Raw genomic sequence first — 72,089 nt, 5'->3', positions numbered from 1 at the left:
CTCATTCGTACGATAGAACATCATGATCATGGTCTCCATGCATCAACCCTAAAACGAATTACAGGCCTGTTACGTAACAGTAAATATGTTTTTTCTAGGGGATGGTTTTTCCCTTGCCCAAGCAACGCACAATGTGCCCTTATGATGGTCCAATTTTTTGTTTGTTGTTGAGTTCATTGTGAATGTGCGATAATTTGAGTTCGGAGTCATTAAACCCTTGGGCTTTTGGTCGGATATGGAGATTATACGTCTTGGGATGTACGCACTCCTCGGAAGGCCCATCTCGCATCTCGCTGATCTCCCGGTCAGTTAGGGAAAAATGTGGTTGCTTGGAAACAACAGCCACCCAAAAATGGCTTGGAATGCAGTTTCACATGGCTGACATTTAATGGCTTTTGTAAGATCTGAAGAGGTAAGCCCATTGGGCTACATGGGGCTTAAAAGGTGATTTATGTTGACCAGAGGATTTCGGCACTCTTACAGTGTGAAGATAGACTGCCCAACTCGATGAGGTCAGAGGCATAAGAAAATGTTTTTAGATGTGAGCTAGTACTTTACGTATGAGCAGAGTTCTCTTTGGTTTTCTATTATATGAGTGGTTCTGGGTGGGGGGTAATCATTGGTATTGTTCAGTTAATCATGATTTGTATGTGGATTATGTGGATAGAATAGCCTTAAGGGTCGTCCATTTAAGAAAAGTTCAGAACAAGGCTTGAACGTGGGCCTAGTCTCTCACCATAAAAATGTGTTTTCTATTGAGCCCAACAAGTTTTAGTAAAGTGATATCTGATCACTGACCCGCCGATTTGAGCCAAAAAAAGAGCTAGCACGTGCATTGATGACCGATTTGATCATCGTTCCTTATAATTAGATGAATTATTTGGCTAAAACATTTTTGATTCTGATCTGAAATTGAAAACAACAAGTTGAATGAGCATCATGATCTAGTGTACCTTGGTAATGGTTTCGCTCGAATATTGCTTGTCAAAGCATAGAAGAGTAAAAATTGAGCTGGTTATGGTTCTTCACAGCAACTGAATCGGTAGCTAGAACAATGCCCCTCCAGCCAATTGAAAGCAGTGCCTCTACAATTAGAAACTATACCCCATGAGTAGTAGTTCAGGTGTCACCCCTTCGCTACGAAAACGAGTCCGCCTGACTGGTTTGCATCGCAATCTCTAGGTCTTACTTCCTCTGTGGCCAAATGTCAAGAAAACAAGTTTTCGGCTTTCTCAGACGACTAGAAATCAGACAGTGTCTTAGGGAAAGATTATGCAGTACCCTTTTCACCAACTTAAGGAGCAGAGTTATCTTATTTGAATTGCTCGGTTGGTTTAAAACTCTTGACATAAATAAATAACATGATGCTGTCAATGATATAAATATAATAGGATCGACTAGAGGGCTGTAGGATCGCCCATTCGATGAAAGCAATCATCAAATACTCTGTGATAGTTAACTGAAAATACCTCATGAGTTGTCACAATAATCAAATCAGATTCAAGAAACTGTGTATTGTTTTCCAAAAAACGTAATACTTGCTTTGTTGCAAACTCGCATACTCGTAAGTCGATGACATGTTAATGCAAAAAAAGTTTCGACTGGCTTTCGCACTTGGCATCTTTTACAGCCTAACTCGTGCAATGCAAGCTCTATTAGATTGTAGTACAATAGTCCCACATGCCGAGTTCTTGGCGCCTATGGCAACACCACCCAACAAATGCTTATAAACCGGGTCTTTGGGCGCCCCAATCCTCCATCACACTTCAGGCAAAAGCAAATGGAGGCACGAACCTGGCCTCACTCATCCACACACTAAGAGGGACTCTCCTTGACGGGTTTTGGGTGTATTTTATTTCGCCCTAGGATAGAAGATGGGTTAGGCCCAGCATTCCGATTGCACCCATGTTCTCTTGGATGACGCCATAACCCAGATGGGGATCTTAAATCTACAGACAGTTGACAAATTTGAACGCTTTGTAAGATATGTCTCAAGAACATCTCCGCACAAGACCCATGACCATGGAGTCATGAAATGGAGAAAAAGTGCAGCGCATTTCTTGTTACCTGAAGGGCAAGGAAAATTCAAAAGTAAACAAAAAAAGTATTAATGAAAGGTCACTTATCACGTTTTGGGATTAGATATTACGTAAAGTTTACATGTTAACAAATACATTTTAATGTAAATTAATTTAGGTGATGGATTTCAATAGTAGTGAGGAATGTATTTCCTGTAATTGTTGGAAAAGTCCATGAATGAAGAAAAAACCCCAAAAGGGACTCAAAGATTGGTTTGAATTCCGACAAAATGATTTTTACCGTGTCCTGTTATTGGAACGACATCAAAACATTTTGGATATGGTTTTTGTCAAAAACAGGGTGGAGTTCTCTTCTGCCGCTGTCAAATTGCGAGGTTGTCTAGTCACGAAATTGATACATTTTGCATAAGAGGGAATTTTGACAGACATTGGTAAGACATGCGATAAACGGCAAATCTTTACTTTCTCCCATTAGTCACCAAGAGTTTCGTATATCCAATTAAGACAATCCTCATTTTAAAAGCACCTTAATCAAATCTCCATCCAAAGTTAGGATCAATCTAAAATACCTTTCCGAAGGGTTCCCTTTTTAGTTGCAGGTCGTTGTGAAGAGAGAGAGACGTAGGAGAGTAAAAAGTAGATGGGTTCTTTCTTGATCCCGAAGCCAGTTTGCCCTGGGTGACGATTTCCAGACGAGTGTATAATAACATGGATGTTGCAAGCCAAATGACGGTCAACTTCTTATTCAATGTTTCATGATTGACTCAAAAACATGGAATCAAAATGGAAGAAAGTAGTACTAAAGTACGGCTCTTATCTACTGATTATCATTTGTTGGTTCGCGGTTTTGAGCCGCTAGAGGGGCAAGGTTCCAAACGAAAGCCATGAAGCATCGCAAATATAACAAGATTCAAAGCTACAAAAACCCTTCCTGTGTCAAAAGTTTTAACCCTGCTTTTCTTTACTCCTAGTACTTGTAAGAAAATACTCCTTTTTCAGGTTAGGATTTCCAATGTTTCGGAATTGGGAAATTTCGGGAATATTGTTTCAACCGCTACGACTTTCCCCCAATTACTCAATAAAGATAAATCGACCCAATCGGCCCATTTACTTGGTAGAGGCTGACTCGCAAAGCGCCCTCTGAAGTGCAGAACGTAAACTATATTTCGTGCCGTGTAAGGCGTCTCATGGATATCGCTATCATCGTCCAAATTACTAACATTATCATTAATGTTTATTGCGATGGATTTGTCATTAACCTATTAATGAAAACACAGGTTTGCATGATGACGTTGTTCCCAACTACGATATCTTCTCAAAATGGAAGTTTGGGTTCGGATTCTTTCTTCACCGTACGTTGAGATCTCCGAACAACGCACGTTTATATCTGAATAATTGCTCAGCACTTTTCATCAACGCCTCAGAATCAATTGTTGCCAAACCGACTAATACTTGCGGCGTGGTATAATTCAGTCTGTTTGGGCAAAACATAATTAGCCTCTTCGTAAACTCGTCTCTCGTTTACAGTTTGTGCGCAGTCCTACATTGAAACGTAACGCAAATCCCAACCCCCCTTAAAAACCGGTAGCCAGAATCATTCCAGGTTTGAAACCAACCATTCCTATGTGAGCCATGTTAGACGGTGAAGCCCGGCAGAACCATTTGAGCGTTGCTCGACTTTGACAATGTAAAATTGTTCTTGCCAATTGCTGATCAGTTCAATTTTATTTGCTGATGCTCGGCAAGTTTTCATTGGAAATTTTTGAGAGTCTCGAATGAAAAAGTGCTCTGGTATGACGTAATTCAATTGGGGAGTCCAAGATGCTCAAGAAACACGTGTCTGAATCTTGACCGGAATGCTGATTATAGTTTCGACTTCTGATCATTTTTAGATAGAATAGGCTCCAACATTCTTGACGTTTCTTAAAGTAAGTGCGTGGTTCAAACCATGGTCAAGATTACTAAACAATAAGGTACCCTATTCCAAACGTCATACGGCCCAAAGAAAACGGGAAGAGGCACGGTAGATTGCTAAAGAAACCGCTCTTGCCTTGCCTTGAACGCAATTTCTTTTCCGGACTTTATGTGACCCGGGTCACTAATCATATATAAAATTTTGACAGAATGAGCCAAAAACAACACAAACGCAGTAAAATTCAGGGAAGAGGAATCGGCCCAAGCAGCCCTTCATTTGGTAGAGGCTGCCTTACAAAGCGCACTCTGAAGTGCAAAACGAAAACCATATGTCGTGCAGCGTAAGCAGGCTATAGTGATTTGTAGTAATTTTATGACAATGAATGTCAAACCGATCCTTTTGGAGCACAATCACGGATTTTAAAAAATCATTTTTGAGTCAAACTTTGATCCCCCTTCTCGATGATATTGACAACTACTTACAAAACAAAGAGAAAGCTATACTTTTATGGATCTGTTTGAATATAAATATGACGAGACCATATCAATGCATTGAACAACAATATTAATCTTTTTCTATTCTCTTGTTTTTATCTTTTTAGGGCAGCTTGATGGTCACCAATTTAAAAACTCAGACCAGATTACAAAATATCTTATTAATTCTCATCGTGGACAATTCGATAAAACCTTGAGCTATTTACTCCTTCAATTCAGCCTGGTTTCAGGGGTGTGAATCTTGGATCGAGAAAAGATCGTACTCGTACAAATAGACAAGTTGGATCTTTTTCGATCTAAAATGAACTCCTTTGCTTTAAAAAACTCGGCTCAGAAGTTTAATTGATGTCTAAAGAAGTTAGCTATTATAAAGCATCTTAATGCAGCAACTAGATGAAAATTATTTGTCAATCAAATCCTTCATTAATTATTGTAGAATACATTAAAGTTGGCTTATTTTTTATGTTAATGTCCAGCGGGACAAACCAAGCGTGCTAAATAAACTTCTTGTGACACGTCACGTACAAAACAACCGTGGAATTGCTCGCCTGTTCTTGCCCTTTTTGACATTCAGGCCTTTTGCATTTCGAGATTTCAAGGGTTATTACATTCACATTAACCAAAAAGCTGGAAGGCTCGACAATGTTATGAACAAAAAAGAAAATTGAAAGTAATAATGTCTGAGAATTCTTGATAGTGAATACCTTAGAAACTGAATGCTTTCTTAAATAGCAACTCTCCCCATTATTTCTCAGGGCACCTTTACACTGTGATGGAAAACCAGGATTGAACAAGGGTTTGAGGATTAAAGTAGGACTAGTGCTGGGTTGAGTCCGGACTCGAGTCTTTCAAGAAGACTCATATTGCAAAAACTCGCCTAATCACTACTCGTACTTCAATCCTCAAACCGGATTCAATCTTGGTTTTTCATCTTGGTGTAAAGGCGCCATTACAATAATTCTTAACTCACTCTGATGGGTAGTTACCATATGACTGCATTTTTCTTGTATTATATTGTTATTTATCCCCCTGATGATACTCTACCTTGTTACGCTAGTTGGACAATGTCGATCCCTCTGACCTTAGCATCTACTAATCATTAAATCAATTTTATGACAATGTGTCCACAGACCCATGGTAACATAGGAGCAAAAAGCCTTGACCTGCACATTTGAAAGTAGGTTTCAAAGTACATTCTTTCAAAACATATGAAAAAGTCAATTGGAAAATCCCTATGTGGATAATGAAAGCAAGATTACTCAAAGCGTCTCTTCCGTCTCGAATCTTGGAATATATATCGAAAATCAAAAGACTTTCTTCACTGTTAAAGTCACTGGGGCTTTAATATTGAGTACAAGCGCATCAGTTTATTGTCTTGTGACCCACTCTAAAGTTTTCTTTTCAAATTTCTCCTTTTTGTCATAAAATTGTCCACCTACCACACTAGTCTCTTAAAACTAGTAAGACTTGTCTCCTCTTCGAATTTATTAGTAACTAGGCTAAATAATAGTACTATTAAAAACTAATCCAAGGACTTCCTATTTTAGTTTTATTGTCACAAACTACGTTGAGTAGTCATAACAGGGTACAGGTAGGGCAACACAATTCGATTTCATTTTCATTCCGGCTCCCGAGAGTAGCTAAGATCTTCATGGTTATCTCTTACAAAACCCTAGACTAGGACGGGTCTTGAGGGATGGCTTCAGTGATCCTTTATTTTGCCTTGAAATATTTTGTTCAGCTTATGATTGGGCACATACGTTTCTCCGGCTCATAGTCATCAGAAATCAAATATATTTACTGCAGTGTTTAGAGTGATCGTTGTACTGAAGTAGCAAACGCTTTGTCGGATTATGTTCGTTTAGCGTTATGGTACAAAGAGTGGTTTGGTGAAATATGTCTTTCAGTTGCGTCGGCATTTAAACCTTTTCCTCACAAAAGCAATTTGTTTGAAGCAAATACTGAAAAACAAAATCAAAAGACCTTTTTCCCTCGTTTCCTCTCCGCAAGAAATGTCCCAACTTATGTGATTTGTGCCAACAACTCAAAGCCCTCAAGAAAGAGTTGTTCACTTTTGAGACCAAAGTTGATGTAAAGTAAAATTACCAGAATTTTCATTTTCATTTGAGGACATTGCTGTTATGGGTGTAAGATTGTCAGTGTTTTTTCCATATTACATTGCGTTTAGTTAATTTGTCCTCTCTTGTTTGGAAGTGTGCAACCGTGAAATTATTGGCAGGCTACTACCCCTCTATTATCTAACATCTTATCAGAAATAGAAGCCATTGCACCGAATTCTGGATGCCGTACACGACTTCGATCGGAGGAATTCAAACATGATTTGAATGGTTACCTCAAGTTTTTGGTTGTTTAGATGAATGTGATTTTTAGGATTTTTCAAACTTGATCATATTGCATTTTTTCGAACCGTCAAAGAGTTTATACTGGTCTATACCTTTTTAGGGTTTGAGTGACGCAGTTAACATTAACATCCTTACTTTTTGACCAACAGTGCCGGTAGCGTGTTACTTTTCCTGCAAAATTAACGGTATGGGGAGGTTTAGGAAAGCTCTGGCAGGTTCGTTTGTTGGCTGGTACCAGTGTCAGTGATGCAAGTTTGGGGCTTAAAACACGCTTTTGAGAAGTTGACCCTTCTTTCAGATTGCTATATGAGGAAAGGTCAGCTTCTTTAAAACCAGTTTGAAACGCCAATTTTGCATCATGGAGACGTTTAGGCAAGCTCTGGCAGGTTCGTTTGTTTGCTGGTACCAATGTCAGTGATGCAAGTTTGGGACTTCGAACACGTTTTTGAGCAGCTGGCCCTTCTTTCGCATTGCTATATGAGGAAAGGTCAGCTTCGTTAGAATCAGTTTGAAACGCCAATTTTACATCACTGGCATTGAAAAGTAATCATGGGAGGATGCGGCTAAGGCTATCAACTTAGATTATCTGTGACCTGTTGTGCCCAAACAACTTAGATGCCATTGCATAGAAGGGGTTGGCATTGCAAAAAGGTCATAACTGCATCATGGTCAAATATTTGGCCCTGGAGGGCTGTAATCCCTCAGGTCCATCGAAGACGAAAAACCAGACCAGTTTTTGCATGGAAAAAGAACTTGGCATACGTACTCATGGTAATATCAGTAATATTGCTTGGGATTTAAAAGGCAAAACTAGTCTCCATAAATGGAAAGAAACGTGTTTGGTAAAATATTTGAATCAAACCGAATTTCAGGGCATGGAAATGAAAGCCAATCCGTGAATATCATTGATCACAGGGTCCCTCAATACGATGAAAATGGTCTCCTATGGGGACGTTTAAGCAAGCTCTGGCAGGTTCCTTTGTTTGCTGGTACCAGTAGCAGCGATGCAAGTTTGGAGCTTCAAACATGTTTTTGAGAAGTTGACCCTTCTTTCACATTACTATATGCGGAACGGTCAGCTTCGTTAAAACCTCTTCGAAACGCCAATTTTGCATCACTGGCATTGGCAGGCAAGTTTGTTTGCTGGTACCAGCGCTTGCCTAAATGTCCGAATCGCGGAAAAAAACATGGACTGAGATGAATATCTGAGAAAAACGCGAAAACCATGAGAAAAAAATGACCACTTTTTTAAACATGGAGGAATCTAATAATTCGCATCCAGCTTCGTGGATACATACTGAATATTAACCTTGAATTGATTTTGATTGAAAGCACCGTTTACCTTGCCCGCATTGCCTTCGAGTTAGCCTTGTCTTCTTAAATTCCTCCTGTCGAGCCAAAAGTTTAGTGATTAACGATGTGGACATTCCGTGTGATAAAACCTAAATAAAATTTTTGGGTTGTTTTCATTGAATTTTTTTTGTAACTATCATATAGAATATATGACCCCCAGTTTCTAGGAAAATAAAAATCCTTAATCATTCCGATTGATAGTTTCAAGTTGATACCAATTTAGATCATGATCCTACCCTTAGAAAACAATTTTATGTTTTTTTGCAAAAAAATCAAACAAACACGAGTTTAACTTGAATACGACTATCTGCTGAATTTCTGCGCTGTACTTATGTATGCATCAGATGAATGCAAATTAAGCCGTGGGAAAACAGAGTGCCCAATTCAAACAGCATGTCATATAATCGAAGCAATGGCGAAGAATGTTGGTTGTTTGCGAATTGATTGAATCAGTGATCCAAAAAAAACAGGGCTTCATTTCGATAGAACGGCAATGTTTGCCAATGTTATTAATGTTCCCCCACTCTTCGTAATAAACCCGTAACCCTTTTTTGGAGCTAAGATATCTCAGATTGTAGCGAAGTCGTACCCTTCACGGTATTCTTTGCTTCCCCTGGGCTTTCTTTGGCTTGTGCTGAGGCCACAAACTAGCCAGTTTTACCGTTCCATTCTATTTGGGGTGGAACTCCTCCTATGGGAGCACTTAGCTATTACACAGTGCACTCGCTAATGCAAAGGATATCAGATAGATGGCCACTCCTATCCCTGGCCATGGTTCCAACGCTTTTTGGGGGACGAGGTCTCACAAATTAGTTTCTGTCGACCCTTTACTACATCTTTATAATACGAGAGTCCATTTCCCTTTGACCATCAAGATCCAATTTCATATTGGGCAATGGGCACCTAACAAGCCTCCCAAAGGTTGGGTTTCCCAATGGCATGAGATGCTCGGCCTTGTTTGTTGACCCAATAAATTCCCAAGCTGTACTATTGATATTTGCCTGCAGGAAAGTTGGTCCACTGAGGTTGTTGTTGTTCCAAGATCTCCTCTACTTACATACAATACAATATACGCAGTAGACAGACCTCTTGTGTTTAGTCTTAAGGAGGTTGTCAATAATGATCTACATTCCGATAAGAATAACGGGATTATTCCTGAGAGAATTGGGGTCCAATTTCAGTTCCATCCCAATCTTGGACCACTCCATGGAACTGGAACAGAATTGTTAAGAATTAGACGCCAGTCAGAGACTGGCTCCACAGGGATGGAACATTTTAAAGTTGTCGTTTCGAAATAATATCCGCTTTTCTCGAGAGTCTCCTTGTTCAGGGAGAGGAAAAGTTTTTTTGAGTTCATATTGGAAATGAGATCATGGCACATCATGACCAACCGTGTCGGTCTTGCCCAATAGTTGCTTCACTTTGAGGCGGAAAGTTTGGAATGAGGCTCGTGATGTTGTTGTTGTTATTACTATCGCGATTAAAATAACAGCGGAGCCGCTCAAAAGCCAGACAATGCAAGTATTTCAAATTTCAAATCATTTTCATTGTTCATCTAGAAATTAGATATGCATCTTGATTCTCAGCTGTAATTACAGCCTCCCAACTAGATCTGATCAAAACGTGTTTAGCATCCAAAAAAACTCCAGAGTTGAAAATGGACGTGAAATTTCGTGTTTAACAAAAAGTTTCTCAACACAGCCAGTCAAAACTTTTCCATAATAGACTTACGTCTTGACTGAGCAGGAAACAATCATGAAGGTCAAAACTTTCCGAGAATTCAATATTAAAAAGAATCCGTCATTTCCATTGGCAGACTTTCTTTCAGACTTTTTGTCAGGTACCTGGCAAAACCTGAGAAAATCCCTCCAATCTTTTAGATCACGATGAAATGGCCAGGATCTTCAAGTTTGATAGAAATTCTGTAGTACCAGGTGCGTCCGTCGAGGACGCGATCAACAAGGGCTTATAAGACGGAATCTGCCATCTTCCCCTTTTGCCTGTTAGTCTTCTAGGCCGGAAATTGAGCTTTCAAAAGCCACCAGGAGTATCTCTTCATCCATTGTCCGCTCAGCAATATTTATATAATATCAGCTCGCTCGGCCATGCCGACTTCTGCGACAGATCCGTTTGGAAATAACCCGTCGAGGAATGGCTGGATTGGATATGATTTCATGTCAACCATCAGAGTCCCCTTCTTTCTTTCCTAGTCGTTCGATGTTGGATTTTGCTGATATGGCTGATCCTATGAAGCGGCCGAAGTCAGAGTGAGCAAGACTCTTTATTGCTACCAGAGTTCGTGTTTTGATATAATCATGTGATATTATGCAGTCAGTATATCACACATAGAAAGGACAGATGGTCATGCTGGCCAAAGGGTACGATTATGAACTGATGTGGTGTGAATGTGGCCAAGAAATAATTCCAAAACTCAGAGAAAAGCTTTGTGACCATGAGAAGGTTGTTCCAGAGTAACATAATTGAGCACTGGTCCCTTCTTTCTTTAAGCTCCCCAAGGGGTAGGAAGGCTATTAGCGACGCATGTGCTCGAGCGTCGAGGAAATAGATTAATAATCTTATGAAGAGGGATTTAAAAGCAATTATGTCAAACACCCCCTTCTACAATCCTTCCTCTTCATTGGACCACTGGGATTTGGGTCTCCTTGGGACAAGTAGAGGAACGATTTGGAACCATCTTTGGCTAGTTTCAGTCTCATTTTTTAACCACCATTACATTTTCCCCATTTATACCGGCATTTCTAGTTTCATGAACAATTTGAGGAACTATCTGATTACAAATCAACGAACGGCCACTGCAAATGGTCTAAAGTTCCATAAATTTAGATCTGAAGGAACACCACCCTACTTTAATGCGCAGCTTCCTCCCTTGTTGTTAATGTTAATGGCTGGATTGCATTAGTGCGGAGATTCATGGCAACATCTTGTTGCTGTTGTTGTTAGGTGTGCCATAATAATCCAGGGGAACCTGGGTGTTCCATAGGAACAAGTCCCACCACCCCCTACCAAGTCGTACCATCAGCTTTGTGTCCATATGATCCTTCCTTTGAGCTCAATGAGCAGAGAAGAAAATGCCAAAGATTGATGATCCAAAACCAGAAACAAAAACATCAAAGCTCCCCCGCACGAAAGAAGGAAGTGGAACAAAATTTGGAACACCTACTCCGCCAGTTCCGTTCCATAGGGTAAAGAGCTGGAACCATGGGTTGGGTCTACATGAGCACCTAGCACCACTAGAAATGGAGGGAGGGTGGTTGGTGTTGGTTGGATTTGTGGAAAAAGAGACCACACCATATGTGCTTCAGTAAAGTATTGAGGGATGGATGTAGGCGATGATCGGAGATTTGGAAATTTGGACCACTGAAGAGAATGGAAAAGCCACTATCTACATCTCAGTAAACAAGCTCTGTAGTTCGAGTGTTTGGGTAGATCATGAAACAGGGCTTGAGGTCAACATGGCGATACAAAAGCAATTTCCAAATATTTGGGATCCATTGCCAATGTGAACGAGTGTTTTTTAGACAGTGTTGTTTTGTGTGATAAGAGGTGCAATATTTGGTTTGGGCTATTGAAAGGCTCACGGAGATGAAAGCTTTCGGATGGTTGTTTGCCACGGAGTTTCAGACACTCAACAGTGAGAGGCTCTCAATCGATAAAAGAAACCCGCGGACCAATGTTGATCCTAAACGTGGGACAATCCAACAGAGTTCCCTTCGGAAGCACAAAAGTTTATATGGGAACGTTTTAAATACTGAGCTTAATAGAATAGTTGATAACAATCGGACAAGGCCGCAAAGTTAGTTTGGTTCTTTTGACCAACTTATCATTAGGGATAGCAAACAATTGTAAAAGCACAATTCGATCATTTGCTTGAAATGATTGACTTTCATTTTTCATATTATCATAAAGGGTGCATCCAAAGCCCAGTGGTTTTATAACGTAAAACATTAACAATGCAAACGTGGTCAAGACCAATGTACCTAAAACAACTTGGCCTTTTTTGACGCATGTTTACTTTGCCCAATATCATCTCTACCCGAACTCCATTCGTTTTGTGATGTTTTTTGGGATTGGTGAACAACAATTGATAAGTGGATTATGGCCGTGAACATTCATCCCCTAAGCCATTGTACCTCTACTATAACTACTGAGCGCAGAACTGGCAGAGGGAGAAAAGACTTCATAATCTGGTTGGGAAATGCCTTACAGAGAAATCAATAATGCCCCGACTACCAAACAACCATTCACCCTCTATGCTAACATCAGTCCCTACAAATTGAAGCAAGATTAATAGTTATGCTGATCAAGGGGCCATTCTAACAGTTCTTGTTTCGGAGACCGTTTCTCATAAAATTGAACACATTTCTCGTAGACATATCTGGATCCAGCAGGTCCTTTATTCACACCCTCGGTAGGATGACGAAGTTGGCTCAAAAATCGATACTTATCTCATTTGTGAATTACAATTTCCTCCGTGCTAAACCAACAGTTGAACAGACAAGGGAATTTTGCATCAGGGTTGCCATGGGTAAACTTGCAGTAATTTAGCAACATTTTTTATCTGATTAACATGGCATTCGTACTTGAACAGAGAGAATATGCCATGTTGGTAATCCGCGTTGCGTTCTGACAAGAACCAACTGGGTGGGTCCGCAGACTCATTTTCTCAGCATCGCTAAACAACATTTTTTCTCCCCTCCCTCATCCTCCTCTCGATCTTTTCTTTCTCTTTTCGTTTTTGAGTGTCTATGAGGTCCGCGAACTTCTCTTCTTTCGCCCACATGAATTTGTTGCTCTGAATCAAAGAAGTCAACACAAGGAGGAAAGCCGATATCTTCTAAGGCTTAATAACATGTTCTTCTGATTTATCTAAGCTCGTCTCAAAGATGAAAAACAGGTTAATCACGTTTCAATGCAATTACAAATAGAATTTGTCTTCCATTTATTTTTTTCAAGTCCTCTATCTCTATTTCGTTCGATAAACCAACAAATAAACGCAAAAAGACCAATAAAACCAAAAGCCGTTTCTATGCATTGGGCGAAGGTGAATCTATTTGTCGATTCTTGGCTTCTAGCGGCCACACCCTGTGACCATGATGGAAATATATGTTTCATTTAATTCATTTCAAAAATCCTTCACTTATCGATTCATTGTCATTCAATTAGTCTGAAGCACCCAAGCTATGTGGTGGTTTGTTTCAACATTTTGACTCAAGGTGGGTTCTCATGAGTGAGAACTCTAATAATGCAAGTAGAGAGAGTCGTTCAACATTGTCTCGTTTAAGTAGTCATGTACGATCTCATACCAGGAACAGAACAGTACGACTCGGCGATGGAACTCATCCGATGAGCTCACGCAAGGGAGACGGAAAGAGGAGGATGGTTCCAATTGGGCAACGTGGTGTTGTTCCCTGGAGTCCTTCCGTCATGTTCCTCTCATCAGATCAAAAGTTGCCGAGGCTGGTCTCGTCTCTGGTGGGACCTTTTAGATCGAGTTAGACCCTCAACAATTTTCTTTGTTCCCTTAACTAGTGCCATTAAATGCAATTGTGTTTCCATGTTCCTTCTTCCATCCATCCATCCAACCATTGAGTCTACACACACGGCTAATTTTCCAAGTTCAGTCCGTACTTACGGGAATGAAAACAGCCATGAGTAGACCTGTAGCGAATTAGCCAAGAAGTGCTTCTTCCTTTCAATATAGTCCAGTAGTTATGACCCTCATAAAGTTTTACGGAGTTATGGATGGTTAGGTTCTATCTTAACCCGAGACAATTCAACACGACACGCGCTTGAATGACGAAACATTTTGGGCCATAACTATTGGATATTGGATTAACAATGGTCATCCTCTATTCCCTCTCTTCTACCATGAACCACTGGAATATGGACGGGGGTGTTGGGGTCTAGAATTAGCAATTTGGCAGAGAGCAAACGCGTTGCACTTCCCTTCAAGTGAGACTGGCCGCAAGTCATTGCAATTACGTATTTCAAATTTCCGCTCAATCGAACTACTGGGTCAAAAGTTATGCCATCTCAAAGCTCGCTACATAACTCTTCATCCTCTTGTGGCAATTGATTAAGAGAAGAGGGCTAAATCATAGCCTTTCCAACTTTTTATGTTCTGTGCCTTGAGAGAGTAAAACTTTAGATCCAGTCGTTCCAGAGGGGTGAAAATTGAAATATGTAGTTGTAGCGATCTGAGGACTGGTCTCATATGAAGACGGACGCAGCGCGTTTACTCATTTCCAAAATGCCAATTCTCGACTTAAGCATTCCCGTCCATATTCCAGTGGTTCATGCTTCAACTCACTTGAACGTTGCTGCGACATTGCGTTGCTAAGATGAATCCGAGGTCTTGGTTACAAGCTACCCAAGAGCCATAAATTTGTGTGGATATGCTTAATTAAGTGGGGGGTTTCTCTCGCTCGCTCAGGTTTCGAGTTTCATCGTTTCATGGTACTAATACCGCTGTAATGTTTCGTTGGTTGTTTGTACATACGTATTTTGACGCTTGCTTGCAACACCATTCATTCACCCCGCTAACTTGTCACTGTCAAAATATTCCGATGATGGCAACCAGATAACCCTTCAGATTAATGACTGACATTATTCCGATATTTCAAACATTTGATTCGACCATTGAAAAAATGTGCATGGCTGAATATGAAGTTAGAAAACAGATCGTGGTCTGGCATGAATTTTAGACGTCAGTCGTCAATTGCCACCCTATGATTATCTTGATTTCGAAACAGAATGATTTTGCCGATTCACCCAGGAATTTAACCGTGTTTCAAAGCCACCTTTGCCATTAGAGGGTTTATTCATGAAAGGAACACAGACTGTTTTTCCCTCAGGAGTTGGCTTCAAATCATACACTTGCCTAGCAACCCTACTCTCGAAATCGTTTGTTGCCGAAAATAGATATTTGGAAGCAATGTGAGTGAAGTAAGATAACAATTTGATGGTTCGCCAAGGTGGAATCCTGCCTTGCTGATTGAATCCAACCATTGTTGTCTAAATGTGGAGTTGTCCACGAGAAGAAAGGAAACAGATAGGTGGTCAGCTATGTTAATTCCGACCACTCTGGCGTGAAATTGCGGCGCAAGTTTTTGAGTGAAAGCTTCCGACAAGAGCTCAATTCGAAACAAAGGAGCCCCACATTATCGGCTCTTCTGTCCTTGCCCTCTCAATCAAATTATTGGATTTGCTTTGATATAACCACGGCGACCATTCTCTTGGGGAAACTGAGCTTCACAGTGGAATGTTGGCGAGCATTTTCTCAACATTTACTACAATGGCAAACTTTATGACAGTGCATTGTCACGTTTATGAACGCCCTTTATGTATGTCCAATTTCTTTTTGAGTGGTAAAGTGGACCATGAGCCACTGGCAACATACAATAAAGCCAAGCTAGCTACTGGCTCCTTTGTCTCTGCTTGAGATTTGCTCAAAATGCGCCATGCAAAAAAGTTGGTTTAAGATTTTGCATGTTCCGCTACCGTCTCCCTGCCCTCCACACCCTTATCATGATTTTAAGCCACACAATAACTCTTGCACGCAATATCCGCCATCCTGACTAAATGGCAACATGTGAGTACCTAAATGTTTGATGGTGATTTAACTCTTGCATCTAGTCCCCTCCTTCCAATTCAGTGACAGTGCATAAGTTACATTTCAAAAGGGGTTGTGACTGGATGTGTGTGTAGCAGAGCTGAGCAATGGTATTGCGTGTACATGTACCCATGCCAAAATGCGTGGTTTAGAGAGATTGTGGTCGCCATATAGGGGTGGTGCAACAAGTCTCATTATGGCAAGTTTTCATGTTCCGCAAACTATCCCCATTTCTCAAATGTTGTCAAAGTTCATTAGGCTCGCCAACTTTTTTAACTCACAGTGGATACAATTGAACCGGAGAGTTGCCAAACTAACGTACCATACTCAAGGGTTTATCGCATGAGTAATGCAGCTGTGTTGATCACGTACCTGCATCCTGTGGCAACCCTGATCTGACCCATTTCCGTTCCCTTCCTGTGGGAAAGGTTTTTAATAGCCAAGGTGAGTTCTGGCATGAAGAAAAATGGGAAGTGCAAATACGGCATGAGAGCCATGATTCGTGGTTCCTTTTAAAAGTTTCATTATTTTATTAGTGCACGGTGATATGACAAAGTTCTAAAAATTCATGACATTAAAATTCACAGCCATTCTAAATCTGATACAAAAACATACTTTTAATAACGTCCAGAGCAATGAGGTGATTCTGGCCGACGGATCCGGAGGGTGAGATCTTACGCGATTTTCAAGGAACGAATTAATCTGCTTGGGTAAACACTTCAAATCTGTTCACAAACGGGTGTAAAAATCCAGTAAAATATCATCCAACCAGAGAGATATCACTTTTGGCCGGCACCTTGAAATTGCCAGCAGCACTATCTAATATCAGGCAATGTTCTGTCCAGGACCCCCAAAATGGTTACTATTATTGTTGTTATTGTTATTTCTTCGCAGCGTTCGGATTTTGGCCTCGATATACTCGCTGCTCTTCACTGACACTTGGATGGGTTTGCAATCCTTAATTTGGACTTGGGTCTGGAGCTGTTCCGGCACATTGCTAGCGGTCTCATCCTTGTTGGATTTGGTCCGATTTCGGCTATTGAATCGGTGGGCCCCGGTGCGCACAAACGTACTTGAGATCCCTTGACTGCTCGGTCCAGATATCCGTCCCACAAATTGCTCATTGGAGGCCGATGGTCTCAACGTGGTGCTTCCTCCCTGACTACCCGCCCGACTGACGGAGGCCAGGAGAGGCTGTTGCAGAGGTGAGGAGATAAGAGGCCGTTGCTCACTGAAGCGGCTCGAGGATTGTCGAGAGTAACTTAGCCGGTCTTCCAGGCTCTGATCACTCAAGTCAGATTGCGGTGGGTGAGGAATGGCTTCTTCGTAAAGCTGAGAAGCCTGCTGTTGGTGATGCATGAGCAGGGGATTACTCGGATCGATCTCCCAATACACGTGCCCATGGGGCGAAACCGCCCGGTAGACCAATTCATCTTGCGAGGACACTCCACCCCGGGAAAGGTTCTGCGTCATGAACTGAGGACTCATGACGCCACTGTCCAAACTGGAACTGCCCGTGGAGCCCGAGGGCATCATCATATTGATACTGTCCACCAACTGAGTGCTGTACGGATTCAGTGTAATGTGCGGCCGAGGTTTGTTCAAATGGTGAGGCTGAGGCAGCAGAGTGGTGGCCGTTCCATTGGGGGTAACCCGGACCGTGCCCACGACGCCATGCTGCAATGTTTTGGTTCCACCGGCGTATTGTGAGGACATCTAGAATGAGAAATGGTTGGTTTTAGTATTTCGTGTTGGTTTGTAGGTGGCAAAAGAGGTGCAAATGCAAAGAAAATGGTCAAATCCATTTTATGACTTTTTGTTACCAGCTTCTGATGCATTTTGCCGCCTTCAAAGATAGTGCCTATTTTGCAACGAAGATCCGCTCAAGGCTGTGGTCGTTTATTGGGTCAGCTTTTTAGCATCGGAAAAGGCTTAGAAGTTTTCATTAAGCCCCAATCAATTCAATTAGGAGATTTTCTTTTCCTTGCAAACGTTGTTCATCCTGACTTTTCAACCAACTCGTCCGAAAAAAAAGCACAACTTTTACGAGATTTGGTGCTCTTCTTTTTTTCCGCCAAAGAAAGTACCTGGGAAAACTTGAGTGGTTTTTGTTGCTTTACTCAACGACCAAGTTCATTCAAGCAAGGTGTGGTCAGAAACTTTTTTATTTTGCCCACTTCCTAGCTCTCTCGTTTTCCGCCTAAAACCACAATCGGAGTCTCTTATCCTTCTTTTCCATGGTAATACTTTTTTATTCGTCTTATCTCTCATCTTTTGCTAGCCGTGGCTTTGATTGAAGTCAGACCCTTATTTTGGTGGCCAATCGAAAGTTGTTTGCCATCACAAAAGGCCAAGAGAATCAAGCATACGTGATACAAACACCAGCGTAAAGCAAAATGAGTTAACAGTGGCTAAAATTCGATACAGAACAAAAAGCAATTTCATTAACTCGGAAAGTTGGCCAAGGGAAAGTCTAGCCAATGGGCTTGTACAAGCACTTGTTATTCTAGGGTTGCAGTGGGTCAAACAAAAACTTTTTCATGTCCATCATGCCCCTCCGGAGTTCAATGGCTAAAACTGAAACAAGTCCATGGAAGCCCCCTAACCCCCCCTCCCCCCTCCCCTCCTCAAGACTATGTCAGCCCTTTTCATTGTTTCCTCAGTGTCAAGTGGAATAACGGGAGACGAGCTCTTCTTACCCTTGAAGAATTGTTAAGTAGGAGCGATCTGGAGCTCTTGCTTGAGGCCTCCAAGTTCGATCCACTGTGATGACCTCCAGGACCAGGATGGTAATAACTTTGCCCCTTGTGATTGGCAGAGGGGTCCTTGCTACAAAATGACGCGGATGACATGGGCAGCAAGCCACAGCAGCAGCAACAAAAACCAGTGGATGACGAGCCACACATCTTGTGGCGACACTGAAAATGGAAAAAGAAAAACCGTTAGATTTTGACAACACTGTAGGGATCCTCATAACGCTTCAAAACTGTGTCCAAAGCGACATCATTGTGGTAGGTGGCGTGTTTAAGGCATATTCCACAAGACTTTCTGCTAGGACAAAGAAGTTTTCACAAGAGCACGAAATTTTCACAAATCACTTTCCAATGTTGGGCGTAAGTTTGGCAGCCTTTGAAATTCCAGTCACGGAGCTTAAAACTTCGGGTATCGGCAAGCAGTAGTTGGGGGGCCTTCGATGAGCTCGACTTTTCGGAAGCAAAAAAAAGAAGCGACTAAGGAGACCTCTTGAATGTTAAATTGACCTTCAAAGGCCATTTTGAGGTAACCTTGAGTTTGTCAATAGCAAACTGCCCTTCCTTGCTGCTCGGTGGTTGCATTCGAAGTAGATTTTACTTCAGTCTCGTGCGTCTTCCAATTAAGTTTTGTGATAGATCTGTGAAAATTTTCTCCCTTTCCTAGTATGAGTGTGCCAAATAAGTCCAAAGCCCAATCGTCCGTGAGACTTGGCATGTTTCATTGTAGAATTAAGGGCGAAATGAGGCATTAGTGCAGGCTTTGCCCTAATGACTCCATTGGAACGAGTTTTCTCCCCTTCGCTTCTAATTAAAGTCCACACGAAAATACAAGTAGCAGCCAACATTTTTGTAACCAAGTTCATCACACACAAGGAGTCACGAAACGCATGCATATATTGAGAGAAGTTTTTTTTCTACTGTAATTCCGTGCCGCAGGCTGGTAGGCAGTGGGCAGTAAAAAGTGATTTGAATAGTGCATGTGTGGTTGGCATGACTCTTCATTCTACGCTTGATTTGAAGCGAATTGGATTACAACAAGGCCACTATTAACCTACAGTTGGTGCCTAACTTTGGCTTCAACGTCTTGGCTGCCAAGTGTAGACCCTCAGTGGATCCGCTCCCTTAAGTTAGTGTTCAAATGTAGCGTGATTTTCTTGAGGCATGTCAGATGTAATCAAAAGGCACCATCTCCTTCCTTCACTCTTAAGCCCTTGTATGAGATTCCTATACAACACTCCACAATGGAGACAAGCGAACAAAGTTAACTCAATCTGCATTCAAGCTCTTAATTTCGAGACCCGCGAACTCCACGGAGAAAAAAACCCAGAGGGAGCGAAATTTTCGCAAGCATCTTGGAAGAACCATTTGCACTTTTCTCCGAACTTGAAGTGAATAATTCACGCTCCTCCTGGAAGTTCTTGTAGGTAGACTTCGCTCTGCCTACATTGTGCTGGGAAGAGAACAGTTGTTCAAACCCATTCTACGGTAATGGAATGATGAAGCTCTTCAAAAAGCACTTTAAGCATCTCTTCCTGGACTTCTGGTTATGAATTTGCACTACTACCACTCTCAAAATGCGTGCCATTCCCAACCTACCGAACTTCATGGTCGAGAAATTTGCCGAGGTTTGGCACGATATCCCAACAAATGTGTTCGTTTTTGTCAGAGGACTAAAAGGAGCTCCAAAAGGGTTTTGTGAGTGTCTAGAGGGGGGGTTATGAACATTGAGCAGACTATGGAGCATGAAGAAGTGGATTTGGTGAGGTTCCCTCTCTCGCTCTCTCTTTTTACTTGGCCAGAAGAGCCGAGATCGCCTCGGACAGACATTTTTCGGATGTTCGGTTCAAAATAGTGGAAGGAGGGGAGCCGCATGGATGTGAATTCGGTGCCCGACCAGAGTGAAATGCAATTTAATTTCAGCTTCACTAAATCATAAAAGATGAGATTTGCCAGGGCTTCTGTTATCCCGCCGTTCGTGCCTCCTCTGGGGAGCTAGAGGTCGAGCGAAAAAAAATAAGTTCAAAGCGTGAAACGGACAGAGAAAAAGCTCATGAATACCATTTTTGGTTTGAGAATTGCCTTTGTCCTCCAGAGACCGGATTCATCCCAGATCGGGTTTCAGATGCAGTTCTTTAAATCCTGGGGATTTTGATTTAGATAACTTGAGATTGCCACGACAGGAAATAGGGGGGAAAAGTGGACCGAAAAACCTCGGTCGACAACCCAACTTTACCCCTCCAATCATCAGTCTGTTTCTGTCATTCAAAGATATGGAAAGAGCAACCAAGGGGAGACATTGCAGCTTTTAAAAGGAATGAGCAACACGTCCAAAAGACTCTTCGGTACCGTAAAAAAGTTCATCCTGATCTCTCATTCTTGTAGGGCGAAGTTGGCACCAAGATGTCACCTTCTGCCTTTCCCCGTGACAATCCTTGTCATCTGGTGCCAAGAGTTTGCAAGTAAACTTGAGGCGGATTTCGGATCAATTTCATCTGATCTATCAGGCTCTTCCATTCCATCCCCTCTTTGACATGCTTCTTTGATCATCACAAATTATACAGTTGCCTCGCGAATTAATCACATTAAGGCACAGGTGGCGGATATAAACGAAACCCAGATTGTTCACAGCTTACGTCAGTGGGACAGGGGGGCCAAAAATCATCATGCAAGGCCAAATCTTTTTTTTTTCTTCATTTCTTGAAAAGAACTGCTTTCCTTTTTTTCGCAGGTTTCTTAGCCAGGCCAAGGTAGAGCTCAACAAGTTTTCATTATTGTACATCTTCGACGAAGACACTTGGGAAAATGTTTTCATTTTTAATATCAAAGGATTAAATTCTTGAGTGGCACGCTCACTAAGACCCCCTTTGCCGCTCTCTTTTCCTCTTTTCTTCCCAATTTAAGTGGAGACGCTTCGTCAACTTTGAACATTTTTATCAAGAAACTTTTCAACTTGGTAGGTTATCATTCAAATTTCTCTCCAAGGACAAAAATGAAGCCCACCCTCAGACTTGAGGTTTTGTTGATTCGAGGGAAAATTACAAAAGTTTTGACATTTCTTGGGACTCTGTCGCTGTCAGGGCAAGACTGAAAAGGGGAGAAGTTCTGTTGACATTTCTCTATTCAATAGGGGGTCTTTCGAACATCAGGCAGTCCGTTCGGCCATCCGTCTTTGTCTGTCTTTTCTTGTTCTTAGAAACAGCCACTGCCAACCCTCAGATCGTAAAATATGACTGAACCAACTTTTCCACCCCTTAAATAGCAATTAAGTCTCATTCACTATTGTTCGCGGGTTCTTTTCAGCCTTTCAGCTAAATCCCATCATTTTCTGCTCAAATGTCGAGAATGAAACTCCTTTCTAGGCCATTGCGAAGGGAACAAAAACCTGCTCAGACTGTATCATTCCAAAATTCACTTGAAGTACCAATCCGAGAGATAAAAACTTTCGTGACTAGTTGTAACTTTTTCTTCTTCTTTAATTTCAATTCCTGTTTTTGAGGTCTCAAACAAGGTCCCGGGATTGAAATTTAATCCCCGGTGATGGGATTAATGCAGTTAAGCTCAAGATTAACTCGAGCATCACTCACAAACTCGATCAAGGACGGGCTTTCGATATCGGAAGATGTTTCGAGATCCCATCTACAAGCCAAAGATTTATGGCGATAGCCCTGAAATATGGTCCAAAGAGGGGCCCTCGTTTTTTATTGAAAATTCGATGCCCTCCCTTTTCCAAGCAGCGAAGAAACCTCCAACCTCGAAGCCAGCGACATTGGATAAAATTGGAGGAAACCCTACCTCACGGGTAGAAAAGGAGACTTTATTACCATAATATCGGTAATTATTTCCCAATTCATATTTTCGGGGCTTTTCCTCAAAGGAAAAAAAACAGCTACGGTTGGTAGCACAAGCGAGAGAGAGAGAGAGAGAGAAAAGAGAAATGCTCGGGTTCGAATCCATGCCATCAATCTTTCACTCCCATCCTGGAGCAATACATCACCCCTCAACTCAAGTACATACTACTACGTGCATGCCGTACAGTTTGCAATCCTTAGTTCTCTGTACAGTCACTATTCACATTACTCATCCAGCATCATGAAGAGACACCAGAGGAAAGAAGCATGAAGAGGCAAGGAGGAAGAAGATCGTGGACCAATCGTCCTGCTCATCGCTCTGGCTGTGGTAACCGATCAGTTTCGAACAAAAAAGCCCTTAAACCATGGCTAATTGTACATCGTACGTAGGAGCATACAAGGGAATGAGCGCAAATGCATTTGAGTCTCGTTTTTAGAGCACAGCCACGCTTTTCCTATGGACACTTCTCATTCGAAGCGGGCACGATTGGCTCCATAGATCGCTCCGAGGATTAACTGCATGTGCAAGTGGTAAATGAGGGACTCCTTGCTGAAATAGAGTCACAACACAAAAGGGACTAATTTCCTGCTCAAGTGACCCTTGCCTGACCTCGAGAGAAAGGGAGGCCAGATTGATTGTCCGCGATGCCAAGGAAACCACTTTCCCTCTCTCACTCTCTAGATCACTTGCTCGCTCGCTCGCTCGCTCGCTTCATGTCTAGAGGTCCCTCTGGACTTTGCTTCCGACCAATTACACCCATGTTCATTACCAGTGTGCCACGGAGGAACCAACCCGAGTAGTGTGTCAAGGCCTCGTTTTCGAGGAGCCCAATTCCAAGGAGAGCTAACAGCGAATACAGGTTTTCCAGTTTATGAATAAATCATGTCTGGAACACACCGGCCAATTTTATGCATTGGGAAGCGAGGGAACTCCGGACACAATGCCAAGTAAATGACTCAATTAGTTCGGGTTTGTAAAGGGAACACCGCCTAGGCGCAGTGTTCATGGCTAATGAGATCGCAGTCTTAGTAGACCCGTAATGATCCGGAATACAGCGATCTTGGCAAGGCCGTTGAAGGAAAGAAAACGAAAGAGTAATATCGTGTCTTACCACCAAGAGAATCAGGACCAAGCAAAACACGAAGATGGCAGCGACGACGGAGCCGATAATATCAATTCGGTTCAAAATGGATTCCAATAGCACTTCCGACTCGTCTCCCGGGATGAGTGGCCTCATGCTCACTGCAAAGTTGGTCAGATGGTCACACTCGCACACGGTTTGGGTTTTATTGCTCGACTTCACGCGGCAACCCTGACTGGACCAGGAGTGCTCGTCAAGATCCCAATAAACGCACACCGCATCAGTCATATTTTCACTCAAGTGCCGGAATGTGATTTTCACCGGCTCAGCCAATTGTATGCCTTGGCCAGGCTGAGAGAGCGAGGCCGAGATGATCCTCGAATTAAGGACTCGGTCACGGTGGGCCTTGTGGTCCTCCACTTCCATTTTGGCATGACCCAAGATCTCGTGAAGATTGTTGAAGGAGAAGAACACCACTTCACTTAATCCACCCTGAGCATGATTTTGAACATCTCCAAACGAGATCTGGACCGAGTCGTCTACGTAGAGCAGATTGGAAGTCCGAGCCGGAAAAGTGAGGCTTTTCCGACGGTTCCTTTCCTCGGTGAATTGGCCCCTGTTTGTGACATCTACCACGGAAACGGCCATTGCTGGAAATGCAGAAGAGTGGAATGGAATGAAAATATTTGATCCCTCTGTGGAGGCTACTTCAGAGCGATGGTGGGGTTATTTTTTACACCTCAAAGACGCCTAAAGACGCCTACCAAGTTCTGGGTCTTAGAGCCTCGTTTTGCTATCCTGGTTTCTCGGTTGCAGACCTGCAGGTCTCCTCGCTTTTGTACTTGACTCAAGTCATTTAGCCTAAAGGGGTGATAGATGATGACAGGGTCTCCTATGACAGCCTCTAACAATCCAACTCATTTCTCAACAATTTTGGGAAAGACACACTGGGTCGAATGATGCCACGCTAAGAGAGGAGAAAGAAGACACAAGAAAGACGGAACGAACGAACGAGATGGAGGTAGATAAAAGCGGGATGGGGACCTAGGGTAGACTTCTCTTTTTCCCTTTTACAATATTGCTCCTGTCATCATTCATTTCAAGATCTGTGCTCAGGTGAGGAGAGCACAAAGAGAGAGAGAGAGAGAAAGAAGGAGGCACTTTTTGTCTCTCGGGCATTTTGTTCATTTGTCATCATTATCATTCCAAGGCCGGGTTCAAGTTTTGAGCCGACTGGGAAAAAACACTCGCCAAGGATGGATGCTTACTTAAAATATCTGAAGACTCCACAACGGAATTGGGATCATTCATCACCTTGGCCAGAAGAAAGGCGTTCTCATTCAGAGAGAGTGTAAGCTGACTAGCCACCTTCATCTGGCCGTCGGGGTTGAGGTCGAACCACGCCTCACGGTTGATTGGATCCAACACGTTATTTGCTGATCGGAAGACATTTTCCAAAACCTGTCGGATATGCGACTCCTTATTGGGAAGGCCACCGTTTTTGACAGGTTGCTGTAAGCGGTATTGGATCCGATTGGCCACAGTTCTCATCGTGGCCACGGCTGTTTCCAAGTCTCCCCCATACAAGGACTTGGTCCGGGTCAGGTAGGCCAGGGCAGATACAAGCAGATTTTCAGGGTCTTCTTTACGGACTTGAGCCTCAAGTTTGGTCATCGCCATGGACTTGCAGTTGCTCATGTCTGGCTGGGGTGGTGCCCATGTGGAAGTCATCTCTGGGGTCTCGTTTCTGCCGTGAATCTCAACCAGGAGACAGCTCCATCGGGCATGACCAGTGGCCCCTATCGGACATGGTTGAACAATTTCTTTCCCGGCTTGGGTCCAGTCCCATTGAAGTTTTCGGGCAGTAGTGGGGGCACACCAGAATGAAGGATTAGAAGAACCAGATGTCGACGAGGGACCCACAAAAAGGCTGTTATCACCTTCTTGCTGTTTGGCCATATTTATGGAGGAAGACGAAGAGGGTTGGACAACAGCAAAGTTGTCGTCCCTGGAACCCGATGAAGGATTAAAGCCATCAACACTGGCCATCTCGTTGGACTGCGGCGGTTGGGGGTTGTCTTCCATTGGCTGGAGGTCCACCACTGAAACGAAATGGAACAAAGAAAACCTATAAAACCTGATACGCCATGAGGGAACAAAAGTTGATCTGATAGGACGAGGAAAAATGGCTCATGATAACCCATATGGTCCTCGTAAAATGTTATATATCAAGTTGCTGTCCGTTCTGAGGTAAGCATACTTGGGTTGTGTCCACCCACCCACCCACTACTTCTCAAATGCACTCCCCTTGAATCCACGATCACGGACAAAACCCTCTTAGCCCAACTATGAGTCCAGGTTCCGTATCTCTAGAGAGAGACGGAAAGGGTTGTTGGTCTTACCTTTATCAGTCTGGGACTTAATGGGATCCAGGAGATGGTCCCTGTCGGGATGGGGAGGCCTCACCACTCCAACTGGTCCCAAACTAGATGTGGAGGGTATTGGCGTCGTGATGGGCACTCGGGGAGTCTCATCTTCCTTGTCAGTCACAAGTATCGGCTTTCTCGGGGCTTGGGTGGTGACTGGTATCACCACTCGATCGTTGTCAGTTTGTGGTTGGGATGGACGTCCTCCGAGGACACTGGATCTTCCACCACCCACCAGAGTGGGCTTCCAGGTCTTCCTGTGATCGGGTGTGTTTCTGCCCTTCTGAAGCCATGGAGGTCGATGTTCATTGGAATTGACGACGACGGGCGCTTTGGACGTGGAGCAGGCGTAATGGATCTCCAAATACTTGTGAGTGCCCGGACACGCATCAGGCAATACGGAACTAGATACTGGTATGGTACATGCTCGTCGCCCGTCACACCTGGAAATATGCAATCCCAGATCAACATTAGTTCAATTTCGGGATTTGGTTGTCCTCGACATTGTCGCATTTCTTTCAGCCAATTACCCACTTCTATTGGCACGTTCTCATTGGGGCTTTAGAGGGTCTCATCGAGTTCAGCTATGCATGTGTGCTCAGAAATAGAACTCCCTGTCCTCAACAGAATGAGTAAGATAGACCAGCATTGTCTCCAAAATGCTTTTTAATTGCGTGAGTTCAGGGACTCTGGAATTTGTGTACCCTCTCATAGTGGCACCTTTCCATCCAAGCCTTTGGCTTGTCATCAGATATCACAGATGTGCGTGCTCATTTCATACGAATTGATTTCTCCCATTGATTTCGACGTTCGAGTATGCAACGTGACCCTCCAACCCCCCCCCCTCCGCCACCCACTTCAAGCACACATGGATCTTTTGACATTTTTACCAGACGTCCTCTCATCTTTCTCTATTCACGGATCTAGATCAAATTAGACCGTTTCTAGAGGGAGATTTGGGAGCCATTCAAAGTCGACGGGGGTAAAGGAAAGAGGTCCTTCGACATTCGTTGTCGTTCTCGTCCATTTCATGCTGAGGTCTCAAGCTGGGCCCACGCCAAGAAAGATATAGTATCCAGGCAATTTCATTCCCAATTTTCAGACTCCCCTTCTCCTCTCTTTGGTTCAAGACCGTCTGAAAGAGAGACCTTCTTGTCCACCAGGGGCCATTCCGGGAATTAGACGCCACGAAGAAGGCTCAAGGGCGCCCAATCCCGTTCGACCTTCTCGAGAGGAAAAATAAGGCCTGGATAAAAAGTGACTTACAGCCTTGTTTTATGGCAAAATAAAGAGTGCAACAGTGTCAAGCAGGAACCTTGTTCCGGGCTTGATAGTTTCTATTAGGCTCTCAGAGCCTCTGGCTATCGGACCTGCTTTGGCGTCGAGGCTTTCAATTGCTGTCAGAGTTGATCTATGGTCGATCTTGATATCTGGCCAGACTATCAATTGCCCCTGGCTTTTTGAAGGGGTTGGATTTGAGCATTAACCCAGTCCTGGGCGAAATAATTGGCCTGGACCTGATCAAGAGTCCATTGTCACCTTTCATCTGTCCAGGCATGGCATACATAAATCTCAGCCAGTGAACCCCTAGGAACACTGACAGAACAAATACTGAGCTCTGTCGTGATCTTGGCTACTTGCTTGAAGCTCTTTTTTGGTTCACGTTGCTTTTTGTACAGTGAGGAAGCCTTTGGTATTTGAATCCGGGCTTTGTTCAGGCTTCCATGTATCGAGATTGAACAAGATTCTCTTGTCGTAAATTTGATTCGATCTTGCTTGCCTTCGAGGTCAATTAGCTTGGTCACTCTCCAAACAAAATATGTGCCAGAGAAGCCTCGAAATAGAACCAAGACTAGGATACATCAAGGACACATATAGTCAACTATCCATATGGAACTACATACGTTCAAACACGAAATGTTTGGGTATTCCACGCCTCACACAAAAACCATGCTTGTCCGTAATCTTGCCTCCCCAAGTCCCTCCACGACCCAAGACACCTAGATTTGTTCGACGACCAACCCTGCGAATGAAGTAACTTTTCAGATTGTTGCAACCACCATCCACATTGAAAACTAAACCCGTGGACAACTGTTACAAAAGAATGTCGTCTCGTAAATCATCATCCCAGGTCCCCGAGGATCTAGATGTCCAAGTCAACAACCAACCCTCGAGCCACTTTGGTGTTGTCGTTTAGGGGATCATTCCAAACCCTTTCAGGCGTGACGCTTTTCAAACGAGATCTCTTTCTTTCCGCGAATGTTTTGAGCTGTTTGCCCGAAGATTTGGAGGGGTGACAAGTGCGAGCGAGTAACAAGACCCCTTAGCCACTACTATGTACGTACACAGTATAACTACATAGTACTGAAGTGCTCAGACGGGTCGAACACGAGAACACTTGGTGACGATGATAAGCTCAGGTAAAAATGTGCTGTTTACTGGCCAACTTTTAAGAAGCTCTACTTTAGATCGGAATTGGTTCTCAAGATAAGGCACTCCGAAGTTAGGCTCAATGTAGAAATGGGATATTTATGCTAATAGTGTCAGTGGTGGCACTATTAGAATGGCCTTTTTTTCCTCCTTCCCCTCTCTATTTACTTGCCTAAAGACAAGAAGGCACTGTCGGAGGAATTCACGACTTCATTAGTGCTTGGAAACTATGCAAATCATTACCACCCCGCTTATCCCCTGAACCCGACGTTGTCCCACCTCTAAGCCAAAGATCAAATACTGATTTCTGAACATAGCAGACCAGCAATTGTTGGGATGACCAGATCGCTCTTTGGACGGACTTGTACTCTACGCTAGAGGGATACTGTACGTATTACACAGATGGAAAGGGGTTTGAATCTTGGAGTTTGTTGTCTCTTGTTGGCTCACCAAACAGGCTGTCCCCGTGGAATCGTGGAGGAAGGGACCGAGTGAAAGAAAGTGGAGTCAGCTCATGTTTCCCCAAATCGACTAATCACTCAAATGGACGGACAAAGATGGCAAAGATCAAATTTCTGCCCGCCGTTCCTTGAACCTTGCACCAACTTGTTACTTTATGAGCCTGTTCGTTCGTCTCGTCTTCTGGTTGAAGAACCCGAGAATGGCCACTGCTGCTGGTGGCGATGAGAGAATTGGTCTTAAATTAGCCATTGCAGACTGTAACTGGAGAATGTGATGGGCGAATATGCGACTTTAAGTGGATGTGTGGTGCCTCTGAGTAGGGGTACCTCCCGCCTAGACGACGGATTGAAAGTCACGAAAGACTCTGATGAGCCCAATGAGATATGACATCCCGGGGTTTTTGTTCAACTCCAAAGCAAAAAAGAGACATCCAAATCATCTTGTTCTGAAGCATTTAGTAAGCACAAAAGAGGCCTCAGGGACACCAGTGAACAAAAGCGATCTCGTCAGTCTTTTCCGGTACACATGTCACTCTCAAATGGACGGGAGAACCAGAGGACAATGGCGGAATTTCAGACCAATTGCGAATGGTTCGTTCCTCTGGCATTTGGCCTAGTAAATGAGTTGGACTGATAGCAACCCTGGTGGAAAGAAGTCGAGCTAAGTTTAGGAACCCTTTCTTGTGGAGAAGAAAGGGTGATAAATTACTTAATCAAATGCTGTTTGCTTCAATGCACCCCAGATTAAGATCACTCCTTCCCCACCCATCACGGAAATAAAAACTTGATTCATGCCGTCAAAATTCACCCTTCCACACTTGTTTGGTATCTAATTCTCACCAACTCTCCCTCTGTCATCTCTAGTTGGCTAGTTGGATTTAATCCTCTCATTTCCTTCTCAAAATGTGTTTGCTCGAGACAAAATGCTCGCACTTGTTGACGCCAGCAAAACTCACATTTTACCTCCTCATGACCCTTTCGTACGACTAAATAGTTCTTAAAGGGTAAAACAGAGCAGTACCCAAAATAAGTCCTCCTCATTTTTAAAACCATTAAGTAATCCGTGTCAATGAACAGGTGGCTCAGTGGTCTAGGGGTATGATTCGCGCTTCGGGTGCGCGAGGTCCCGGGTTCAAATCCCGGCTGAGCCCGTCGAAATTATTGTTTTCTTTGCTTTTGATCCGAGTCAGGCAAGTGGATATTCCGCATTAAAAGAAAAAGGTTTAAAAGAATATCGCAATGAAAAGCCTATTTTGGGTGATAAACACGATATATCACGTGGATGTTGGCTTTAATGGCATTGGGAATGACATTGGCGGTTGTTCAATCGCTATAACGATTTTGACGTCCACTCTCTAACATTAACCTTAAAACAATTTGCATAATTTGTGTGTATACCTCATTTTGCTCATAATGCAGTTTTTAATTCCTTGAGCAAACATTGGAGGCAATGTTCAAAACTTGCCAGCCTTTGTGTTGTTTGCTTAATCTAATGCATTGCTTGCCACCTATTTCGTATTTTCCCCTACATCAAGGACCAAAAGCGAGCCCCCATTCAGCTTCCTTCGATCATGTCTTCTTCTTTTGCCACCTCAATTCTGAGCTCTATAAGGAAGCTCGAGTTAATAGACCAATCTCTCGGTGAATTCGGCACTCTATTCGCCATCAAGTCCATAAAACGAGATTTGATGACATTGAGAACAGTTTTGAACCCAATTTTCACATGGGTGAGATTCGAGCTCAATTTGGAGAAGGATGGCCGGATCGTAAAACCTTCTTATTCTGGATGTGCTAGTCATATTTCTTCCCTTTGGCGGATCTTTGCTCCGACCGAGAGCTATTAGCATTTTAATTTCAAAAGTACTAATTCTGACCATTCTGGGCATAGACTGTTGAACACGCGGAGACAGTTTAATTTTTACGACATCTTACTCCCCAAAACTACGGACTGAAGGTCTCTTTTTGGACAAGAACATTTTACTGCCAAGGCTCGAATCCCTTGAAAACAAGGGGCACTTTTTTGATTAGTAGTTTCTGGAGCTGGAGTCGTAGTTTGTGTGTCCTCCTGGGCACAATTATGGGTAAATGAGGAGTAAAATGACTCTCGCCACTCCAAACGAGAAAAGTCAGCGAAAGTAATTCCACTCTCTTTTTTGTTATTATTTTGGAATGTGCGTGTCCTTGTTCGGTTTTAGACATAGTTGAAGCTGCGCTTGATTAGAATGATCATGACTTGCAGGACCCTTAAATTGGAATTGAGCTCTCTCTTTCACAGACAGATTGGAGAAGAATGCCCCCTGTTATTAGTGTCTTTAGTTGGATAGAAAAGGAAGGAACTTTGGAGACTGACCGTTGTTTCAAGGTGATCGTAGTGGAAGGAGCCATGCAATTGACGCTCCAATCGGTTTGACCGTGTTGGTTGCACAAGGCTATGGTGAAACGCCCAAAGTTGCCACGCACCACTTGGATCATCTCGCGTGGGTTCGAGCCCCGGTCGTTGCATGTGATGGTCATGTTCTCACCCTCACAGCTGTAGGCGGTTTTGAAACGAGTTCCATCGTGAGCTTGGCCTGAAAAAATAGAATTAGCATATTTGAATGACTTTCAAATTGCCCCGGAGATGAGAATGACATGAGGATTTCAGAGCACACTCGACTGACAAAAAGGCACCGGGTGAGTCGGCAAGATTCTAATAGGCCACGATTAACCCTGGTTCTGATGCCCAAACAATGAGGGGCGTTTCCATTTCCCTCAGCGTCAATGTTGACTAGGTTTCGTGTGGGGGTCATGCTCCGTTCGTGTACGTTAATCTCGCAACCTAGTCAATACTACCCAACAATGGAGGGGAGACTTCCGTAAATTATGCTGTCGATTGATTTAGATCACCCTGTTGTTGGAACAGAATGTACATAGGGAAGCATTGGTTTGGTTGGCTGATGATGAGTGGAATGATAACGTGAAATGACACGGAGAGGAGGCAAGTCCTCATTTGAAGGGTGTGGAGGACCCTGAATCGGAATGATGACAGTTGAAACCAAGCGCTAGCTAGCTCCCCATCATTAGGTGGGTTGAGAAAGATGAGAGACCAAAAACCTATTTCAAAGTGTTTCTCTTACTCCCCTTTCAAAAAGTTTCGCCCCCTAAGAGGAGTTGATTCGATTTCCATAAAATTCTCACGGAAAGGATCCATTGACCCGAAAGAACTCGGTTGCGAAAGAAATGCATCTTGTGGTTTCAACCACGCCAGAACCAGCGAGAGTGAGGGAAACCAGAAAAAAATACCCAAGATTGCTACACGACCAGCTCTGCACCCATTGATCAGACTTCAATGGAGAACGAGGAGAGAAAGATCCTTGAAAATACCAAACAAAGGAATCCTCCGTGTAATCATCAGAGCTTGAAATTGATCCAAAGAAAAAAAGAGCCATTGATTGCATTTTAATATCTTTGATCGCCCATCAATTTCCTGGAGAGAAATTCAATCACACACTTTTCCTATTCTAGAAAAACAGGACTAAACCTGTTCATCAACCCAACCCAAGTCGCCTCGCTCCTCTCTCTGATCTAAAAACACTGAATGACGCTTTATTCCGGGGAAATGCACTTGAACACACCAATTGACGACCCATCAAAAAAGTTTACGACCTGACTCTGGACTGTCTATTAGATCCAATACCTTGAATCATTCACATTCACCAACTCATTAGACTTTTACGAGTGTCTTTTGGCTCTCTCTTGGTCCAATCGCATTAAACTACGAGGCGCCAAGAGTGTCGAATTTCTCGACAAAAATGCTTGTTGACGACAAAACACATTTCTCAGCCCGACAAGACAATTGGAATGCTAGGGCAATTAAACCCTTTCAGTACTTTTATGATGGATCGACTCGGCTTGAGCTGGATTGCCAACTCTTGTTGTTTTGATACAAATCGCCCCCAAAGATCTCTCTTCCAATGGACGCAATTCATCGGGATCAAACCAGGCGTGCCAAAAGCAACCAGTCCCAAGGTGAAACCAATCCACCAAACACGAAACCTGCAGATTACTCACAAGTCACAAAGGAATCTTCCGATTGTTTTTTTTTCGGGACACGAAGAACGCCTTTCACAATTGCTACCAAGATAGCACATCATGAGTCTAGAGGGGCCTAATCTTTTAACCAGTGTATGCCAAAGTTCTTGGTGCATTTCGCACTTCGTCATAAGATTATCGGATAGGATTTCGATCCTATGCGAAGGAGTCACTTCTCATTCGGCATCACGAAGCCCATTCTATCTCCGGAGATGTAGCCATAACTCTTGAGTGTGTGTGAGTGAAAGGTCAGGTGGTCAGTCGGTCGTTAGAGGAACCTCTTGGGTCGTGTTTAGCATCAGATAAACACGCTCAAAATGGCCGATTAAGTGTCTTGATATTCCAAATTAATGGGAGGACTTGACAAAACCTGAGAAAGTCTCGGGCTTGAGGAATGATTGTGTTTGTTCATCATTCCTCATGTGGCGTTGTCAATTGTAGAGGCTCAAGACGTCCTTTCTCCCCCAAAGACGAGTCGGCATTGGCAAACGCACTTTTTTTTGGTTCCACATTCCTAGAATTCATCTGAGGAAAGTTGCCTTGTACCCTCCCTCTTCAACCACTGGAACCACTTGGACGTACAGTTGTGGAAGACGAAGAAGTCCAGTCACACATCATGGTTACAAGAATCCCTCCCAGCTCCTTAACTGGCCAACTGCCTCGAAAAATGCACTCCTCTCGACCAAAGTGCAAAACTTCCAGATACAATCTATTTCTATCTTTCCTTCTTTCGTCTACTTCTTCTTTATAAATGAGCCTCAAACCTGCCTTGATTAGATAAATGGAGGTTCTGAGGTGAACTTTGCCTCAATCGATGGCGAAAGGAGTGTTAAAAGGTCGTCAAAAGTTTGGCTGTGGTTACCTTGGTCAGCCGATTTCGTCCAGGCCCTTTCCCGGTGGGGAGGATCCCAATAAAATGGCACCCAAGGCATTTAAATAGCGATAAAATGGAAGGGGTCCAATGTACTCTCAATGTCCGCTATTCACAAGGCTGGAAATGAGCATTGGACGACAAGATTTTCAGATTTATATGCCAGCCAGAAGCTCTAGACTTGTGTCCTTTGACTGACTAGGTCGGAGAGAGAGGCAAGAAACTCAAACAAACGAATTAACGAGGCCCTTTGTTGCAAAAAGAATTTGCAATCTCCGCGTTTCCACAGCCCATTTACATAAGTGAATGAATATAAAACGGGACAAAGAAAGGTCTCCCTTCCTTCACGTTTCTAACCCCAATGATCAATGAATTCTGCAACCGGAGATGAACAGACAGAGCTTTGCAAAGCCCACTTCAATTTATAAGTAACGAGAACGGAAACGACCAAGTGCAATTTGGACTGTATCTACAGCACTTCATTCGAAATTGGATGTTGTATATTTTTCTGAATGCATCTTCGAAAACCAACATACAAATTGATTGAATCCACTCTCATTGTGGTTCACTTGTGAACCAATGACATAAAGCGCTTTAAGATGGTCCATGTGCATTTGAAACGCCTTGAAAGAGAAGCAAGATACTTTCTTCCTGCAAAAATATATCACATAAATGTGACTCTTTCTCTACCGCTCACCCAATGCACTTTTCGCCAATCTCATATATTCTCCGCGGAGAGAGAGAAACAGAGAGACAGAGAGAGAAATGGAAAGACATTCAAAGGGACATCCTCTTTGCTGGAATGTTCCGAATATGCAAGTCTTCCAAATTTGATGCCTTGTCAAGTGGGGCTTTCTTCTGACGATTCCACCTTTTGGCACTTCATATTCCAGGAACGCCAAAGTTATTTTATGTCACTTGAAGAATCATCATATAGATCAAGATCGTCCATAAATATCCCAACATTCCTTTCAGCAATGCGTCCCTCTATCCATCACTAGATAGAAGCTTCTTTCAACTTAAAAAAAGTGTCACCCCCTTGGGCTGACTTTTTTTCAAGGATTCGTTTCATGCCAAATGCCCACAAAGCCGAATGGCTACTCGGACGTTTTTCGCTTTCCTTCCCCCTTCATTCGTTGACACTAATTGAGTAGCTCATTAGGAACCAAAGAGATTTTATCGGAGGACATTTATAGCTTTCAGGGCTTCACAATGACAGATTATTGGACAGCGAGGCATAAACAAAAAGTCGTTTGCCATTTGAAGATAAGCGAATCGAGCAAATACTTCGAGCCCCCGCCACTTCATAATGACTGGCGGTTGTTTCTAATAATGCTCCAAAGGTTGAGTCTCTCATCAAAGCTTATGATGACTGAGGTGTTTTCAGACCTAAATTATAGGCCTGTCTCGCTCTTCCTGCGTTCTAGTTTTCCAAACCATGTTGACACGATAAAAATGGCCTCAATGGGAAACCGACAAGAGAGAGAGGAAAAACGAGACACAAGATTTCCAGTCGGACCTGATTACCATTATCTGTTCGAGGATCGATTCGACGGTAGGAGAACAATGATGGATGAAGTCCTCCTTCATGGAGTATTCCGCTCATGTCGGAGTTCTCCGTGGAACACAGGCCCAATGGTCGATCATGGATTATAGATGAAGGAAATTACTCCTATTTCGGTGGCTATAATTTGAACATAAGCAAAGTGAACCACGAATGCGACGAGCCGAGCTCTGCACTCCAAGAAGAGATGGCAAACTTACTACATACAGTACGATGGAGCCAGAAGATGGCGGAGCAAGATTGAGCGGTTTGCCACAAAGAGACCATAGACATGCCTATGAATTTTTGAATGGGAATATGAACATGTGAATGCTCCGCCAAGCATGGTCAGATACAGTATGAACCATGATTTCATAGCTAACCTTTCTTGCCATGGCATATCTCGGCATGGTTAAGAGATGGCAAACTTACTACATACAGTACGATGGAGCCAGAAGATGGCGGAGCAAGATTGAGCGGTTTGCCACAAAGAGACCATAGACATGCCTATGAATTTTTGAATGGGAATATGAACATGTGAATGCTCCGCCAAGCATGGTCAGATACAGTATGAACCATGATTTCATAGCTAACCTTTCTTGCCATGGCATATCTCGGCATGGTTAAGTTGGGAGTGAACCAATCTCATCTGTGGTTTGATATCTATGAGCATGTCTCAATTGAACCGTTGCAGATGAGGATTCTTGAGTGTGTTATTGGGAAATGAGAGGAAAAATGAGAGTTCGAGTCAGAAAATAATAATCATCGTGGATCGACCGAGAACGAGGGCACAAATTCTCTTCCCCTTGAGCAAACAATACACACTCACTGTCTACGCACTGTACCCGCCTATGAAGCGCGTTGTAACATGCAAAAGAAGGCAGCACATCTGTGAAACGGGTCTTCTGTCTTTTTCTGTGGCAGCGACGGACGCTCAAATAGCAGTAGGTACTTCTCCATACATGCATCGGATGGCAAACATTTCTCCCACATGCAAAGTCTTTTTAAATAGGAAATCCGTGAATCTGCATTGGAGCACGAGTCTCCAATGCATCCATCCAAAGATTGTCACGGAACACGTCAGCTGTTTACTTAGAGGTCAACTTTGTATGTGCGAATGTCTTTGCATGTTTTAGAACAACATTGAAAAAGGGTGGACAACTCTCAACGCTGGACAGAGAGATCCAAAGCGATCCAAAGCGATCTAAACTCACCCTGCCCTAAGAATATTGCTCAATGGGTGGTTCTAGGGGAATTGGAACCATCCGGATATCTGGGCAGCTTTACCATGGCGGATTTCAGTTATCCACATGTTATGCTAAGAAAAGTGTGCCAATGGGGACCTTTCTTCTCCACTTTTGAGCCGTTTTGGCACTCCCACTGCAGAGAAGGAAGACCTCTCTCTTGATCCATTTAGACTTGGGGTGCCACCAGCCATGGCATTGGCACCGCTTAGTCGAGGGAAGGTGTGTGAGGAGGATTATGCAGTTTTGAAAAGTGTTGCATTTTAAATGGAGAGAAACGGGGATAAAAACGAGCCAGAGGGGCTTTGGAAACCATTCCTGGAAATGTTCATAATTCCGTCCCTATTCCCGAGTATTTATTACCCATCCTTGAGGTCCATCAGGCGCTGCTACAACGGACAGCGGATCGCACTAACAGTGGTGGTGTGTTCCGAGAGATTACAATGTCACAATTTGTTCCGGATTAGAGCGTAAACGAAGAGTTATGCCCGCCGCCAAATACGGACCACGCACTACTTGAGCGAGTGGTGCCATGTGGGATGCCACCCAAAGCACTGCCCAAATCATAAATACCTAATGAAGGACCCCAAGAGCATGATGATCTTCACACTTGCCATGAGAAAGGGGAGGGGACGCATGTTGCTTCTCCAACGAGGCTTTGAATAGGCATATCTGCTCTACTGTTTGTACGAGTCTGCTCTCTATAGGCAGGGCAGCTTCGATGACTTCAAGACATCCCTGGGCACCAAGACCAATTGAGATGAAGAGAAATGCGCCCTCATCCCGCCCGGAGGGCGCGTTTAATTGCGCCAGGTTTTGCTCAGTGTGCTAGTTGTTGTACGACCTGTGGCAATTCTGATAAATTATTAAACACTTTTTTGCTCCTCCCTCTTGCCTCCGACACTCCAAAGGGCTTCCAAAGCAGCGGGACGAACAAAAAGTCCTCTGCTCCAGCCATAAAACTTATGAAGATCAACGGCAACCACACAAGCAATGGTACATCTACCTCTTCTACTACCTCATCATCCTCATCTTCATCATCATCATCATAGCGGTGTTGGATAAGTGAGTATGACTGACGCTTTCTTCTACAATGAACCAGCTTCAACATCTATCGTCGTCCATAATACTGTAGTAACAACGAACAGCGGCCCCCAAGAGTCATGCATGCCCCAAAAGAAGCCAGAGAGATGCTCATATTTTAACACCGCTTTTCAGGTAATTACGGCCTACAGCATTACTCGTCATCCACTCTTTTGCTCTCGCCAAGTGGCTTAACTCAAGGAGATGATGTGTCGATGGAATAAAGTTTTTTTCCCTCTCTCTCACCATCAGGCTTCTAATGATAATGATTTCAGATGTGTTCAAGATCGAGTTACCACAACCATTTGTCTGAGAGCAAGTTGGTGTGAATGAGATTTATTGGCATGAGTTCCAGGTAGTAAGAACACTTCCATTGGAGAGTGGGCGTCGGCGTCTAAAACCGCCAAGCATCCATGGCCATCCGTATCTCTGAGCTAAGAATAGAGAGTTTAAACAAAGAGAGGCTTTAAAGCATTCTTGTCCGCTATTACAACGCGTGCATATGTAAAAAGGGGTTTTCCTAGATATTACACACCTCTAGTGGGTGGATCGCGAGCTATACAGTATAAAGTATTTCAAATCTGAGGATCCCATTCTCCTTGATTCAAATATGTCCTCCAGGCTTAATTCTCAAGAATTTGAGGAAACTAATTGCAGGTTCCGAGTAACAGAGCCATAAGAGACTGTTCTGAGATGTGCCTTGGGGAAATATTTCCAAGCCATTATGAATCGGGAGAATACGGGTCAGATGTTCACGGATGAAGAACAGGTGTGAAAAAGATCGTATCTCGTGAACAAGTCGGTGCGATATGGACTGAAAGGCCGCCGCTATAATTCAATCGAAGGCGACGGGACTTGAAATTATGGGCGCGGCTTTTGAGATGGAAAGATAACACACATATATGATGCCTCCTTCAACTCAAGTCTTGCCACATAGTTTGGAGGCCCATCTCGGCACTTCCTCCGATTCCCCTCTGATTCTTTTTCTGAATTGAGATCTAAATTTCAGCTTGAAATTGGATCCTTCGGTCCTTGATGATCTCTTGATGTACAACGTGGAAATGCTTGATCGATGAAGATAGAGATGCTAATGGAAGCTGATAGATCTTAATTGATCGTGTTGTTTGTACAATGCAGACATGTCATGAAAAACGGTTTGAAGTGTAATAAATCGACTTCTGGAGCTCCCAGTTCACTACATATAGTAGAGCGATGCATAGTTGATTCCCTCCAAGGTCCTCATTAAGTAGCGTTCTAAATCATTTATTTCGTCTGAATCAACAATAGGTCCCCTCTCGATCCCGAGCTCTCTTTTCCTTAGAGAGGAAGGAGTCTTGCAGCGTCACGCTATTCTATTGAAGCTCGGACGAATACCGAATGCTAGTTCGTACGAGTAGATCATCCTCAAAAAACGACCATTTGGAGGTTTTTCGAAATCAAAGACTTCCACGGCAATCAAAAGCATGTTATTGAACAGATGCTGTTGTTGGGCCGACGGACCCAATGCGAGTGTCTAAATGACTTGAAGAAACTTGGCCAAGAAGATTGACTTAAAGAGAGAAAGAGAACGAACGTCGACTATCTTCCTTTTAGGAAACGTCCCGAGAGATTCCGGGATTGGATTTCAGCTCTATTTGTGGACCCAACAGGACTTCTCTCTCTCTCTCTCAGCTCTTATAGAACACACAAACAGACAGATAAGGATTTACAAATGGACCCAGGAGAGATTTCTTCTCCTTTTAAAGAGAAACAATGTCTTTTTGTTCCAACACTTGCACCTCCAAAAGCTCATCAAGGAAAGACAGAAAGAGAAAGAGAACGAGAGAGAGAGAACAGGGTCCGGCAGGGTGATGACCACACTTTTTTGCTTCCATCTCATGCCACAAAAAGTCGAGACAAAAAGAGACTCTAGGAAAATGAGGCAGAAGTAGGAGAAATAGTCTGGGGTTAATGAGAAGTGATGCAGGCTCCACAGTCTGAGCCCCCTAAAGAGATGGAAGCTTTATCTCCGTCGATTTAAGAAACTTGTTCCACTTGGCAATTGTTTTCAACACTCCTGAAAAGGTCAGTCTCGACACAGAGCCTGCATGTTGACTTTGGACAAGTCTTTCTGAAGAGGAGATCTCAAAACTAATGATCAATTTACATTTGTTCAAGCTCAAAAGATTTAGACTGTAACTACACAGACTAATGAAAACTGGTCTCGAACTGACAAAGCCGAACCTCTTCACTCCCATCAAAGGCTGAACTGAATAATAGGTTCCGGATGTGTATTTGTTGATACAAATTTTGACGATAAGACTTTTCAAATGTATGGCCCATGGTCAATGGCCATTCTAAATTCGTTTTAGCGAGTTATCCCCATTTTTTAAAATTCAGTTGAAGCGGTGGGAAATTGAGACCGGAGAATGCGGTAGCGCACATCTCTCTCTCTCTCTCTCTTTCTCTGTCTATGGTTGTTCTCTCTGACCACTCTAGGAAATGGGCTTTTGTCGGTGAATCAAAGATTGTAATTATGGTCGAACAAAGCCTCTTCTTAATGAAAGAACCCGCTCCATTGGTTCAACCATTCAGCAGACACAGAAGCACTGTCGTGTTTGGGGTTCGTGGTTGTGAGGAAGCCGTATCATCTCCAATTGGTGGTAAAATTGGATTTCACAAATTACTCCGGACTGCCCATCAAAAACACAGGGAAGGTGAGGGAACATTGAACCCTTCTTTTGTTTTCGTGCTACATTTGTAGTACTTTGTGCCTCCAAGGCATCTGAGTCAATATGATTTCTGACCCCTGAGAAAAAAAAGCAGAAAGCAAAGAAACTCAATTTTAAATCAAAGCTTGAAAAGGAAATCATGACCAACAAATCACACCCAGAATCGTGTTAATAACATCCTGTCCCAAAAAGATGAGATGCAATGGGCTCCCCCCAAAAGCCCACTTCCGCCAACCATTCAGAGTTGCAATTAGATCTCGAACTTTTAAAAGCATTCAAAATTTAATGGCTTCAAGGAGGATAGTCGTAATCAAAAGAGCAACGCACCACAACCACAAAATGAGGGGGCCACCCTGAAGGTGCCAATTACAACCAGTTTGTTTCCCCCGGTTCAAACAACCAAGGACCCACGACCGAACCCAATGTCTTTAAAGAGGTTGACATTTTATTCGTCTACCACGTTCTATAATTACGTCGACATTGAAACAAGCACGTAGCATGAAAACGGTTTCCAGCAATTAAACTAACAAACGGGAAGAAAATATGACTACAGGGTGGGCCAGAAGTTTGGCTTCCTGTCTTCTTTCTGTGGCATGGAAAAAAAAGCAGAAATCCCTTTTCGTCCAAGGGAGTGTCCACTAAACACACCCTGACGTCTTCAATCCAATTTGGCGACTTAGTGCCCGAAAAATTACCCATAAAAAGGGACGGGCTAGGAATCTGGGATAGCAGTCAGTCGTGCATGCACTTGGGTAGTCTCTCTTAATTGCCATCAATTAAAAAACAATTTCTCGGACTTTTTGGCCCTTGAACCCACGTTCCTGACACAGGTTCATCAGAGAAAGACCACGGAGTATTACCGACAGTTCAAGAAGGTCATTGTTACTGCCTGATTCACTCTGACAGCCGACATCAAAGCCGTGACGTCAGTCTTTAAATTGCTGACAATGCCTATTATGACATTAATCTCAATTCATCTTGGTAAACATGAGCCCTTTTTGTAGACTGCGATACTTCATCGCGTCCCAGACCTCTGCCAACACTCGAAGGATAGCGCCAAACTTGAGCGTTCTTGAAATCCGAGTGTTCATTTGCAAGCTCAAGTTACTTGGAAAGGATGAAAGTTCGAGGCTGAAAACTCGACACAAAATCTTTCTGGAGGGGGGGGGGGGGGAGTGTCTTGCAGGAAGCTCTCCAAGTCTGCTGCGGCGGCTGCCCACACTAGCTTGAGAAAAGCCCCTGAAGGTAAGTAAATTACAGGGAGTCTACATCTACATCTCGACAATTAGTTGAATGGCCAAGAACTCCTCGGAGGCTTTGGCAACCCTTCTGCCCAAGCTCGAGCATTACTATTACTGGCAAGCAACTCAGTCCTCGAGGATGGTTGAGATCGAGAAAAAATTCCATGAAAACAAAAACAAGTTCAACAGGAGAAGCTTTTAAACCCCGATGATCGCAGAGACGACAAACCAACCAGAACAGGTTAAGCTTTGGAAATGAAAAATAAATACATTTGACTGTGGGAGGCTTTCGAGGCACTCAAGCCGCAAATATAAAGCTATTGCTTTTTAGAGTTCAAAGCCGCAAGTTGTAATCGAATCATAAATATCAAGAGTAAACCTGCTCGAACGAACAAAAGGTTCCCTGCATGCTCAAGCCAACTTCAGATCAAGTTTCCTAAGCTCCAAGAATATTCTTGAATACGAAATTCGAGTTGAGAAGTGTATATACCAGTGTCTACTTGTTTCACACATTTCGAGAGGCCATTTCCTACTTTGTAGAGGTTAAGCGCTTTACAACTCATGCAAATGCGACCCCATGCAAAAAACGGTCGTGATCTGCGATCAAGGTACTACCTACAAATATCGTGACTTTCTTTTATCTTTCGTGATGTTGGTGGAACCGTTCATGAATCAAATCAATTTCACTCGGTTCCTTTATCTATTAGTCGTTTAAAGCTAACTTGCGTTATGTTATCTTGTTAGAATGTGACGCAATAGAAATCATTCCTAGTTTATGCTCAGGTGGACGAGAGATTAGCGATTCAAATGCGAGAAAATCACTGGTCCAGTATTGAGATTGCCCAGGCAGCTGCCCATTATTCAGGATTACACCCGAAAAGCCCTTCAGGCTTGAGGGTCGGATGACATTAATTTGGGCAAGAACTGAGCAAGTCGGCAACCAACCGCTCGACGAAGCTAGGTCGTTGGCATTCAGTCATTAGAGTGAAGCTGTTGTCCATGCAAAACCCTTGACCATAAAGGCGGTGATTGAGAAGGGCTCTTAGTCAGAAAGACCAAGGAGGATGTCATAAATCGGAATCATTGGGGGCTATTCTTCTTCTTCGTCATCTTACCTTCTGGGAATGGAGGGTATAGACCACCCTGACTGTTCGATGTTGGTCCGGGGTCACCCGAGGTGTGCTGGACACCGAGCAAAAAGACGCACACTAGTAAATGGGTCACAACACCGCCCAGAAGCGGTCCTCTCTTCGTAGCCATGATGTCGAGCTAAAAAAAGGCCAGACACAAGGCCAGGCCACACTAGGCGAGGAGTAGGTAGGGGAGAGAGAGAGAGAGAGAGAGAGAGGCCAAGTAGATTGAGAGGTTAGGGAGGAGATGGGATCCTCATGACTACTCAATCACTTTCCACGAGATTCACTAAGTGGATCTTTTGTTCAACCTCAAGATCATTCCCACGAAAGTTGCGAAAGACAATGCAAATGGGCAGAAACCACCACCGGTGCACCACAACTTCTTTGAGGGAAGAACTGACTATCTTTATCACCACCTCTTATCTTCCGTCTCGGACTCATTTAACGCCCTTCGAAGTGGGTAAACACTTTTCTCCTGAAATCAGAGGTAAATAGGGGGGGCGAAGACTTGTAATACCCCGAAATCCTTAGTGCACTTCACTCGAAAAAACAAGCCCTGTTGTTGACAGTGATCTTCCCTCCTCGGTCCCACTGACACTGACCGATTCCGAATCTTTCCACCGATAGGCGAAGCTCGAGCAGAACTTCCTTTTGCTCGGCACTTGGCGCTTCTCTAGCCCTTCAACAAGATCGGGACCCTTGGCCGAGAGCGCGTCCTCCTGGAGAACAGCGCGCGCAATCTCGTTTCCACAACACGGCCAGTTTCGTGCGGTACGTCATCAGCAGACCAAAGCATGGAGCTGATCGGGGGGTTGGAAAATCGAAAATTGGCACCACCAAGAAAGGACCCCCCCTCCTCTCAAAACCCACGATTGGATGGAGTCTGGGTGCCAAACTCAATTTGGTGTTTGATGTGCGGGAAGATTCTACCTGTCTATCGGCCAAACCCATCCATTGAATGGTGGGTCCCCAGGGCATGCTTGGCGGCACTTTCATTCGGAATATCTTGTCACCAGACTTGACATCGGACTACTCGGACAAGATTCTTATGGTAGATCCAATTTGGGCATTTTGGCGAAGGTTTCCACTATGGAGGGTAAGATCGATTGCGGTGGACAGACATTGGAATTGGTATGTGTCCTTAGACCTCCCTCAGAGTTCAAGACAACCAACGCAATGTAGTATTGACCAAGATTTTGATGAATTGAATACCAAAGAGTGCCTACCTAGGAAGGAAGGAGTGTAAGTTGCAATACATCATTTTTCGATTTGAAACGGACGTCGTTCGGGTGGGGGAGAGTCTGCCAGGAAAGATAGATATCACCTCGACCACTTAAACTCCATTTCTTGTCGAAATCCAGCAACTACCTGTCAATGAAAACGTTATTTACAACTCTCGGAAACTGTAGATGGCATGGAGACAGTTTCTAGATGATATCTTAAAAGCAAAGTTTTCTCTCATTCAGGTGCTAAAACCTGGATACCACCTACGACTTGTTTTAAAGGAGTCTGGTTGCTTTAATATCACAAATATTTTAGCTCCAACGCAACCAGGAACAATAAGCTTCCATTTGATTTGGTTCACCAACCGCAGCGTAGAAAAGCTAGCGTGAGAGAACGTGATTGTCTTTTATCATTAGAGGCGAGGGACGAGGGGTTTTGTTTTCAACCCTTTTTTCCAGATTTTCACATCGCCTTCAATCTTGCTCTCATCAATGGCCCTGGAGTCGAAGCGAGAGAGAAAGAGAGATCCCTCCACCCCCAGTGCCACCGCCCCTTGCTTACATCGCTCGCCATGCTCGCCATGCTCGCCATGCTTGCCACAACTCCATTTGGACGGGAATGGATCATTGATGATCATGGGGGAAAAGGCAGAAGCCATTGGAATCGCATTCTCGACTCTTCATTACGATACGTATCGAGAGAGTGTCTTTTATGATAATGGGTTCGCCAAATCAATACGGAGTGCTTTTTCCCATGGATTTGCTTGCTCGTATTGTCTCCTTGCATACTGAGCGTGGATTTTGAATGGAAAGTGATGTTGGGAAGAATTACCATGACAAAACCACGTTCCGACAATGCAAGGCTATCCGATGAGACAAATTTGATATTGAAGCGACGTTCTTTACACGGCTATCGATCCTGTCGTCCGAGCCAAATGAAGGTCGGCTTGGGCTGCGAACCATAATTACTTCATATAATTCAAGCCATCCCATTCATCAATGTCAGAGGTAAATGCTTTGAAGCAATTGAATGCCAGCTTTGCACCTAGAATAGAACAGATGCCTCTGATGTGAGCGAGTGCTGGCTTCCAAGTGAGATTGACAAGACAGATAGCAAGAGAGGTGTATCAGACTACACGGATCACACCCGGATAGGAAGGGATCACCCAAAGCGATGCCATGAAGTGTTCATTGCTTGTGACGGCGAATGGTGAAAAACGATCTACCTCTCACTCACCTTGAGCCATTCCCAATTTGCATCCAAGTTCTCGGTTTCACACCATGACAGACGATGAGAGATGGTTCTGTCTGATCGATATTGGAACGGACGCGGATCCCTCCAAACACCCAGAAATCCTCCTTGGATTTCTGGACCACTGAACGAGAGAGTACAGTGTGGTGCTCTCAGTGGATGATAAAGAAATTGTTGGCCCTGGAAGTGCTGACTCGAGCAACCCACAAGCTATCAAAACCCTTTCCGTGCCGTATCTTATCTAAGATCAATCAAACTTGGCGATGACCATTTGTGGATGGTCTCGTGGTTAAGCTCAAACAACAGCGAGGAAGAATGGCAAGTCAGAGCAAATTGATATCTTGTAGGCGTCACAACATGGACATCTTCACACTATGACAAGGATGACGGAGAGTGAATTGGCGGCCATCTGTCAATCGCTCCAGATACGCCGAAACCATCTTGCTCGATTAGATAGTGTGATACTGTAGTTTGCAAACTCAAGAGCGAGCTGAGGCACCGTTTCGTTTTAATGGCTTCCAAAGCTCTATCAACCAACTCTGGAGTGCCCTTCCCCATCTCCCCAAAGCTCACAAATAGAATGACTATTTGAAAAACCTTCCAGTTTTGCGGTCAACCAATCTGAGTTTAATGGCTGGAGGCATCGGGTGAGAATGTTTGGTAGCTTTGGACGGCTGTTCTTGTCTGGACCATAGACAAGTGGGTGTGTCTGGAAGTGTCCTATACAATATGAGCTTTATTCTGAACAGCTTTTGGATTTACGTGATCAAATGGAGATTGCATGGGACGGGTTTACGTCAGTTGCGTGTGGCAGAGGGTGACAAACGATCAATTCAACCCTCTCCATTTCTCTTACTACATTGGCCCACACAACCTGAACCGTTTCCAAAATGCTTCTATCCACGCGGAATCGTTTCCCAATACATCAAAAAATGTTAGAAAGTATACTTGGTGCTTGACAAGTTTATGAACACAAGGACCAAAACCAAAAAAACCACCAAAATAGGCCTCCTGTGGGTTCTAAGATGAGCTCATTTACTTTCCAACAATGCACGAACAAATTTCTTTTGTTCTTATTTCGAAAATGAAAACGTACTGATTGAATTTGATTTATCAAACTCTACGTCTTTGAGCATGAAATCAAAAGCGATCCATAAAGTGCATTGAAATTGGCTTTTTTGGTGCGTACATGATGACCCACATGATCGAACGAACTCAGATCTGAACCAATACATTAAAAGAAGTCATTGTGTTTCAAGTAATTGCCATCTATTGAATTAAAAACGGCAATTCCAATCAACCATCCCAAGTAATTGCTGAAACAGTAACATTGCACTACATATTAAACGTCAATGGTAGGTAAATCAGGACTAAATTCGTTGTTCAATAGACCCAGAGAGACTAAGGACCTCGTTGAGATGGAAAACGAGAACAAGAGAAGGCAAAGTGGATCGCTAACTCAGCAGGAGACTTCTCTCCATCGGGTTGGCGTTCTTATTGCACTCCACAGAACGTAGCTAGGCTCAGGATCGCTCACTCACGTTGGAAACAACGCTCGATTTTGTCAGAATTGGAGGATTCATGAGTTCATTTGAACACCCAGGGGGTGCATCATCCTCGCCTCAATTTGGGGAGGGGAGGGTTTCACCCTCAACTCTCGGGCAATAGAGGTCTATCCAGAGGACAGTCGCTTAGTTTCAAAGAAGCATTTTAATTTGTCTTTCATATTTGTTGCATTTGATGATGTTCCCAATATCCAATATAAGGGCCATTACAGTTTTCTAGTTATTTAGTATCAGGTTTCAGAAGTGAATATTTTAAAATGAGATACTTGGGTTTGGGGTGAATTTGTGGTAAAAGGCCTTATTTTTCAATTCTAGCCTTCTCACCATATTTTGATAATACTACATTTAGGTCGTTATTTCTCAAGACGAGAACGAGATGAATGGAAGGAGGAGTTGTACACATGTAGGACTGGGTATAATCAGCAATGGACAAAACTTCACCCTGATGTGAAGTGCATTCCATTACTCTTGCTAGAGCTCTATTGCGTATTCAGTTGTGCATAGGATACAATAAGTAGGGAATGGAAGTCCTACCCAAGCTTAATTTATGGGTGGTGTGATTGATTTAGGGTTTGCGCAAATCGGTGGTGGCAACAACAGTCCTATTACCAGTTTTTGATCACACGAATCTACATATTCAATCTTCAAGGAGCTAAACGTAACCCGTTTGGGAACAAATAAACTGGATTCGATTCCAAGTCCAGAGAGAGTCTCAAGCTCAATGTGAGTTGGATGATTTAAAGGATGCTCCGGTTGGTTGATCAAAATTAGAGATAAGATATTTGCAAGGTCTAAGGAATCGTAGAGGAGAATTCTTCAGTGTTTGAATAACGCTAATGAATTGGGTGCAAGATTTTCGTTATCTTTGCAACACATTGTTCATGATTATGCAAGTAGTCGCATTTCTAAATTCAGAACACATCATTGAAAACTGTATCATGCTTGATAATGTAGGCAATAAATCGAAGATACTTATTCTAACACATTCCTTAGTAGAATTGGTGAATCCTCATTCGAACTCAAATCTCATTCATCAAATTTGATTACAGAACCTAAATAAGAAAGCAAGTCTTGATCACAAAAAATAGGTTCCTTTCAAAAGATTTCCAATTTTCGGAAGTCCTGGAATGTCTTGGACGTTGGGAAAATTTTCCTTCAATCTTTGGACAAGCCATTTTTGAGGTCAAATCCTTTCTCAAGCTTCGAAATGTCACCTGCAGACCATCAAGAAGCGAAGCAACGTTCATCTTCCAATGGAAAAATGTCTCGACATTTCAGTTTCTCCATATCTGAGCAATGTCCAAATGTGAGCGAAACAGGTTTGAGTCTGGAAATAGAGAAACTCGGTCGCCACGTGATGACCGGAAATCTCATGATGAGCGGATCAATTTCCTCCAGGGTCAACAGACTGAGAAATTGCAATTAACTGGGACGAAAATACTCGTACAAGTCCATCCTGGAGACCTGTCATATAAAGTTTCACCTCCACAGGAGGATCTATATTTCGTAATTGGCCCTCATCTAGAAAAAAAGATCAGAAGTGGGTTGACTTGTGGGGAATGGGCGAGTTGGATTATTTGACGTAAAGTGCTCGATGAGCTCGATTGCCCGAATTGTACTCCAATCAATCATCTTTTCTCGATTTCTTAATCCCTTCCAACGTCCAGCCAAGTCCATCCACCACCTCCATTTGAACCATTTGAACGTCAAAAGCCAACAGCTAGCACACGGTGTCTCATAAAGGGAAAGGTTCAAATTACGATTTTATTTATTCGCAATCTAATGGTCCAAAGTCAGTTTTTGATTGAGATTCAGGCGAATCCGAGGAAAAACTTGGTATGCTGCAATAACAATAAACCATCCACTAGATCAACCAGTGCGGACCGACCAGTCATAATAGCACTTGACGGATCTCAAGCGATGGCATTCCTACGATAATTCGATCCGAAATGGATAAGAATGTTAAGTGCTTTACCTTACCCGATCTTTGAGATGGACCCTGAGATCCGGCCGATATCTTCTCATTTATGTACGGAGAAAGGAGATGCGAGATGCATTAACTTTTGATGAGGTCTTTGGGAAATACAACGAACACTTTGATGAGGTACATAAACGAGACTCGCTTATCGAGTGTTGACAAAAGCGATGCAGAATTGCAATGACTAATTCAGCCTCGGACAGGTGACACCAGCCACAATTGCGGATGGAGGGCCAGTCTATTTTAAGACGGAAATTGAAATCGGAGATTATCCTGACTATGAATTAAATCTGAATTACAAGGGAGGAGGAGAGTGGAGTCCAATGTCCATTCAACCTACCAACCATTGTCAGGGCAGATGGTACAAGAAATAGAAATGAGATTAAAAGTGGCAATCCCAACCTGAACCAAAACCCAGAGAAGGGGGAGGGGGGGGTTGTTTTGTACAGGGTGGAAATAAATTATGGCCACATTGAATTCCTTCCCATTCGAAACACTTGCTTGACGGTATCGAACCCAGTGCCCTGTATTAGGAATACAGGGCCCTAATCGAACCCAATTGGTGATTAAAGGTAGGGTAGTAGTAACGAAACGACAGAGTTTCATTCCTTTCATCGAAAACGTAACTGTTTTTCCAACACGGGGTGAAATTATGACGACTAAAACAACCTATGAATTACAATGAATTTCAATCCCAAGGGCCCTCTTCGTTTTTTTTATCTCTTTAGAAATCCTTTGTTTTCAGTACGTAAACATTTTTACACGTTATGCAAATGTATGTACATATGTAAGCACTGTGTGGGTTGTGACTACAATGTACCTTATTTTTGCTTTCTGTTTAATTACTTCAATCTCAGTGGAGGTTATTGCAAAAAAGCTATTAATGCTGCAAAAGTCATGTCTTTCTTTTATCATCACTTGGTTTCTCAATCATCCTGTTTTGGAGCACTCGTCCTTTAAAATGTTTGATAGTCTTTTTGCAAATGAAATGCCTGCTGGCGTGCACTTTCTTTACCTTCGACATATTTCATGCCAGAAATATGTATCAATTATCCTGAAATAGTGATTATTCAAATGTTAGAAAAAGCAACTATTACGCGTAACGTCATTGCAATTTTTCAACAAGTGGCTAAATATTGAATGTTTGAACGGGAATAGCAATTCTATCCTTGTATTGAGGAAAGAATAAAGCCCCGATTAAAAGTGATTTGAACTCTTAAAGATAAAGCAAGGGAAAACTCAGTCAGAAAATGAGAATTGAACTAAGTCTTCATGTCAGAGCAAACGCTACAAGTATGCTGAAGGTTGTAAAGATGCCAATGAAAAAGAGCGAAGCCTTCAATGTCCATCCTTGAACCACTTGAAAATGGAACTGAATTCAAAAGTTGCGAATGCCTCGGGTACAGACCAGACAGAGAAGTGAATGCTGAGATTCCTGAGTCCAGTTTTTTAAGGCCAAGTAGTGCATCTTACATCGAGAAAAGATTCAACTTATGCAGTAGAGTACGATTTTTTTTTTCGATCTTTCTGAGGCTAGAATTAGATCATTTATGTTACGGCCTTAGATTTTTCAATAATGAAAACTTTGTATTCAATATCATCAACTAGTCTTGGAATAGGGAAGATAATTTTAAGACGGCAACAAAAGTGGCCCTTAATTACTTATCACGCGGTATGTAACTGTCCAGTAATTTTCCTTATTTGTGTTTCCACCACTCCGACTGAGTCCCTTTGTTATCTTTACATCGAAAATGACAACAAACAAGCGAACCCAGTAAGCTTAGGTATTAGTCAAGAGAGAGGGCCATATTCTCCATACGCGAACGATTTCAATACGCATGCAAACAAAGTTGCTTTTTAGGTAAAGGCTTATCGTAATCAAAAGAGCATCGAGACTTTTTTTAAGTAAAGAAAGAATCAAAGTATCACTTGATTGTGTTTGTGGGCATATCATGACGTATATAAATCCTTATGGACACTAGTTACGTGAAGCGGCCTTGTTTACATCTATGTACTACATACAATTGCCACCTGGGAGAATATGGTACCCCTTGTAATGTGTGCAATATGACAAAATTTGATAATCAAAATGAATGGAGTATAAGCCAGTGTTCACAAGCGCTGAAATTCTGTAATGAGAAAACAATACTTTGGTTTTCGTATCTAAGTTTCAGAAGAAAATACTTGTTAATATATGATCACTACAGAGTGGGAAACCAAAATTGAGAAAATTCAAGTGGCCTTAAAAACACGCTAATAGGGGCGTTATGAAGCAACTTTTGAGAATATGTTCTAAACAAGGCTTGTCAAGCATATTGAGATCTGACTTTTTCATTTTACGTGGTCTCCAGCTTTCCCAATCAAGGCCTCAATTCGAGGCCGAACAGAAGTGTAACTCTTTTTGATGAAGGCCGAGGACGTTTTGTCCCACTTCTTGATGGTGCTGACCTTTAGGGAGTCAACGTTTGAATGGGAAGTTGTGTTTGGCTCATGCTCCAAGATACCCCAGATTTAAAAATCGAGTGGGTTCGCATTAGGGCTTGAGAACAGCCCGATATAATCAAGCCAGAGGGCCGCGAAGTTCTTGGCTCAGACATTTTGCACCAGGTTGGACGTGTGGACCGGGATACCCACCATCTTTGGTCAACATATAGTTGCTTAAGAGAAACTAATGCTTGCTTGAGCCAAGGTCAAATGGTGTACCTAAGGATCTTATAGAAGACATCTGCCCAGATCTTGTAGAATTAGCTTATGATCTTATGAGCGATGAGCTTATAGTCATTTCCGCGCGGAGGTGATAGCGGATCCGTTACCTTTTGGATTTCTGTATCGCTTCCTGTCGTCCGATTGTAGCTTGAGATGACTCATTATAAAGGAGAGTATCATGGGTTTGCTATTTTGCTTAAAGTGGGATTTGATTGATCAAAAGATTAGCCTGTAAATACGAATTGCAGGAGATTCTAAATTTTGGTTTCCCAACTTGTACATATATTTCATTTCATACCATTTGAGATTACATTCCCATTAACGGCAGGTAAATCTGCAAAAACGATTTAACTGACCATTATCGGGTTGTATTGGAACTAATGCTTTTCTGTTCTCTAATTATGTTTCGTAGACATTATTAAGTTTCCGTAATCTCTTATAATGCATTGAAATTTTGCAACATTAACCTTAAGATCAGATATTTTGATTGATTGATTTGAAGTTCAGATACTAAATACTTCCTAAAACGAGGTTTGGAGAGAAATGCTGGAAAGTTTCGTCAGAGTTGACCAGCACTCTGATCGGCGCATGTTTTTTCTTGAGTATTTGAAGCGTTGTTGAAACAGCTGATAGTGACATCTTCCATTTGAAAGGCAAATGGCGCTTTCCCTATTATTTCTCTACTGCTATATGCTGTCATACACTTCAACGGCACTGAACGCTAATGTAAAAGTGAGACTTAATCAAGGGTTTGACTCTTTGGGCACTTCAAGATTTTTGTCAGGATATCCCATAGCACTTGTCTGATTTGTAGGCTTAAGGTCTTCAGAACTTGGCCGCTGACTCAGTTTTTAACATATCATGATAAAGAGTCTTGAAACAGATATTTTACTGCCTGAGAAATGAATGTACTAACGCCTTCCTCAAATTCACCGAGAAATAAGGGCATTAGTAAATGAAGTGCACTTCTTACCTCTTATCTCATAAGTGCTTTCTGCAAATCTATGAATAAATTTCATGCCCTTAAATCCTCCTATACATGCGAACTTTGCACAATTTCCGAAACTCAGTTACTCTTATCTCTTATGAAATTGATCTCATTACAATATGTGCATTTACGATCTCTTCCCGTCAAATTATTGGCCATATGCCATCATTAATCGAAGATGACTGATCAATTTCAACAAAGAGAAATTGTTTCTCTCCCCGCTAGGAAGTTCACTGTCCATAGGAGAAGAGAGAGAATGGCGGAGAATGAAACCTAAAAACTGGCTGATATGACTTCCAGCCAAGTCTCAGCAGGGTGTCCAAAAACTTGAGAACATCAATATTCCCCCTGCGTTTGGCGGACACAGATCCGCCGACACAATCGTTGCCGCCTCAATACAATCACAGATTCCGAATTCGCTTCCCAAGTCCATAACTCATCAACCCACCGTGGATGTTGACAGCCTTCTCAAACTGGGCTTATATTGGTGTTCATCTTTTTGATCACAACTGACAAAAGATCGGGGAACTCACTTTTTTTATATCTATGAGATGAAAACCGGAGCCTTGAAGTACAACGGAAATTATATTTCCCGCGCACCAAAGAAGCCGATGATGGATAGATACGTACGATGGAGGAGAATGGAGGAGAAGCGAAAGGGGAGGTTTGTAAAGAAGCCATCCTGAAGCACGGTAATACGTGATGACATGTCTCCATGCCATGATGAATTCCCAACCAAACCCGGTTCGACGAAGGTGGGCTTGTCTCTCGAATTATTGGATGGACTCATTAATAATTTACAATCCTTTGAAGCCACGATTCAACCGAGGTTCTCTGTCCGCCTTTCACCTTTCAAAACGCTGTAATAAAGGTATACGCATGGATACTAAGGCCACAGCGATGGAAAGACTAGATTCCATTTTCTGTCTTCATTGTGGTCTGCGAAAGTCCCCAGATTGTCCATTATATTGCATATTCAAGCGCTAACGAAGTATGAAACTTTTTAGGTTGGATTGTTGATTTCAAGTATGGTCAACATTAACCTCACAGAGGACGGCCTCGACAAGTATCGGCTTTTGCAGACTTTCGTTCGCAAGATTTCTTAAGTTAGACAGATTATTATTAATGATATTAAAAGACCGCTGAAAAATGTTTTGTCCACACGAATGATAAAAGAAAAAAAAAGATCACTTTCCAACTCTCTCGCAGCACTGGTCACGTATTTTCCATTTTTTTTTGGCAAGAACTGGGGGCAACTTAAAACACCTGTGTTTTTCTAATGTCCCTCATCGAACATTACCTGAGAGACAAATGTGTTCGATGGACTAGATCCGATTTAATGAGCCATCCCTCATTCTCATTTGAAACCAGAACACATTAGATTATGTGTATTTCAGGAACTATCATGACAATGCCATAGCAACCTCAAATCTTTAGCTATCAATCAGAGGACGAAGAATAAGTCATGTATTGAAGGCTGCCTTCCACAACCGTGGTAAGTTACAAATCAATGAGATAGCTCGGAATATCGAACCTTGTTTTATGAACTAATACCAAACTGCACCCTTTTTTTCTCCCAGCGACGACAAATCCCATTAGAATAAACCAACAGATGTCTGGAGGAGAAAAAAAACCACCCGACCCTTCCCCTCCAACACACATCATATTTCATGGGGCTGCTCAGTGTGGATCTAAATTTCCTGCCTTCCCGACCAGCTTGATCTCCCCCGTGCTCGTTTTTTTCCTCTTCGACTGATTATATTTCAAATTATGCACCCGCGTGATCATTCCCCGCCCATTTTCGGCTGATTTAATTCAATGGTTATTCGCGAAAGGGGGGCTTGGCCATGTCTGAGCAAACGGGTGTTAGAGGTGCAACCATAATTGGGCATCTCATATCTCACATGACGAAACGCGGAATGAGTTTGTTCTCTCAAGTTAGTTTCAGATTCTTATTCAGGATAGATCGGATTTCCGTGGACGCTTTTGTTTCACAAAGCACAGGTTGGAAATGAGTGTCGTTTGTGTGGGGAATGATCCCACGGCCCATAAATCAGAGGGATCTATTCATATATATATATATAAAGTACCACAGCTAGCCAGCTAGTATAAAGCCGTTGCCCACACCACCCTGGTTCGCTTTCTTGAATCAACAACCCCCGAGAAAGAATCTCTCCCGAAGGAAAGATCCTCGCGAGAAAAGCCATAAAACCCACAGCAGGAACCATCCAACACAACAAGCGTTTCGACCAAGATCTCTGGGACCTCAAATACTCCTTTGTACGGGAAGGTGTTTCAAGAATTTGACATTTTACCACAATTACTAGTATAACGTCTCTGAATAGGTTTGGCTGTAGTTGTATTAAGTTTTGATTTACTCCATGAAACAAGGTTCTGTTCCAAGGAGCCTTCCAGTCCAGATGGAGGTATGGAGGTATAGGCGGTGTTTGCATAGTTGTTCCCTTGGTACATGAAACTGTGTACCTCGAGTATGCATTGATTTTGTATCAAAATATGCGAGTGCACGGCATCTCCCATAACTATTTATGGCCAGTTTCCTTGGGTTTGTATCCAGTGTGTCGAGAGTAGTCATTTGAATTTTGATGGAAATCACTTGTCTCGTCGCATGTGGCACGCAAACCTTCCTCTCTAAGGAATAGGGCGCTTGGTTGCTTGGTTGGTTGCTTGGTTGGTTGGCTGGATGGGTGGGAGGGTTTTTAAACCAAGAAAAATGTGGGGAAATGAACGTAAGGCATCGTTCAATGAAGTAGGTACGAGATGTAAGGCTTTCCTTGCGAGCATTTCTCTCTTGGAAACGACCATTGAACATGCAATGCAGTGGAAAAGAAATCCTTTGATCTCGCCTCACAATAGGCAATTTCAAGGACGGCTCGTTTGTATGGATGGCACACTGGAGATGCGTCAAAAATGTCAAATAAAAATCAGTCAACCAGGGTGACTGGGAGGGTTTTAAATCGTCTTGAAATCAACCGAGTATATCAAGCTTGATTGTTTCATTTTTATTGGTAATCAATGCTTAAGTGCTCGATCTTAATCGCCTTTGTTAGTTGGCTCTTGAAAGACGAACCCGCAGTTTTAATGCTTAGACATGTTTAACCGATGCAAGCCTGGAAACTCAAGCCAACGAATTAGCACATCAGTTTTTGATAAATTTGTTTTATTGCATAAGTTGATTCACATAGAAAAAGAGTCTGACACTTTGTTCATGTTTTCATGTTGCAGATTAAAGGTTATATCAACAAATTTGAATAGAACTGGAAGATATTAGTTGTCAGGCCACAAATATATTGTTAGTCCTTAGTCATCTCCAATACTATGCTTTCTTAAGCTAATGAGATTGAAACATCTCGAGATCTGATGAGATTCAATAATCCTTCATTTCATATTTCATCTTGGACAATGTAGCCATGCTTTGACCCTTGTCCAGAATATCGAGCAATCCCCTAGTATCCAATAACCGCAAGGAAATATGACTCGGACTTGAAAGATAGACTCCAATATTTGTGGAAAGTATACGCTAGTTCTTTTTAGTTAGTGAGTATCTAACGTAACGTATTGTCCCATCGACCTTTTTTCCATGATGATTGCAATGCCGTATTGGGGTATCTTCAACTTAAAACATAATTCACTCAGAAGCTGGTTTGCGATACTAAAAAAGGTTCACTAGACACATATCCCGTGTCTGTTCTTTTAACAACGAGCCACAGCGATGCTATTCTTTCATTAAAGGCCACTGCTAGTCTCTCGATAATGGTGGCCGACAGGATTTACTGCATTGGTTCGAAGAGTTGTGGTCGCGTTCCCTTGAATAATGGCCTTGTTTGCTTGTAAGTTCGCGAAGCGTGACCCACTCGTTGTACCATCAAACCCCTTCTAGTTATTAGTGGTCGCATTAACCACTCAGCACCCCTTGTGGCGAGCCCTGGTGGCGAGCCCTGGTGGACGTCTCCACGATCATCACCACCATCATCATCATTGACGTCGTCGTCGTGATCTTTAAACTGGGCCAAACACGTTCCACATATTCTACATACGCAATATGCTCGATCATACATTTGCCATTATGGCATGGACGGATCGGGCATCATCGTCTGTGCGTATTTGATGGTTGGCTCAATATTTGATGTGCCCGCAGGAGGATCTAACCAAGGTGCATCAAACATTTGCTCTCCTCCATTCGCCTATTGATATTTGATCAGTGATTTCTTGCCAACCACTCCAAGCACGTGCCTCAGTCACGGACATGGCTTCTTATCTTAAGCACGTGGTGGAAACGGGCTGGATTTGAGGCTTAGTACATCTGTGGAGCACTTATAAAAAGAGGTTCTTGCGTTCGAATTATTAACCACCTGAGAAGTTGATGAGGGCGTGGGCGACAGAAGAGGAGATATTCACTACAGACACATGCAGCCAAAAAGGTTGGGCCGTCAATGCGCATTAGATATAGCTGAAAAGGCTTGTTCAGTTCCAAACCACAAGTGAGAGTCTCCAAATGAACGGTTGTGGAGTCATTTATTACCAATCAAGTATTCAGATTGGAGTCTCGTCTGCGTCCAAGCCAGGCGATTTCGTGATTGCATGGTATGATTCGAATCACTTGATGACAGGCTTCCTGGTTGATTTGTTAACAAGAGTGAAGAAGAGCTGAGCATTCCTCGTCCCTCGGCCATTCTTAAAATTGAGCTGTCAGCTAGGGAATCGCCGATTTATCATATTCAATTTAACCAGGGGAAGCGAGCCATAGAAATGGTAGGGTGAAACAAGAAGTGGTGCAACCACATTCTCCGTATCCATAACATATCTTCATTTCAGAAACAGTAAGGACCTTTATAGGTCAATCTACGTACAACAGACAATATTCAAGTGGACCGAACTTTGCGGCTTGTACTCCGTTAAATAATGAAACGATATCAGATTTAAAAAATCGATCTCGTACTGTGCGAAAAGAGACCAATTTCCCTTCTCAAGATCTCCAGACATTGAGGTGATCGTGAATGTGAAGATCAAGATCGATATTTGAATTGTTCGTGTTACCATAGGAATCGATCCTCGTCTTTCAGTTGGTCGACCAGTTGGTGCTGCCAAGCTAAGTAACGCCAGATTGAGCGAGTTCGCATCGACACAAAAGGGGAAAATCGGCCACTTTTCTCTCATCATTTTGACCGACATAGTTTGGCCACGACAGGGTTCCTTCAGCTCGAAAGACCTTTCAATTACACACTGACAGAAATGTGACAATCTCTTTTCAAATCCAAACCTGAGAGAGTTGCACTTGTACCTAGAGTATCGAATGTACCCGTAAAAAGTGAACCGGTTAATCAATCAGGTGTGTCAGCTGATCGTTACAAATATGTTGAAGTTTCAGAACTATAGAGCTGCATTTGGGCGTGCTAGAAAGGGAGAAGAAACTGGATGAGGCGCTTTAGAGACGGTGGAAAAGGCACATAAAATTAGATTGATCCTAAACGAACTAAATGCTCGTAAGTCTTCTCGTGTGTTCAGCGGTTAAGAATTTGCACGTATACTAACGAAACCGATATAAACCGAACCAAAATAGCTTAAATATGGTCGATCTGTTCGTACCTTTTTTATGCCATACCATATACCAAAAATTGAGCCTAGATCCAATCAGTAACTGGATTTGAAATCCATTCATTTCCATCCTGTGACGCTTTTAACCAGGGTTAATTCCATCTCAAGATCGTTGTCCAACCTGCATTTGTAAAGTCACAAAAAGTATTTCCAAAAGTGGAATCCTGAGCAGTGTCCTCTTTCTGACCAGCATTGATCCGCTCGCTCTTGTTGCCTCCTCCTTTAGAGCTAACTTAGCGGTCAACTCGGTCTTCTGTACTATGATACTGGAAGCACTAACTGGGACGTTCAGCTCGAGCAAGTACACTGAAAAGGGTCAAACTAAAATGATTGCAGAATTTTTTCCAGTGACAAGCCCCCATGTTCCCGTTTCACCTTCATTGGGTTTGCGATCCATCGATCTTTTAAGGCGGCACACATCCCCACGCACGCACACACGTGCAATGCGATAGAGAGAACAGGAGGAAGTGCTCCAAAAAGGCTGAAACTGGCGCTGACAAATGCTTCTCATGGGTCGTCAACATTTCGAGATGATTGGTTTGGGATCTGATCCAGCAACATCAGGACCTCTTTAGAACCGATGGCTCAAAATATCGCTCAGTGTATAAATTATTCCCGCGCGTCCGCAATTCTCTAGGGATCATAGCATTGTGTTGCTAAGGAGTTGAGTCTTAGATTGGAATTGTCTTCAATTGCTCTTCAGTCTCTCCAAGAAATTCCAATCGATCACACGTTCTTCATTCGTCGTCAATATCAACTCGTTTGAAATGACTCTCAAAGAGTCATCCGAGGAATTTGACACCCTCTACAAAGCCATCATGGTCCGTTTGAACCGCGATCTTCATGAGAAGTTGTTCCGGTTTGGCATCAATCCTTGCAATTTGACCAAAGAGGATTTCCTACTCTTGTCCAAAGACGCCATACACGAGGATCATGGCAGCAACTATATTTACAACCTGATCATTGCCCTGGCCTTTCAAACTTGTGGTACCAAGTTTGCCGAAGACATTGAAGCAATCATCGCTCCGGTTGAAGGTGAATCAGAATCGTCTCGCCAATCCCGGATCACGAATGAACTCGCCGAAGCCATGTTCTCATATATTGACGAAGCTAAAGCCATCATTCAACTCAAGGTTCCGGCTTGGCGATGCATTGTCTACGCAGAGCAAGTTTTAAGTGCTATTGAGATGATTAAACAATCGATGGCTGAAGGGCTTGACTCCGCCAACATTTCCGAAACAATGACGGATATCGTCGTAGCGATGTTGGTCCACCGAGATCGCCAATGTCGCCACGTGAAAGATTCGGTCATCATGGATCAATATGTGGGCACCCAAGAGGTCAAGGTTTGCCCTCAATGCGTTGTAATTGAGCTCAAGCAGACAAGCGCTCTCCGGAAGTTGAAATCCGTGGAACCTGGGAAGAAGACCAAGAAGATGAAGAGGGCCGAGAAGCAGAGGCTCAAAAATGAAAAGGCCTTGGCCATTGCCTTGAGCACGGAATGTCAGTTCAAGGACACGCACGATTGCCAATCAAGGGTTCCGGTGGATGCGGCGCAAGTTCAAGATCCTCATGACTCCAAGGATCAGGAAGTGGATCAACTGTTGCGTAGTCTTCGGTTAGAAAAGTGCTCGAAGATTTCAATTGATGAGCTACTCCAAGGGACAACCCAAGATGAACAGACACCTGGAGATGAAGATCAACCCAAAGAAGAACCAAAACATGATGAAGAACCTACCAAGAAGGAGAGCCGCAAGCGTGGCTTGGGATTTAGAGCTCGCAAATTCGTGTCGACAATTTTCGGCAAGTGAAGATCGTCCATAATTGGGTTCGCCAAACGTGGCTGGGATCGTGTGCCGAAAGGACCACCCTCCAATTTGGACACAGAGATTCAGCACGGTATTTTCGGAGAAGATCAAAATCAAGGAATTGAACATTGGAGTTTCAATGTATAGTACAGGGTGTCAAAAAATGTTTTGCATGTTGAACATCCCTGGATGAAACTGTTCTTAAGAGTCGAATTCTGTTGTATAAAAAATACAAGCATGGTGTAAATCAATGATTCCTGTTAGTGCCTTCATTATTTTCTTCTTCAAGGGCTAATTGCTATCCGTAATGTAACAAGATGTCGTGTCAATAATCTCCATTTTTATGTGTCGTGTAGGATCTCGACATCTGTTACATCACCTGATTAATATTTACGTTCCTTTTCGAGCTACACTGTTCATACAGTTAATAGGTATTGTAAGTGAAGGAAAAACAAATCTTAAGAAACGCCGTTATTGCACCACTCTGTAAGATGTCAACTTAATTTGATTGATGGAATTTATTGTCTAGTTCCTTGTCCCTGTCAGACAACTGTCTCCAATAATCTCCCAAAGGATTTAGATTGCTACCACGGTTTCGTTTTCGGCAGTGCTATCAAATATGTTGTGCGACAGTAATGATTAAAACTCCCATTTGATTCAACTTCACTTGTGTAGCCCTTCATTTGATATACGGTGGACATCTTTGGTAGAAATCAAGATACATTCTTTCTTTCATATTTGCCGCCAAAGGTCATTGAGACCATGTTGATTGGATATTCAGTCTCATGCTCCAGTCTAAATCTCGTCCCTAACAAAATGAAAAGATCGAGGAACATGATTTTTTTTAATACGTTTATTTTCAAAATTTCATTCAGTTCTTTAAATGAACATAAAGTTTTTTTAACCATGTTTTGCTTTAGAATCAGCGACATTTTTTTCTCGAAAAAGCATACATTGGCTCAAAAAAGAAATTCAGACTTACCATTCGGTTTGCAGCAAGTTCTCGAAAAACCTATTTTTTCTACATATTACCCACGAATGTTTAAGGGAAGCAAATTAAACAATGAAGGAGCCCGAGAAAGAAGAGAAGTGGACTTCATTGTTCGAACTAGCCTGGATTCACGATTTGTTTTGTGTTTGCTGTTAAATGCATTCATATTCAACGAATGCGTGACAAATCATCTAATGACAGAAAGCAAACATGTTTCGCTGCTTATACATAGAAGAAACAATTACAAAGCAACGATCTAGCAAGCATCCATCTACCTTCGCATTATTAGAAAATATAACCAAATGNGATTCACGATTTGTTTTGTGTTTGCTGTTAAATGCATTCATATTCAACGAATGCGTGACAAATCATCTAATGACAGAAAGCAAACATGTTTCGCTGCTTATACATAGAAGAAACAATTACAAAGCAACGATCTAGCAAGCATCCATCTACCTTCGCATTATTAGAAAATAAAACCAAATGCTTAACAGGAGCTTCTTAGAACACCCAGTGATCTTTTTCATCTAGTTCACGCCCAATCTGATATCCGAAATGAGTTGTTAGGGTTGGGCGTGAGGTTTTGGCGAGGCATTCCACATGTCAAAACATGTCTGAGTAGGGATAAAATCCCTCGGATTGCATCTCAAATCGATCTGAAAGGGTCAAGACTTCCAGCCAACAATGGTCGGATTCCTCGAACAGGCCAGCCCCAAATTCATCCCCTGAGGTTCTCGTCTTCGTGATAGGAAAGCCTAATATCTTCGGTAATCGAACGTGCCTCACGATCCAAGATTAAAGGCTTCCTCTCCGTCTTTCATGCATGAGCCAGAGCATTGATATGTACATGCCTGCTGGTTTTCACATTAGCGTTTACTTCACAGGTGGGATCGTTGAGTTGTTCTGCTGACTTCATATTTTTAATCGATCTGATCATGACTTAAGGTATGATTTAAGGCCATGTGCAACATTCAAATTAACGCATACTAACCGAAAATGGGAAAGGAGGATTGCAATCACATTTATGTTTGAATTGGTTTGTTTGATTGCGTTCTATGAATTGATGAGGAGTTTTCAGTCCAGTTCAGTCTATTGCCTCGTTGCACTCGTGCATGTATTGTACTGTAGATGGGGCAAAAAACACGTGACGTCGTGGTTCTTTGGTTCAATGGCGTGTCAACTTCTAATCAAGCTGAAACGAGACGGCTGGACGAACACATCCCCCAAATGATAGTTACCCTCGTAGATTACTGCTATAGAGGTCAATGCATTCCTGCCTTGATGTTCATAAAAGACAACTAATGGAAAATACGGGTGTAAGTTTTCCCTGATGAATGACGATTCGTGCTCTCGGGCTGAAAAAAGGGACAACGATATGTACTTGGACATTGCGAATTCAAACCGATTTAATGTCATATTTGATCAAAGTTGGAACAAGAACAATAATGATGACATTATTGTGGAAATGTGACAATGTGATGAAAATTCTAATCAGCTTGATTGACATGACAGCATTTGGATAATAAACCAAGTGACTCGTACACGCTAAATTTCATAAAAAGTTATGTTTGTCAAAATAATTTATATTTCTAGGATTTAGGTGAAACCAAGTCTTTCACATCGCATTTCTTACAGATATACAATGAGTTGTTCTTACATCATACTAGTCATTAACTGAACCCTAATTTGAAATATGATTTGATGCAATTAAATGTAACTTTCCCGATATTCACTTTAGCTCTTGCACGCATTTGTTGGGTTGTTTTTATCAATTTTTCCTGTCCATGCAAAGTTGTGGTCCTTTTGGTCGCATGTTTGCTTTATCATTTGCTCGTACTCGCACCTCAAACTCGTTTGATATCGTTTCAGATAATGTTTGTTCATACCCAATTTTCTCACTAATAACTTCGTCCTAATATTCAATGTTGGAATTTTGATGAGCCCCTTCCAATATCCAAAACCTCATTCGAGATAGAACGACGAGTAAAGAGTGAAAATACAATTTTCAAGAAAAAGCCGTTTTTGCAAAATTATGAGGAATCAGTGAAGCCATGGCGTGATAAGAATAAAATATATGCTTGTATTTGGAAAGGCTTAGTGGACGGTCAACTCTTCTATCGATTTCCATTGTATGAGAGCACTTCCGTGTCGTTGTTCAAAGAGCTTGAATACTTAGCTTATTCTTCAAATTGAATCGATTTAAAATATTTGTTTATATCATTTCGAATGGCCAGTTGTGCAATAGATTTTGCTTTTTGCAGAGCACTCTCCAGAATTCAAGCTCGATTTACTAACGATGCTCTTTTAAAGATAGTTGAACTGGCCATGAAACTTGATAGAGGTCAAAACTATCGATCCCCAATGCCTTAAACGGTTAAAACTCGTGGTATGATGGTGTGTGCCTTATTACGAAAAGATTATCTTTCCACTTTGTTAGGGGTCTCAGAATTCTTAGAAATCAAGATTCGGGAAACCATTTCAGGTTTGGACGAGCAAGGGAGTCATCAGAACCGTTTATTTTGAGACGTTAGATGACAATTAATTATAGTTCTTCTCCAAATTTTCATTCAACTTCGATCTATTGTCGCATATCTTCTTGGACGGCAACACTTAAAGTTCTCAGCATTCTCACCAAAAAGAGAGCTTCTTTGATTCACTTAGAACTTGTTACTAATTTAAAGGAATCGATTCCCGAGGCTTTTTTTGCACTCCCATCGTATTGCGCAAAGAATCGACTCTCTCGAATCATATTCCGGGGAAAGGCTCAGTCAGACCTCTAAAGTAATCGCCACCCTGAACCTTGGATATACGTACAGTCAAAAGTGAGTAATGAACATTTTTTTTTCAAAAGATCCCTCATCTTGACGCACCAAGACCTGGCGAAGCTCATTGGGAGTCGGTTTGCTTGGCTTCACCTTGAGCGGAGTTCGTCGCATGATAATCTTGATCTTGATATTGATGAAGGTGTGAGGGTAAAGTCAATTCGTCAACCCATATTTGGTTGGAAACCACACAAAGAAATATTCAAAACGCGTCCATGTTGAAACACTAGATTCATGCATGAAATTAAGAAGAACCTCAGTTGTCATGAGTAGAGGTCATTACGGATCCTCTTCGAGCTCTTATCCGGATTCATTCATCAAGCTTGAACGGTGAGCTCGTCACCGATGATAAGCATAAAATGCCTCCAATGCCACGAATTCTCCGGTAAAAACCAGTCCGAATTCCGGGATTTGAAGCGGCAAAAAACGCTCAATCAAAGCGATAAGAGCTTTTAGAGCCTGATTTGACGCGTTGTCAATGAACAAAACGTCTCTCATGCATGAGACGAACACCACCAAATCTGGAGGCCTTCGTTTGCTTCTTGAGATAAGAAAAAAAACCGCTTTGTTCACATATGCTCAGCTTATGAACTCAGGTGCTCTTGGGTGAGGTTGTGAGTGGAAGAAGTGTATCATATGACATGATGGACAAGGGTTTATGATCCTTCCCCCTTTAACAGTCAGTCTCCCATACGAGCTCAAATTATGGCTTGTACAACCAGACATGCAACAACGAGGTTCTCCCGTGCTATCAAATAAAACATGAAAAAAAAACTAACCTAGCCAATGACTTATGTACTTGAAATATTTATTTACTTTCTATAAAGTTAATAAACGTACTTCTAGTTTTTGGCAATGATAAAGGTATAATAATGATGCCTCCAGTTCATGCTCAACAATAGAATATCACCCCTACTTACATCGTATTTTTTGGTCAACTTGATAGTCCTTAGATAGATAATTACCATGCCCAAAGAATCGAACCTAAAATGTAAGAAAGGAACTGGCATGAGAGGCATAATCATATCTGTGGCCAAGTATCGGGCAATTTCACACGATGCTCTTTGATGTGTATGTAAGAAAATTTCACCCCTTCCGTTCTTATTCCCATGGATATTGGCCATTTTAGGGACGCGTTGGTCGATTGGCTCAATTCAAGAGCGGAAAAGCCCGAGTCATGAAATATTCACGTTCCCCTTCAAGAAGAAGGGGTTGGTTTTGAATACCTTGGTGGCATGCTTGAATTTCATATGAAATATTAATAACGCACCATGTTGAACACACTCGTGAACATCCTTAAATGGACTGAAAGTGCCCACTTCGAAAAGGCGGTCACTACAAGGAAGCACTCGGACTAGAATTTTAAAGTAAGGTTCAGTTTGTTTTCCCCCTTTTTTCTTTTCGTCCCAAAAAGGTTTCAAACTGGCTGGTCATAAACAATTGGCGCAATATTGGTTGTCCTTGGATAAATTTGTTCTAGGCCATTACTTGCAACCCATTGATTTTCAAGCTTCTCTCCGTTGTTGTTGGCCTTTTCCGACTTTTGCGCGGCAAGACTTCAGAGAAGGCCAGTTTTTCTTAGAAACCGACGTAAATTCGGCCCCCTGTTATTCTTTGGTTGTTTCTAGGCCATAACAGGCCTGACAAGCTGGCATTTATATTCCTGTCTATGAAGAATAATACATTGGGGCCATACATTCCCCAGGTGGTTCACAATGGTAGACCATTTCATCTTTTTATATCCACGTTTATGATGAGTCATAAAAGACATTGAAATGGGACGCTTAGTACCATTCATATCGAGAACACCACAATGCTAGTGCCACTGTGTTTGGTGTGACCTAGCAGGAGGATATTACATTCATGGCAACCTTCATGCACCAAGGAAGGCTCCTTTCTTCTCACCGGATCTTCTTACGACGGGGAAAAATGAGCCTGTTTCCACCTTTTTATCAGGTTCTTTCACCGAGAAAAGACAAATGTTTGGAGGAGAAAAGTTTCTTTAAAAGAAAGATGGGAAAATTGCGAGAGAGAAAAAAAGAGCCATTATCAAATGAGACTACTTGCTGAGTGGCCTTATATTTCTTCCACCCTAAGTTCGTTCTTCCTCTTTGAGACGTTTGGACCTTTGCTTGAACGGAAATTTAGGCCTTGCCACCCTAGCACAGACCACTCATCCATCTACGGCCTTGTCAAAGAATTGAGGGGAGGAAGGGAGCTCTTCAAAGATTACAAGATCTTGATTACTCAGCATTTCATTCGACTCTTTCCAGGCTGATTCAAGCCATGCTATATACTTATCTTTTTATCTCCAGGTTATTGCCTTGGGTTTGGAACCTTCAGAAAAACAAGCACAATGCAACCCTCTTGGGACCACAAAGAGGTGCTTGGAACTATTTGGCACCTTTTTGAGCGATGGGGTTGGTCGGAATTTTCGTTTAATTTTTTAGTGTTGGAAATGTGAACGAGGTTCGGAGACAATTCAAAAGACTGCAATCACGCAACCTTGTCAAAGATTTGCTTAAGTTTGTTTTGACATGACGAGTGGAAATCTTAATGATAGATGACCATTGTTCTTCTATTGAACTACAATGACAAACGAATTCCACTAATGCTTTGTGCTCATTTAAGTGTGCCTTGTCACAATTGAGCATTTATCAACTATGGGTTATCGAAAAACCTACTTGGGCCAATTGCATGTTAAGATCCAATTCATAGTTGCTAGAGGCTCCTCCCTAAGAAATCTTTTGTTCTCCAGTCATGCCGAGTGTCTTGAAAAGAGTTGAGGAATTCGATTTAAAATAGGTCGGTCATTGAATTGAAAACCGGCTGGTTAGATATGGGTGGAATAAATGGTGATTGGGCCCAGCTTGTTCTCCATCCAGAGCCTCTCCTCAGGATGTTTGAACCCCGCTGAGAAGGGAATTGGTAATTTGCCATTGATATAAGGCCAAGAATTATGATCATTAGAAGCCATTATCGGATCTGTATGGACATATCATTAGCATCCAGGTCTCAAGGTCGATTTCTTCCTCGAAAAATCACGTTCTAGAGAGTTACAAATATATTTGTACGTATACCATTCTACTGGGGTAATGAGGCCAGTCTAGAAACGTCCTTCTCATATCTCCACGTGAGTCGAGGAAGAGAGTAAAATACCCTCCCAAGTTGATGCATTCACTAATGGGGGGCTCGCTGGCTTCCTCTTCGCTATTCCATTCCAAGCTGTGTCATGAGTGACCATTTGCTTGTTGCGAGCTCAATGAATGCCCAAACTTTGGTCGCCAACGATCTGATGATTCGTTCATGTCAGTTCAAGCCCTGGATGGACCAATCTGGACTTGGGCGACCAACATTTCAGACAACGGGATATCGGAGGGAGGTAAAAGCCGAGGACACCATCGTAAATCTGCCAACTTTTTGCTGCCTATTTCTTTCTCCCTCTCTTCCTTTCCCTCTTTCCGATGGTCCTCAATGGCGGATACATTCTGGCACGGTTCGAGTAAACTAAGTGCGCCTACGTAGACTCTTTGTAACCAAACAAATTACCCTGAATGAACCATCGACACCCTCCAACGTTGCCTACATAGAGGTCTCAGAGACATTTTTAGTATTAAAAAAAGGAACCCCATTAGAGCTAAATGTCGGAACAGCTGCTTCAAAGGCGGCAAGAGATAGGTGTGCAGCTGCAGTTGCACTTTGTATTTGATCAAGTATCCATGGAAGGTGAGGGAGCCAGAAACACGGTGACGGTCGAACAATGACAATTAATGTGAGAAATTTACCACTCCTTTATTAACATGGGTGATTTTCCATCTCAATGGATCCTTTGAGCCACTTTACCGGGGATTGGATTGCTTGGTTGGAAGTGGAAAAGTCAGCCAAACCTTGGTCGGGATTCGGGAAGCTGAATATTGATCAAACCCAACCGGCAGATTTTGTTATTAGCCAAAAAAGGGGAAAAGCATCTCATCAAGACGCAATCAAATCGTGAAAACTAATATTTGCAGAGAGCATTCAGAACCCTGATTGCCTGACGAGATGTCAGACGATTTCGGGCATGGATTCACTTATAAGATTATTGAAGGCGAGGGTGCTGAAGAGGAGCCTGTCGTGGAATTTTTTGATCCAGAAGGAAACAATGTCACTCCGCTTCCACTTTACTTGCCAAGTGAGGACCCAAAATTAAAGGTAGAGTATTGACAGTATGAGTACATTCCTATCTCTTTGACATGGAGCGACCAACAAATGTTGGAATTCGATAATACGGTTGAAAAATATGATTGTAATTTGTCAATGACGATCGTGCAGGTTTTTGCAACTAAGCGTTTTTTGAAGGTTATTGTGATTTCAATTTCAGGAGGAGGTGGAAAAACGGGTGCGGAAAGTCCCGCGCCCCAACACCATAATGAGGACCTTTCTTCACGTAACCACAGCCTTGTATAGTATGGCGGGCTTGGGATCCCTCAAGCAATCACGGTTCTATCGGGACGAAATCAACAAATCCCAGGATAACCAAGTTAATTCCAATCAAGAGGGCGACATGGCTGGTCCACTAGGGGTACGTCTGCAACGTTGAGTGATTGGCAAAGAATAAGTGAAGTAGAACGCTCACGATTCTTCCAGGACCCGAATGATGTGTTTTCAGAGGACAAAATTGATCACGAAGACGTATCAGCCCGTTCGAATGGTCCCCTCGAGAAGTTGGAGGCCGAGCATTCCAAAGAAATCGACATATATCTTGAGGAAACTGATACCATTTGGATGTTAAATATTCCTGGGACGTGCGTAGAGGTTGATCCTGACGCACCAGACAAGGACGAAGCGGACGGGGACAACCCAAATCCACAAGATGAAGAGGGAAGAGTCGTCTTCAAGTATCAATTAGTGGATCGATGGAGCCAAACTTTGGATTTCTCCAAAAAGAGGAAAGGCACCCAATGTGACGAAATCGAAGTTGAACCTCAGGCAACTCAAGTGAGCACAAAGGACTTCTTAGAAGAAAAGCGGAAGCTCCAGAATTTGGGGCCGTCCAACATGACACTAAGAAGCCGGTCGACCTCGCGCGAAAGACCTTAAATTTGTTAACCGTTTGTTGACGCAATAAATCGCGACTGAAGGTTCAAGAGCCACGTGGACATTATTTTTATCACCTAGACACCAACTTCCTCCTGATTTAGTCATAGGTTGACATCCAATGATTCCAAGAACGTGGAGCAAATCTGGGAAGTCCCCTCCATATAGGATGCTGAGTGACTAGATCTTTCCAGCATATGGAGGTGTACGCATCATCAAAACAAGAACATGATATTATTTGCCGTCTTCTTGTTTGCTTTCATGGCAAAGAGTTGTGCTTTCGAAATTCTCCAACATGGGGGGCGTTCCGATAGTGGTCAAGACATTCCCTTCACAGATACCATTCGAATTGAAGAAGGCTCATCACTTCTCCTCCATTGTCAGGTAAAACGAGCGCAATTTTTTGACCATAAACAAGATCTTTTCACTTAGTTGTTAAACAAGATCAGACTCTTCAAGATTGGTCTCAAATCACGAATAACATCTTCCTCTTTTACTTGTAGACCAACGACTTTATCAGAAGCTGCACCTGGAGCCATAAAGGCCAAATCTGCCGCCTCAAGTACAGTAATGCCGCACATAGTTTGGTTAAGAACACCTGTGACGACCTTCAGTCCCGAGTGGATGTCCGCGGCGATTATGACAGCCATGAATGTGGCCTTGTGATTCGAAATGTGACTCCCGAGGATTCTGGATTGTGGGGCTGCTATGTAACCGAATACATCTCAAAATTGGCCTTGTTCAAGGAACCGGAGAGAAAAGCAGCATTGACCAGGGTTCAGGTCGTCCCGAAAGAGGACAAAGGAGGTCTCCAGGGGCGCGCTTCATTTTGTGAATGTGATTGTGGAAAAAATTAGGGCGGAACAGCACGGAATCATTCCCGCAACCTTTAAATTGCCACTCTGTGCCCGAAAATAAATTGTTTACGATCGGTGAAGTGTGTCATTTCTCACGCTATCCCATATTCCCCACCCACCCCAATTAATGCACCAATAATATGAGTTCATTTGCACACATAATGCTGGAGATACTGCCAGAGAAAATAAACAACATTGTTTTGCTTTCCCTTGCGTGAAAAGTGAGCTGAGTGGAATCAGATTTGCTCTCAAAACACTTTGCTTTCCGAAACGTCGCTGCCAAACAAACATAGTACATTTGCCACAAAGCATTTGATTGATCACTTCACGTGTGTTAGGGAATCCCACGAGACTATTTTTTGCAAGTATAGCGGTTTTCAGTTAGATGTATGCACATGCCACTTAAAGTATCATAAACAACCATTCTTCACATAGTTCATCCTTTAGGCTTATAGTAATTATGGATAATCCCCTTCGACCACTTCAAGCAATCTGTTTAGTCTTGTTTTAGAATCGTTTAAGTTTTGCTCGATGACGTCTCCACCTGTTTTATGAAATGGCTGAAACGAAGCAGGTCACCGACAAAAGACCTGATCTTGGTGTTAGAGGCCGTTTGTCTTCGTAACATATCAACCAGCATGGTCGCGTCACTCGTCTCCTTGTTTTGACTCATTACTCGATCACGGGTGCAGGTTGGGGATGAAATGAGGGTGCTTTTGAACGCAGGCCAATAGGACGGGCCAAGGGGCTAAATCGAGGCAAATTGGCATCGCTCGCGTCAGCGAGTCTCCTTGATACTGGGAGATCGAGATTGGCACTCTCAGGTTCCGTCAACCTCATCAACTTCTTCTTCCGTTGTAGATCCATCTTGTTCTTTCCAAGGACTTTAGCTCCAAGATTCTAACGGCTTCGGCTTGTCCACGGGAAAGAGTAAACTCATTGCGGACTCTTTTCCGATCTGGATTTTCTCGGTCACTTGCCGCTCTTGGGTCCAATTTGACATCTGGAGGTTCATGCGGAACATATGTGTAGTGCTCCACGGCTTTGCTTTTCAACGTGACCTGAGCCGGAGGCGGGTATTGCTGTTATAATTAAACGAGGCAACAATTCCACCTCGCGATCTTCATCTGATTCCATTTGATTTCCTTTATCAAAAATGATCCCCTTTAAAAAATGTCCTTCTTAATCCAAAAGTTGCTCTTTCAATTTCGTCTGTACCCATGAATCAATACGTAACCGTGATACAAAAAGTGCAATAGTGCTTACCATAGATTAATAATAAAAGTTGGATACGGCGAGGTCCTTTGATACTCTTATTTTATTGACGGACCTGCCGAGCAAAACTAAAAATTCTATATTGTTTTTGCCATACCAAATGAAGATAATGTAACCATCTTTTAAGCAGCGCTGGTTTCTCTCATATTCAAATCGTGAAGGAGTCAAATCGTTTTCTCAAGAATTCCGAAGACAAAATGAAACTTTGTGAGGACGAGTCCTATAAAGCAATAGATTCCCTCCAATTCAGGCAAATTCAGGAATGAGATTCGAATTCACTCGGACTCAAGCTCAGACTGTCTCCAGAGCTATGTTTCCAAAAAGTGACAGAACCGATTATTTTTCTATTTCGACCGCAAGTTCCTCAAGAAGAAAGCATATCCGATCGATCTAGGACGAACGGGGCGGGTTTCTTTCTCCCGGGTGTGGTGGCTTTAAATTAGATCAATTAGTTTCAATCTCGTAAATAAAGCAATGGTGGTGTATTGTACGGTGTAGTTTCCTGGCATGAGAGAGGTTTCATGATCGATTCTCCACGCCGCCTTGTTTCTTTTAAAGTAACTTTTACTTACTGACAGACGGAGAACCAACTTCACACGGCATTGACACTGGGTATGAATGTGGCATTGCTGGCCGGATGAATCTCAACTTTCCGACCATATTACCTACCAACATATGCTTTAGAAAAAACACACTTATCCCGTACCATATTTTATGAAATTAAGCAGAAAGACAAGTGAAATAATTTGATACCTATAACGATCGACCTTGGGTAGTATGAGCTTGATCTGTGGATCAATCCCTCTTTGTCTATTTCTAGATCAATTTGCCCTGATTGGTCAATATCGTGGATGAAACTATTATGCTTAACATTTCGCCAATATTGGCAAAAATAGAGAATATCTAATTTTGATTTTGTTTCCGCGTTGATGTTTTGATCGTTATGCCATATTCATTATTTGATTTAAAGTCAATTGGAGCCTGGCTATGATCTTGTGGAGTTTTGGAGTCTCAAGCTGGATTCTTGGACACGGTCGTCTCCTCTCGTCTCGTCTCACCCGTCTCACCACGGTGGTCAAAAAAGCTTATCAGGTATTGAGAGAAATGCGCATATCCATCTCAACAGTCTTCTTCCTTACAAAAACCATAAGAAGTTATTTTGACGTGATTGATTTATTGAAGTCTGGTTCAAATTTGTCGCGCATATGGCTATTAGTTAACAAGATTTGCTTGGATATTTC

General features: G+C 42.7%; 2 protein-coding genes, 1 long non-coding RNA gene and 1 other non-coding gene across 5 annotated transcripts; 3 read left to right on the top strand and 1 right to left on the bottom strand.

Moving 5' to 3' along the window:
• Positions 1 to 16,303: 16,303 nt before the first annotated feature.
• On the bottom strand, positions 16,304 to 43,270 carry LOC131890939 (latrophilin Cirl-like). Its single transcript, XM_059240395.1, has 7 exons — positions 42,677 to 43,270; positions 31,148 to 31,367; positions 25,883 to 26,349; positions 24,749 to 25,582; positions 23,511 to 24,130; positions 18,497 to 18,715; positions 16,304 to 17,513 (listed from the first exon to the last, which is right to left on the bottom strand). Exons 1-7 carry the CDS (start codon positions 42,819 to 42,821, stop codon positions 16,623 to 16,625), a joined length of 3,396 nt encoding a protein of 1,131 aa, XP_059096378.1. The 5' UTR covers positions 42,822 to 43,270; the 3' UTR covers positions 16,304 to 16,622.
• Trnap-cgg (transfer RNA proline (anticodon CGG)) lies at positions 29,877 to 29,948 on the top strand. Its single transcript has one exon. It is a non-coding gene; the product is annotated as a tRNA-Pro (tRNA).
• A 6-nt stretch (positions 43,271 to 43,276) lies between the features above and the next one.
• On the top strand, positions 43,277 to 46,278 carry LOC131890949 (uncharacterized). The gene is made up of 2 exons (XR_009374355.1): positions 43,277 to 43,790; positions 44,377 to 46,278. It is a non-coding gene; the product is annotated as an uncharacterized LOC131890949 (long non-coding RNA).
• Positions 46,279 to 67,313: 21,035 nt separating this feature from the next.
• Positions 67,314 to 68,766, top strand: LOC131890945 (uncharacterized). Of its 2 annotated transcripts, XM_059240402.1 has the most exons (4): positions 67,314 to 67,412; positions 67,651 to 67,831; positions 68,001 to 68,201; positions 68,267 to 68,766. In XM_059240402.1, the coding sequence occupies exons 2-4, from the start codon at positions 67,682 to 67,684 to the stop codon at positions 68,717 to 68,719; spliced, it is 804 nt and encodes a 267-aa protein (XP_059096385.1). In that variant the 5' UTR covers positions 67,314 to 67,412; positions 67,651 to 67,681; the 3' UTR covers positions 68,720 to 68,766. The 2 variants fall into 2 exon arrangements, with proteins under 2 accessions (XP_059096385.1, XP_059096386.1); XM_059240403.1 differs by lacking the exon at positions 67,314 to 67,412 and having other exon boundaries at positions 67,696 to 67,811.
• Positions 68,767 to 72,089: the final 3,323 nt, after the last annotated feature.

The sequence above is a fragment of the Tigriopus californicus genome, chromosome 11 (assembly GCF_007210705.1).
Source record: "Tigriopus californicus strain San Diego chromosome 11, Tcal_SD_v2.1, whole genome shotgun sequence".
Taxonomy (NCBI): domain Eukaryota; kingdom Metazoa; phylum Arthropoda; class Copepoda; order Harpacticoida; family Harpacticidae; genus Tigriopus; species Tigriopus californicus.
This window is presented reverse-complemented; position numbering and strand designations above follow the sequence as displayed.

Coding starts and splice junctions, on each gene's coding strand:
- LOC131890939 (XM_059240395.1), bottom strand. CDS start 42,821: ATGGCTACGAAGAGAGGACCGCTTCTGGGCGGTGTTGTGACCCATTTA. Junction 25,583..25,882: donor TAAGTCCCAGACTGATAAAG/GTAAGACCAACA, acceptor ATTTCGTTTCAG/TGGTGGACCTCCAGCCAATG. Junction 18,716..23,510: donor TGGTCCTGATTCTCTTGGTG/GTAAGACACGAT, acceptor TTCCATTTTCAG/TGTCGCCACAAGATGTGTGG.
- LOC131890945 (XM_059240402.1), top strand. CDS start 67,682: ATGTCAGACGATTTCGGGCATGGATTCACTTATAAGATTATTGAAGGC. Junction 67,832..68,000: donor GTGAGGACCCAAAATTAAAG/GTAGAGTATTGA, acceptor TTTCAATTTCAG/GAGGAGGTGGAAAAACGGGT. Junction 68,202..68,266: donor ACATGGCTGGTCCACTAGGG/GTACGTCTGCAA, acceptor CGATTCTTCCAG/GACCCGAATGATGTGTTTTC.